Consider the following 72,089-nt stretch of genomic DNA (forward strand, 5'->3'; position numbering starts at 1 on the left):
AATCGGGTTAGAACTTTCAATCGACGCCCAGCCCTACCTATTTTAGATCGAGCTTGGTTATTTCAAACACCTACATAAGCCTTATATAGGCTTATTTATTGCCATATTTGAGCGTGTTATTCACAGCGGATGCAGGAAGGGGGGGGGGGGGGGGGGCCGGGGGGGTTTCATGGTTGGCCTTGAGAAGGGGTCCCCGCGTCCTCAGATCAAGCTCCTACCTATTCATATGCAAAGAACGGCAGTCTTGAATGGTTTGGAATGCACGTTGCGGAAGCACTGTGGAAGCTTTTAACATAGGTAGTAAGTCTCGTTAGCATTCTCCGCCAAGCTCACATTCAGGACTAGTAACTCCACGAGCGAGCCATACTGACGTGATAATCGGCGCTGATTCTAAGAGACCCGATGACGTGGCGGTATTCCAAAGAGCTTCACAGACCGCCAACAGGCGCAATCTTGAAATCTGTTAATTTCGATTTAAAATTAGTTTTCTTGACTTTTCTGTCGGCAGCCCAGAAATACTAACTACAGGGGTGGAACAAGGAGACGCCAGGCTCTTTAAATCGACCGGAAAATTCGGTTTCTTAACCTATCGCGCTACGACTTTGTGCAGCGTTGCCCACAGATGGTGCATTTTTTTTGGTAAAAATTTGCGAAGAGCGAACTTACCTGAGGAAAAAGGTAGAAGAGAAGAAAAAGGCTTAGGCTCATATGGAAACGCTGCGACACGCCACCCGGTCTGCAAACAACACGGGCGCCGTTTCGCACGGGAGACAAGAGATGGCGCAAGCGGTTCGCGACGCCAACTGCCGCCTAACGAACGAGCATACGACGCTGAGAGCCGCGGCGTCTTTAGCAGAACAAGAAACTGCAGTTCCTTGTTGTTACCGCGCCCTGTTTTTGTGTGCTGCGACTGTCGCCGCCTGCGGAACCGCGCGCCGCCTTTTTGAGTCGAAAAGATCGTCTGCTAAAAAGAGCCTGCTCTCGGCGCCGTATGCTCGTCTCGTTGGCGGCGTTCTGTTGCGCCAACTCCTTGTCTCCCGTGCGAAACGGCGCCGGTGTTGTTTGCAGGATTGGTGGCGTCGCTGCGTTTCCATAAGGAGCTAAGCCTTTTTCTTTCTTTACTTTTTCCTCAGGTAAGTTCGCTCTTCGCAAATTTTACACAAAAAAAATGCACCATCTGTGGGCAACGCTGCACAAAGTCGTAGCGCGATAGTTTGAGAAACCGAATATGCCGGTCGATTTAAAGAGCCTGGCGTATCCTTGTTTCACCCTGTTTCTGGTCTGCCGGCACAACATATACCACATCTATACAAAGAAATAAGGGCAAAAACTTCGTTTCCGTACTCCTTTAAATGGTACGGATAATGTAAAGAAATAAAAATAAGAAACCACACGTATGCCCGCAAAAATGACATCCTTAGGTGAAAAGCTTCTCTTTTTTTTTCTCTCTTTTTCTTATTTCGAGGTAATCACGTGGAGGTAGAGCGTACGAATGAGAGATGGAGATTGGTAGGGAACTCACTTTGAATAATTTTAAATTATCAGACGCCTAATCTTCATAAAAGCTAGGAGAACGACATCCTCAAGAGCGAGCTCTTCTGCTCCAGTATGTACACAATTAAAACACTGTAGCGCAATGGCAAGCACGGCGTCCCGACAGGTGCCGCACGCGTGCAAGCACGTATATCATGCAGGCCACGTAGCCTTTGACAGGCTTCCAAGTGCGCGTGCTCGCTCACACGAGCAGAGATAAGGCGGCCGCCAGATGTCCTGACATTTCCAAAGAGAGGAGGAGCTCGCGTGCCCAGCTTTAATCGGCGCTCAAGCACGCGCTCCCGTACCTTTGACTGCATTGCCACAGAAAGTGATCCCCGAGTACACACCTCTCCAATGTTTACAAATCCACAGCCCAGCGTGCGATTTCCACAGGTCAGCGCGTGCATGTTCGTCGTTTCGTAAATTGAGCAAACCACGCGCCGTACGCGCGATCTCTTGAAAATGGCAACGGCCATATAAGACCTTTTTCTTTTTTCTTTTTTTTTTTTTTAAAGGTCAATGCACCGAGAAATTGAGGGAGTGGAGGACACGAGAGGGGATATCAGAACGCCGATCTCTGGTTCGGATGATTAGGGCAGATAGACCTATAGAGTTAGCTGCCTTTGTGTCCACTGCACTCGTCGAATGCGTTGTTAGACGCAGAACGCGGGTGTTCGGCGTTTGGCTGCTGCATTCGAAAGCGTTCGACGAGTGCAGTGGAGGAGACAAAGGCAGCTAGCTCGATAGGTCTACCCAGACATGTACGTAACGCATTACAAGTAACACGTTGCTTCTACCTAGTTTCTTTTTTCGGTAACGAGTAACGTGTTTTGTTATTTTTTTTAGAAGGAAGGAGTAACGTACTTGGTTATTCGTCACTGTTGAAGCGTAACCTGTACAACACCGTTTAAACAGCCTCGCTTTAATTTCTAGCCTGAGTACGCGTCTATTGAGACAAGGGTAGAGGGGCAACCCGAGAAACAGCTAAACAGTGTATGACGGTATCAGTGATGGAGGCAGCATTTGAACATTCTGTAGCAGGTGCTGTAGTATTCAAAATACTGGTATGGAGCAGCCGCTAACGCTTTTGGAGCAAATGCAAATGAAAAAAAAAAAGTGATTGCATATCTAAATGAGTTTGTCTGTGAAAATGATTGCCAGTTCCTCCTTGATACTGGAGCATATTGCTTATCACATTTTGTACTAAAAATAAATGGGATGCAAAAGGAACAGATAGCCCTCTTTTTTTTTTTTAATAAGGCTCTTGTCAGAGCGGCGTCCATTTAAAACTGGTACTTAAATATGGTTGAAAAATAAATCATAGCCCAACCCTCCAGTTGCAATAGAGCCTCCCTTCCATCCCCGTTCTACACTCGGCAGTTTAATTGGCCTGTAGATATAATTTCTGCAAAATGCCAGCAAAAACCAGCAACGCGCCCCCCAAGTTTTATGAACCTGCCAAACTCAAAACTCTAATATCAAAAACTACAAAAACAATTACTGACAAATATTTTGAAAGCCTACACTTGTGTTTTAAATGTGACACTGCTTTCAGCGGCGCTGAAACTAGAGTTAAATCAAACTTCGCTGCTCGTCCATTCGACAGGTGCACAGGAACTACCGTATTTACCCAAAAATAGAGACATGTGTCTTTTTCTTTTTTTCCTTATCTTTTTTTTTTTTTTTTTTGTGGCTGCTTCTTTTTTTATTTATTATTAGAGATTAATCTGCAATGAAGACAAAGAAGGTTGACCTGTAATAATTCTGAGAATGAATTCCGTGCCTATTGTGATAGCCCTCCAACAGGTCAGTCGCTGCACCTAGCACTCCGGTGCAAAGCGGTGAAGCCCGACGCATGCACGCTCCTGTGTGGTGAGATGTAGTGAAGGTTGACAGGAGCGGCGCAAGTGCCATGGTACTCTGCAGTCACGGCACGAAGGCATGTGGCAAACATGATAATCGGGTGATTTCACCAGGAGCACAAGATCCTGGTTCTGCCTTATCACAGTGTACCACCATCCTAACATTTTGCAAAGTTTTCTCGAAACTTTCACTTCCTGACCTCACAGACATCGTCTGGTAATTTAGACGATGTCGACAATGAACTGGCCAGCTCTTCAACCAGCCAGAGCGATTGAAGAACACTCCCTATAGTTCGTTTCCCCTGAAGACTTACGAGCCAATGGGACCAATGAAACAGCATAAAAGCGCGACATCATGGCATTCATCTCCCTGTACGTGTTTTTTTTTCATTGGTTAAACCATTGAATGGAAAGCGCCGAATGAACAAGGACGAAGAAGGGGACAGAGACGAAGCGCACTCACAACTGAAGGTTTATTGAAAACAACATTGACTATTAATACCGTCTATCGTTCATTCACTGCACCCGAGTGGTTAAACCACTCGGGTGCAGTGAATGCTCTGTGACTCGCGCTTTTGGTATGTGTGTTCGAGGTTCTGTGCGTTCGAGCTTTTTGATTGCACTGAGACCTAAGATGAAACAAATTATATGGCGAGTAGAGACGCCGTGAAATATATTCGTACCATTTTTTTTCGTCTACTTTGCTAAATATTAGGGCCGACCAATATCAAATTATTTTTATACTTTGCTTTAAGCCCATCCTGGTGCAGTTATGGCGCAATTTTGTGCGAAAATGACGCTTTGGCACGAGATGTAGCAGACTTTCGTTCATGGCGCAATTCGGCGCAAATGGCGCAGCACTTGAACACGTCAGTCGATCTCAACAGCTGGGAATGTCCTTCTAGAATCGTGTATAGATGGATGGATGAATGCTAACGGCTGTAGCCTTCATAACGGGCGGTAGCTTGCGCCACCTAGCCTAGAAATTAAGAACCAAAAGTAAGATTTCTTCTCCAGTTTGCTTAACCTCTGCAATTTCGTAACTATCACCACACGCTGTGGGATATCACCAAGATGACCTTTGGGCGATCGGGCTAAAAAACTAAAAACATCACCCCACCCCTCTTCCACCCGGTAAAGGTTGTCGCCAATTTTCTTCTGGTCAAACCTAGGGTGCCTCCATGTGCTAAGCGCACATAAAGGCTCCCCAGTCAAACGTAGTCGGCGTTACCCCGGCACCGGGCCCGCATGGGAGACAGGGTGGAGACTTTGGGCCGAAGCCACGCGGGAGAGAGTTTCAATTTTCCTGTCCCTACTGTCCCCGGCGGTGTCAGTTAGTTGTACGTCATTCAATTATCCCTAGATAATTTCCACTTGTCTTCCCATCTCGTCCGAATGTAAACCCGGAGGGGGCGAACACAGGAGGGCACAGAACCCATTGTCAAGTTCGAACTTTAAAAGCAGAGAGAACAAAAGAAAAAGGGGAATTCCAGATTCACTATACCTGTTTTCACCTCAAGAACCGTAGTAAAAAAAGTCCGGCTCCTCGCGGAGTATTACTAATTTCCCTCTTTCTGTTAATAATTAAGATATATATAGGTGAATTTTAGATTAGATATATGATATCTTATCAGGCTGTACACGTTCCAAAAGCCAAATGTATCGCTTTTACCTCCGACAACCAAATCTCGTAAGAACTACTTCGCGCCGCGTATGAACAATGCGCAAGACTTGCTTTTTTCTTGAGGTGAAAACGGGTATAGTTCTTTCTGCAGCACAACACTCCCGTACTTTCGAGCGCGTCAGTAGAACGACTCTTCAGTGTCGCCGGAGATGTATTATCAAGGAACCCGGGGAACATAACTGATGAAAGGTTTGAGAGGCATCTACTGCTTAAATGCAACCACTACTGAAAAGAAAACAAACCACGAAACAAAAGCAGTCGCCATGACAGGGAGCCGAGAACACTTCCGGTTCGGATTTTGTTTGCATGCTTTTAAAGGGCAGCATCACCACTATGTTCCGTGTGTTCCGCAATTAAATCGGTCTTTTGCTATGTTTTCCGCATCCACTGGCTCCTTGAAGAGCTGTAATATGCTTTCCAGTTGACTGGGCAACTTTGCTGCGGCAGATCTCCGCGAAATAAGAGATGCAGCGAGACGCGGCCGTCCAGCGCGAACAGTCCATGTCGCGCACGCATCGACGTACGCTCAACGCTAGGATCGCTTAATTTTGAAATCAGAGATGCACACATCCGACTCTTTGGTACAGCGAAGATGCTTTATTGAAGTAATCACACTTGAGTTATTATGCAAATAAAGATTGATTGAAACAGTAATTAATATTCACTAAAATCTAACTTTTTTTAGCATGTACGCAGTACTGCATAAAATATTTATTAAAAAATAAAGTTTTTGTTATTTTTTTTTTTAAATCTTAGAACAGAATTACTTGCTGACGTTCATGTTCGTGTGCATGCGAGCTTGTGAACAGACGGTTTATGTGAGAGTCCCGAACAAACTCCAACAAAAATCAAACTAAAAAAAAAAAAAGAGAATAGAAAGGGGAAAACAAACTTGTAAATTCTGCGACTTTGTGTTAGCGGTGGACTTCAAAATGGGAGAGATCTTTTTGCATGGAACCGAACCTGGGGTTCCGTTCCACGACAATTTCAGACACGTCAATTTCGAAGTTCGAGAGCAAGAATATTTCTCTTTTCGGCACGCAATCAAACGTCTGTTTATTCGTGACACGATCAAAGCAAGACGTGAAGCAGAAACCATTGATACCATCCTTCCGATTTTATTACTCACCCACGTCGCCCAACACAACAGCGCTTGTGTGTCTGCCCAAACAGAACAGTTCGAACAAATGCGATATGTCCACACGCGAGTGTCGCGTGATCGTAGCAAGTCGGACGCGAAACTAGTTTTCTTACCTTACCGCCTGGTTCTCCTAGAATCCAAAATAGCCTTTTGACGTCGGCGGCTTCGCCTGTATCCACGTGAACATCATTCGCGGGATCGCCATGGTAGGTCGACGTTGTCACAATCACTATATCACTACCTGTCGTCGAAAAAAAAAAAACCGCTTTATTTTTTTGCGGGAAAAGAGCGGTGCAATCGCACACCACAGCGACGGCTTTGTCACAATCTCGATATATATATATTTGCCGTCGAAAACGCACCCCTCGCTTTTTCCCGGGCACGATCGAGCATGAGTGGCACACTCCTTCACACCCTCCTTGAATACGTACGACAGGCGTAGCGTAGTTTCGCTTTGGCCAGCTCGAACACTCACGGCGAAGCAGTTGATGGGGCAATGTTTATTTATTTATTTATGTCAATACCCTCAAGGCCCTGACGGGCATTACAGAGGGGGTGGGCACGTAATCACACACAAAGGAAACATAACACAAGCAAAAACCAAAAGCAATAAAAAAAAACAAAAAAAAAAAAACGTCATGAGACATTTTCAAAAAAACATAATTAGTAAGAGTCGTTTTAAGCAAATGAAGTGATATGATATTGATGTTAATACTATCGGTAAGTGCTTCAACTCTGTTGGTGTTCTGGGAATGAAGGAATCGAGACAGGTAGTCGTTGTGAATTAAAGGGGTGCCATCAGAAAAACGAGGGGGGGGGGGGGGGGGGGGGGAATTACTGCGTGACTGAGGGCGTGAAGAAATGTAATACCCGTGCCACACGGGCAGCTCGAATGTCATTTACAGCGAATGACATTTGAGCGGACGGCCAATCTGTCGCGCGTATTCCACGCGCGACAGATCTAGAGCTGATTCGCCGATTACACAAATGTCATTTGTTGTAAATGGCATTCGAGTTACCCGTATGGCACGGGTATAAGATGGATTCAACAACAGCCTTGGAGCGATAGAGTTTGTAAAGGAGGCATAGGCTAGATCATTTACGGCACAAAAAAAAAAAAAAAGGTAAACCTAGGCTGGATTTTATGGATGTTACACTGGCTGTACGATGATAATTGCTAAGAATAAAGCGAACGCTGTGATTTTGAACTGAATCGAGGTTAGAAATGAAAGTTGATTGACCAGAATCCGAAACAGCAGCTGAGTAATCTAGTTTAGAGCGGACCAGAGATTTATACAGTAATCACTTAAGTGTTAAAGGGCCCATGGCATGAAACGAATTTTTGTCTGGGATAAATGAATTTCGATTGGCATTTTACTAATAGCATATCGTTTAACGGGCCAAAAGAAAGAAGGTAGAAGGTCAAAAGCCTGATTTTCGGTACGAAAATTTGAAAACACAGCGGACTATTTCGTACCTCCTTCCCTTCGTAAGCTCTGCCTTTTCAATGTGGGACATCCGCGGTACCCAAAGCGCGTCACCGGGCCCAAACACACTTCAGACGACACCGGACCTCACTTGTTCCCTTCACCCCTGAGCACCGGGGGGTCCACCCATGGCAATATTGCCCTTCGAGAACGTTGGAGGGGGGGGGGGGGGGGGGGGGGGGGGGAAGGCGGCCGCCCCCGTCGTCCCCCCCCCCCCCTTGGATCTGCCCCTGCGTGATGTACTTTAAGTAAAGTATGAAGTACACTGGGTGCAACGTACTTGAAGTAAAGTATTTAAATACATTCTACTTTCAAAATACAAATATTTTAACACAATCTATCATGATTCCCTTTCATTCCCCTAAAAAGTGATTTTTTTTTTTAACTGGTATGCATTGCTCAGGGGTAATCACGGGTGCATGACCTATTTTCAAAAACAGCGGTGAATATTTGATAAAGTCAAGTGGCCATAGAGTAGTTATTTTCAGGAATGGAGCCAAATTCAGAAGTCCCGCTTCTGAATTTGGCGCCCCTTGCACTGGATTGTTGCACCCAATGGGGTAAAATGTACCAGGAGAGAGCATGACATCCGCCCCGTAGCTTCTGCAAGCAACCCTCTTATAGACCTTTTCATTTTAGTAGTTGTCTCACCGGCGGACAGAGGGCGCTGACGCACTCGGCGCCATTAGGTTGCTTCAATTTGGTTGGTTTCGGTTTCAAAGTGAACGCGGCTATGTTGCTGTTTTACGTTGTTTTTGCTTAATTTTGTGATACAATTATTTCCTTGGTAGCACACAACCAATGAAGCAGTAGTATTGAGCCACTTTGATGTCTACGAGGTGTATTTTAGCTTAAATTGTGGGCTTTTTTTTTTTACCAACTCTTTTGATGTATCTGATTATGGTCGGCTGCGAAACGCCTGACTGATGTACAGGGAAGATTACCATCCTGTATGGCCGTACCCGATGACACCAGCTTCCAGAAAAACAAACTAATGAAGAGAGTAACATGTGAATGTAAAGGGGGCAAGCATATCGACAGCTTGATTAGCAATGTTCTGAATCGGCCAGAACAGATGAACTCGCGAGTTTACAACACTGTTTGGTTTTCGTGGGCACCCTACCTTTTAGTGAACTTCGCAGAATAAAAACTTTTCGTGTAATGACGCACATAATTGATATAAACAAATAATATCGTCTCGGCCTCTTTTTTTTAATTGAGTACTCGAGCATGTTTTGACAGGCTGAGTAGGAAATTTCTTAAATTGTCAATTCTGCTAAAGTACTCATAAGCAGCATTTCGCGATATTTGCCCTAGGAAATAATTTAATTTTTTTTATAAAGATTTGCTTACTCAGGATAGGATAGAAGTGACAGGCCCGTCAAATTAAATCTGGCATTTGTCTTTCGTAAAATTGGCCAAACAAAATTGAAGGGCGCAGGAGGAGAAATATCTCGGAAAGTTTGGCTGAGTTGCAGCGCTAGGCACCACTTCACAGACCTGTGTGAACAAATATTTATTTCTTAGAACAAATTCGCTTTACAAATTTCGGCGTAGTCAGCCACAAAAAGTAAGCCTCTATTCGCCATCAACAATCCTGGACTCATATAGCTGTTATGCCGACAACTCTTCTTTCTGTTTCTTTTTTCTTTTTTTGGGGGGGGAGGGGGGGGCGTTAATTATTGCGGATTTTAGATACTGGCAAGAGATGAAACAACGTAAGCAAAAAAAAAAAAAAAGCGTCGTCAATATTGCGCATGCGCCGAACCCAAACCGCGTTTTGGATTTGCAAATAGAAACGACGTTATTTCTTTGCGCACGCTATTCTAAAACTCGCTACTGTTAAGTGTCTGTGGCAGTTTCTTACGCGGGAGGTCCCAACCTTTGTGTTAAGTAAATTAAGTGGAGGGCACTGGTTATTTAAATGTAATCAATAAATCACTTAAATGACTCTCGAAATGGGAGCGAACATGGTACACAATTTCTTAAACTTCATAAGTAAACCGACCAACCGAATGTCTACGTTGCAAAAAAAAAAAAAAAAAAAAAGAGAGAGAGAGATTGAGAACCTCATACACATGTAGGTGTGATATTGCGAACAAACAAATCGCTTGATGTTGGCGTACCTTTACTTTTAGCCTCAGATAAAATACAAGTTACACGTTCGTTGTCTATCTCCTCCGCGAGTTTCCTCACATAATCAAAAGAAACTATTTTCAATATATTATGAATACAAAGAACGATACTTTCAGGGAATACAGATAGTCTCCTTGAGCTGACTATTCTTGACGCCTTGCAATCCTAAATGCGCGATATAAATATACGCGCTTCTTACTGAGAATGTTTCACCACTATTAGTAAACAAACCTCAGGAGTCGTCAAGTAGACGTATCGGACTACAGTTTCCGAAGTAAGGCGAGCAAGAGCGGTGAAACGCGACGAAAAACACGAATGCAACGCATCCGCCAAGGCGCGGAGGGGAGAGCGGAGCAGCAAGTTGAAGCAACCTAATGGCTGCCGCGTCACGTGATTCCAAGATGGCAGCGCCCATGCGGAAGAGGATGAAAAGGTCTATAGAAAAATGTCCTCTATGAAAAAAAAACAGAAAAAAAGAAAAAAAAAAACCGAGTGTGCTAGCGAGCTGGTGATAATTAATCATAATGTGACACCTGAGATTGGGGTGCGAAAAAAATCAAGGAACTTTCAAATAGAAGGAAAAGACAAAAGAAAATGTCTCAAAAGATTGTGACGTTCTCCTCTGTTGTCTTTTACTTCGCTTTGAAAATTAATTTTTTTCGCACAACAATCTCAGGTGCTACATTATGATAAATTTTGTTCTTCTAATATTTTAAACCTCCTCGCTTGCGCTGACCGACGTAGAAGTAGCAAGAGTTCAAAAAGCTACGGGAAAGCCGCCCCCAGGACAAACGGAGCGATGCGTCGTCTGCTCACGTTTCTGGTGAGAGTAAGAATATCCCTCCCGGTGTTTCTTCCGAGTTGACAAAGCATAATTTCGTGATACAAATTTTACAAAACCAAATTTGGGGAATGTACTTTGAAGTCGGGAATTGTACTTTCCTCGGAAAGTACAAGAATGCATACTCAGAGAATGTACAGTGTACTTCAAGTAAAGTACAAATTTCCTAAACCTACTTGAAGTAGTACAATAATGTACATACTTAAAGTACTCCCCGTACACTGAGGTAAAGTAACGCGTTTGTTTTGAGAATCGGTAACGGGGGGTGGGTGGGGGACGTCTAGATCTACTCACTAATCATTCCAACCCTGGGCGTTCTGACGGCCCCACGCTCTTTCGCGTCCTCCTCTCCCTCACTTTCTCGGCGCATAGCGCTAAAAAGAGCTGCCGCACTTAACAAAAAAAAAAAAAAAAAAAAAAAAAAACAGTGTTGTACGCGTTCCTCCAAAACAGGAAAGAAATCTCTTGTTCCCCTTCTCCAGGGAGTATTTTGGTCAAAGAAAGCTCATTATCTCGGAACGAGCTTCCGTTTCAATTTTCATTGGTTGGAAAGGAACGCGTTCCTGTTACCTTTTTAAGATCGGACCGTGTCATTATTTAAACGAGACCTTTGCGTATTTTAATAAAATATTGTGCTAAATAATGCATAAAAAAAAAATGACGGAGTTAAATATCCACATCGACCTACGTGTCGTGCGGCCACAATCAAATTTGTTCTAGTTCTTTGTTTTTGTCGGTCTATCGTATACTTCCCCATCCCCTTGAAGTCGTACGTTCAAGTAATAGTCGCCAATAAAAGCCTAAATGCCTACTAAATTCGGGTAGAACTGCAGCTACGATATATATATAAAAGGAACGCCGTTTCTCCGAAAACGTCCCAGTTCCCGTTCCAGTTCCACCGATGCAAGATGGAACGGCGTCGTTCCTTCGTCCCTTTCAAAAGGAACGCGTTGAAGGATCGTCGTTCCTCAGCACGCCGTTCCGTACAACAGTATCGAAAATACGAGTTCACATCTTCCTGCCGTTTGCCTCCGTTGAATGTCGAAAACCCCGCGCCTGTTTTCGCGCCGCGATGCCACGGTGGATTTCGATTGGGATGTTGGTAAACAGCACCATCGCTGTGCGGCTCCCAGGTGGCAGCACGGAGAAAGCACGTGTCTTTCGAAGCGGCAAGATGGCGGAGCTACCGGCAGCCGAGCTCCGGAAGGCGATTGCAGGTGAGAAAGACCGTAGCTTCGTTGCGAAGCGCTCTACATTTCCCGTCCACTCGAGACAACTTGGGAAGTACCCGGGGTCTGTTCGGACCCTCAGATTTGGTGCGCATACCACGCTTCTCTGCGCAGAGATCCTCGACGGAGCAGACCTGGACGTCCTGTCGTCCAAGAAAATACGAAAGCAGTTGGAACAAAAATACGGCATTGACTTTACCGACCGGTAAGTTCAGGAAAGCGGGACATCTTTTCAGCTTGGCAGCGGGTCCGAGGCCAAAGACCGTAAACTACGGAGTTGCGAGACTAGCTTCGATGGTTCCAAAATCGAGGCTTAGCTGTGTGTTCCATGAGTCGAATGGTCCGATGAGTAATCGGCGTATCCCGATGTGATCGGATCCGTGTTACACTAGTGTCTTACTCTGCTCGACTAGGTTCCGTAGGATCGGTGCGATCGTGAGCTTTACCCCGACGTTGGAAAAAGAGCGTGTCAGAAGCGCGGCGAGGAAACGGGCCTGAGGAACCAACAACATCGAGGCTAGGGAAGACGCGGTAGGACGCGGAAATGCGTTACCGCACCGGCGATGATGCTGACAACCCGCAAACGCTTCCAATTTTTGCCTTCGAAGGCGTTTCGTTGACATAAATGTTACCTCGCGGGTCCCGTGCTTTTGGCACCGTGTTAGTTTTCTTGCGAATTGGCTAGGTTGAATGCGCAATCGCAGCGTTATTCGACTGTGCCAACTGCAGCATCATTTGCATGCGCGTCATATAGGGATTTGTCAGGCATCTTAATTCAGTCTCTTTATAGCCATTGTCTTTCATACCGGTTATGCATTCAGTGCTGTCACCTTTTCGTTTTTTACTTTTGACGGAAATTTGAGTCGCCGTTTGCTCCCGATGGAATGTCTATCCGTTTGACGATGACCGGATGTTTAAAGAACGATTCAGCGAAATTTAGATTTTTGATTTTTAATGTTTTTTTTCCCCTACGATTTGACCTTTAAACTGAACAAAGACCATAGCAAGCAATTTTTGTTTTTATTTTTTTACAAAAACATGTTGACGTTCCCTGTTCACGTTTCCAGGGCGCTGAAAACTCTACCTGTATCAATCACGCGACTCTCCAGTGTTCATTTGTTCACATAATATGACGAGAATTTTAAACGAAACAGGTTTCAGATAGCTTTGTTAAACAAAGAGGCAGTTTCTCTAGTTTCTGGAAGGAGATCACTGATTCCAATGTCGAGGGTAACAGCTGATGCTTGGGCCTGAGCGGGATAAAAAATATGAAAATAAAAATCTCGGTCTGAGTTGTTTGTCTTGTGAAAGCCTAGTCTTTGCAATGACAGGCATTAAACCAGCGGGACTGATTTGGTTGCGAGAATCGGGAAAAAAAAAAAAAAAACCCAAAAAACTTAGCTTTTGGGTTATCAAAAAAACAACCAGTTTCATTTTCTATTTAAAAATAAATAAATTCCTGAGTGGGTAGGGCATTTCAACTCTCACACTAGCACAAGCATGCTGGAAATGTAGCAAAAGTTCCTTGAGGTAATTTCTCCCAGGTATATAACTGAATTGTGCAAGCTCAGGATTCTTGGGTTATTGTGTGCGCTATGCTCACTTCAATACTAGAATCCTTTTATTATTGCATCAGACAAAGTAGTTGTGAATTACAGTATAAATTGAGTTCCTATTAAATGTAAATAAAAGGGGAAAGCTTAGAAAGATAAAAAAAAAGGTTGGTTTTTTAAAGTAGAATCCCATACTCTTAATACAATTAAAAAAAAGATAAAAAACAATAAATTGATTGTTTAATTAATCGATCGGTCTCGTTCATTTTCATGCATAATATTTAAAAAGAAAACTTTTTTTATTTTTGTGTTTGTTTAATTTGTGACAAACGGCGCAATATACAAATTTGATTTCGAATCAACCTCAATGTGTAGTTGAGAACAGTTCAAGACACTCACTCACAGATTTTTACTCGAGCTGCATGAGGCAAAGAGGTTCCTTGATATTCTCGGGCAAGAGCGACCGACCTTAGATTGTTCACAATAGTCTGCTGCACTAAACGGATACTCGAACGGCATTGAAGTGGCTGGGAGACGTGTAACATTCTGTAATTGTCTGGAGTTACAAATCTCGCCCCATCAGTTTTCTTTAGGCTAAAATTTCACCTAAAGTTCTCCCTTCATACAGGTGCACTTATTCATGTCTGTGTGCCGAGAGCGTTTAATTTTCACTTAGTTTTGGTTTGTCAAAATTTTATTGATTAAACGGTAAAAAATTTAAAAAAAGTAAATTACGATTAAAGCATCAATTGATTAATCTTCCGGTTAATCAATCAATTGCCCAGCCCTACATAAAACAGCTAAGAGGAGTGAGATAGATGTGAAGCTGTCACATAGACGTAAGGCTCAATAGAATACTCGTAAAACACACACATAGTATCTGGTATATAAATAATTAGAGAGGTATTGTATATAAAAACATTTCTTAATGGTTTCGGAAGCTTTACAATTGTAGATTTCATAGAAAATTGTTAAGACGATGCGTGTTTATGTCTGTTTTTCCTTCCTTCGCCTTACATCGGGTATGGAATTCATTCACTAGTTTTCCTGTCTGTTTATTCTTTCATCACAGATTTTACATTTCTGCATAAACCGCAGTTTAGTAGAAGAATTCAGGCAGGCCGTTCAGTTGCCTTCCGCCCGCATTGGGTCCAGAAGTCGGTTTGAATTAAGAGCGCCAACCGTTCAGTTGGGCTGCTCGCGTGCACGTCCACACGTTTCAGCCTGGGTTGCCGGACTTTCCCGTACCCCGAACATGCTGTGTGTCACCGTGCAAACAAGACTTCCAGACGGCAGTTTATTTTTGCTCTCCCTGGGTTCTAGCCCTTTTGCAGAGTCCCATTCTGTCCCTGACATTGTGCCAAGAGTGCCTCGACAGAATGTGGCTCAGTGGGGTTGCACTGTTTCCGTCGTTTTGGGTGGAGATTACATAACGTGCATCCTTGAAAAGAAAGCTGGTGCTTCGAGGAGTGAGGCTGGGTTGCAGCCAGGGATTCCGACGGGGAATCCGGGCTGAGCCTTCATTGCTCGATTGCTCTTTCGTCCAACCCGCCATTAAGTTCAAGAGTTCAAGGGAAGCTGAAGCGTTTTTCAAGAACTCTGAGTTAGGAGCGAGCTTGATTAAACTTGAGGAAGAAAACGAGAAGGGACGGACAAACACAAGCAAGCTTCTATGGCTTTTGGTTCCAAAAAATTCAGTTTATTTGTTTCTTATTTATTTACCCTCTAGGTACAAGGTACAGTGCTAATCACACTTGTCTATAACGCGCAAGCGTGCGGCTTTCTCCGGGCAGCGCTAGACTGGTGGCATTCGCGGAAACTAAGCTAGTCACGTGGTGCGACATGGAACGGCCCGCTCAAGGGGTGTCCTGCCCACTCTATCAGCTTGATAAGCGATAAAAGTAAAGTGCTTTATGATATATTTTTGTTTTTTGATGACGACATCGTTGATACGCCTTCGTGCTTTAGTTTGTTTATTGTTCGAACAATGATGTTTGTAAAAAGCGTGTGAGCATCCTTCCGCGTTCGCCTCCAGCTGATAGAGTGGGCAGGACACCCCTCGAGCGGGCCATTCCATGCTGCGCCACGTGACTAGCTTAGTTTCCGCGAATGCCACCAGTCAAGCGCTCCCCGGAGAAAACCGCACGCTTGCGCGTTATAGACAAGCGTGATTAGAACTGTACATTATACATGGGTTGCATGTGACATCATTCAAAGAGCGCTCCAATGACCACCAGAGAAGAGGGGAAGGGTCCTCTTTGTGCCTCCTGGATTTGCACAGACGCCGCTATTCTCCTCCCAGAAGATTATGGAAGATTAACCCGTCACTCAAAATTCTTACAAAAGCAGCTTCCCCCTCCTCCTCTTACTTGGTGGTAAAAAATGTGCGATGTGACGTCAGTGCATACACACTTAAAAAAAAAAAAAAGTAACATGGAAATTAAAACAACTAAGGGTGCTGTTAGTAAGAGTTTGTTTAAGAAGTGATATATTAGTAATTGATGCTATTGAAGCGAAAAGGTGATTCCATTCTTTTGGTGTGCGAGGTAGAAATGAGACGCTGCTAGTGTTATAGTTTGGTATGCCAACGTTATGATATGGTCGAGTTGAGCAGAGTGATAAAATGGTTCAAGTATAAGTTTCTAGCGTAGTAATGGGTTGTGATGGTAAATTGTGTGAAATAAACAGAGACAAGCGTGTTTACGGCAGGAAGACAAGTTAGGTAATGTCAAGGTGGTTTTCATGTTAGTGAGACTGGCTGCGCGGTGATAGTTGGACAAGATAAAGCGAGCTGCTCGGTTGTGGATGGCTTCCAATGTATCGGCAAGGCTTTGATGGCCCGGATCCAATACTGATGACGCATATTCGAATTTGAAATGACCTAGACACTTGAACAATGTTAGTTTTAGGGATGAAGGAGCTTAAAAAAAATAGTTTTAAATAGCCCAGCATGCGGTTAGCATTGCTTGCAACATACCCGACTGTCGCACTTAACTTGGGCAGAAGTAAACGTAAGCCACATTCATTCTGAAAAATATGTTTTTAGCGATTGCCGCAGGGCATGCGGCGAGCCTCTCTGCCGCCTGTTATCTGCCCAAAGCGTCGTGATGTCATCGTTGCCATCCTTGAGCCAGCTTGTGGCGAGCAAGGGTCATCTGACCCTGCTGATTGATGAGCAGGGGGCGGGTCTATGTTGAAATTTTAATAGACCATTTGCAATATTCCCAAGTGCCCCTTCCCGCACTGGAGAAATCATGGGAACGGTGTTACTTCAGCTCCCTAGTGATCGCTCATTTTGACCAGTTCCATGGTTGCACAGCTTTTGAGCGTAATTCGGAGTCACCCTGAACAAGTACCTGATATACTCCAAAGACCTGTCATATCACTTTTAAAATTTCTTGTCAATGTCAGCATTTTTTTATACTGTGCATGTGATCCACCTTTAACCTGGCTGAGCTGCAGAAATATCTTACGATATTATCATTTTCGTGATTGTTGTTTTAGCAGGATTTAGCTTGGAGTCCGTGGGGCTGTTTATAGCATTTTTAGCATTTCTAACTTAATGTCAGCGTTTTTGAAGCTGTCCGAGGGTGTTAATAATGTAAGAGATTTCTGCAGCCCATCCAGGTTGAAGGGTGGACAGCATGCACAGTATCAAAAACGCTGACATTGAGGAGAAATTATAAAAGCTATATGACAGGTCATTGGGTTATATCAGGTGCCTGTTCAAGGTGACTCCGAATTATGCTCAAAAGCTGTGTAACCAAGATAAGGTCGAAATTACCGATCACTAAGGAGCTGAAGGAAAACCTTTCCCATGATTAATTTAGCCTGGGCCGGGGCGCTTGGGGGATATAGAAAATGGCCTATAGAAGATTGCGACACTGTAATAATAAGATTAAAAAGAAGTACAACTTTAGACATCATTTTTAATTAAAACTTCCACTGTTTTTTTTTTTAATTCAAAGATTTTTTTAGTTTTTTTTTAGTATTTGCTCTCTTAAATCGTCTGCCAAACATCGGTCCAGCTGCTGATTGATGCCCTTGGTTTCGGCTGTGCTGAAGGATTTGAGGTTACCACGAGAGCTGTTTTGAGGAAGGCAGCTTGGCTGTCCCTTCCGTTCATAGCTCAGCTGTTAACTTTGCGTGTGATTTCTTGCCTCTGCCGACGACGCTGGTATCGTGTGCAATGTGTTTTCTGTAATAATTCCGGTCCTTAGCGGGTCATTAAAGCGAATTTTGAGTTTTGTATTTTTATGCCCCAAACATCCTAAAAAAAATTACGATCTTGCATAGTATCTTTTTTAGTAAAATTGTGTCCAAACACAGTGACACACCCCTTTTTCTGCGATAGATCTCAGAAAAAGGGGGCATATCGGGATATTCGGTTGTGTGTTTAGTAGGGAAAAAGGTTGCGCATGATTGTAATTTTGGGTTTTCTGGGAGGTTGGGGCACGTAGGTTGTGCTTGCACCACGAAAAAACAAACTTTATTGCTCCTTTAAATACATTAATGTTTATATAATAATGAAGTATTTTATACCTGCTAGCTGTATGAGGGCAAAACGAAGGACAAGATATGCATGCTCAGCAAGCCAAGCTCGGATTAATTTCAGGTGTATGTTGCGGCTAGAAACGAAGGTTGGGTACGAATCATTATTCTACTTAAAATTTATCGAGACACTGTGCAGCTTCTGGGTGCTGCGCTTAAGGCTGGAATCCAGATCTAGTGTTCAGATTCATATTTTCGGACAGTGAACTGAGCGATACAAAAATGTGTGTTCCATTTCTGCATCCAAAAGGGTCATTCTCTCGGAGATTAAACATTTAGGTTCATGGAAAGTTAATTTGGCAACGTTCACTTTAGTTTACTATGTTATGTTATCAATAGGTAATTCATTTTTTTTTAAATACACAACCGTGCTCCTAGATGTTTATTTATATCGTTAGCGACAAATGTCGTCGAAGATACTCGAGATAAAATGAGCGATAACTATTTTACGGCTTTATATCTTTTATTTGCTTATCAGAGTGTATTTTGTTTTATTTTGCAATATTAATATTTGCAATAACATGCATAAAATGTATAGACTCAAATTTTGTGTCTAAATTAGAAAATATCCTTGCGAGGGCTGCTTCTTTTGAAAAAGCTTCTTGAAATGCCAGCTGGTCTGTTTGAAAAGTTCAACAGATTTTAAAACACAATATTTATTTATTTGGGAGCATGCCAACTTTTTGAGGAACAGTTTAGTATACTTACACGAACCAAAAAATAAATTTATCATGCAAAATGATACAGTCAAAACATTTTCCGCATATTGAAGCATTCCTTTTTTTTCTGGATGGATGCAGGCAGCATGGACGGTATTGAGCCTTGCATTTCGTGCCTGTCATTAAAAAAATCTAGTTGGCCATGAAGTAGCATGATTATACTATATACTAAATAGCAATGGGAGATTCAATTTTTTTTTTTTTAGTTGATGCGACTGACCCGTGCTGCGATTTACTCAACACAACTGATCGTTACGCGACTGACCATTTTATAACTGTTATATGACGGACCGTTACACGGTTGACAAGTCAGGCAAATTTATTTTTTATAAAAAATAAATTTACAGTTTAATTTTATATTTTTAACACCACAGGAGCGTATGTCTGCTTTGTCACTGCAAGTTATTTCTCATCAAGATATTATAAAAAATAGCGCATAAAAGATCTGTTATGCCACTGACACATCAAAAAGGTACACATTTATTTCTATTTATTCATAAGCTAATGTTTTAAAACTGATGTCCACTATGGCTGAAAACGGGTTAAACAGTCTACATACTTACTAATTAAATATGCTTGGCAGAAGTTTTAAAATAAATTTGCATATCTTTCGTTATGCCACTTAAATTTATAAAAATATAAATCGTTTAGCAAATGACATAGGTATAAGAGTTTTTGAACCAAACTTATAAAAGTTTATTTCTCTAAGACCAAAGTTCATGCCTCTTAATCTTGTGTGGTACTTAGCAGATTCAAAACAAATGCTGAAATCACTCAAAAGAGGCAATCTAAATAATTGTTTTCTAAAATCCTCTTTATGAGAATTTGCAAATATTTTTTTAGGATACCCTGATGGGGGAGGGGGGGGGGGGAGGGGGGAGGGGGGGGCTATGCTGTGCAAGCTATATATTAGGAATGATGGGAGAAAAATGTTTGAAAGTTCCTTGACAGTCACATGAATGTTTAATTTTTGGGAGAATGACTCAAAAAACTTCTTGCAGCATGCGAAAAAAAAAGAAGAAAAAAAAAAAAAGGCTAGCATAAAATTGTTGTGTCTTGACTTAGCCTTCCTGGTCTGTGAATTAAGGTTTCTGCTCAAGATCTGTTCCATTGAGCCAACAATGCATGCTTTCTTTAGAATTGAGCAATGAAATGTTGTCTGGTAGCTGTGGTAGTAAGTGGTTGTTTGTACCTGACGTGCGTGTCGAACCGTGAACTGATTGGTTGTCTGTCTGTTCTTAGGAAAAAGGAGATTGATGGCATTGTCATGGCACTCATCAGCGAACAGGCCAAAGCAAAGCCGGAGCCAAAAGAGGAGAACGGGGATGCCGGCGGCAACACATCTGCTGGATCGTCCCATGACGATAACGACGTAAGTCTAACCCAAGGGTGGGCAATGAACCCTTTTCTGCGGTCGGTCTAGCCACCCTGCCCTGCCCTACATTACAAAAGAACAAGGTGGCCAGGTGGTGCAAGCTACTGCCCGATACAAAGGATCAGTACCATCCTAGCCATCTGGATCAACATTATTAGATCAAATCGGTTGTGGAGCTCTGCTCTAGAGGGTGTTCCTTTGAATGTCACCTGTGAGATGGTGCAAGCTCAGCGTTGGATACATTATCTTCATCATCAATTGCCTTTGTCCTGGCATGGCTTTTGAATTATTTTGGCTTATATTTAGGGTGGCCATACTCCTCAGGGTTGCAAACGGGACATCTAGGGGAAGGGAAAAAAGGGGGTAGGGGGGTGGGGTGGAGGGTCAGAGCGAGATAGAATGAAAAAAGCTCTGTTACTATTCAGTTAAAAGTAAAAATGCACGTTTTTACGGGGCTTTTCGGTACCATAGTTGGAATACATAGGCACCTTTCTTTCCCATTCTGCAAAAGCTAAGCATGCCAAAGATAGTAATATAGAAAAATGCCCTGTACACGCTTGCATGCAAACAAAACTTATTGGCAAGTGGAGTCACAAAAAACTAAAAATCATGCTCTATTGGAGATAGCATTTTTGTACTATGTTTATTCTAATGCGCTGTCACAAGTAATAATCTTTTTGTTTTCTTTCACTCGCCTGGTAGTAATTTGGCGAGTACTGTTGAATACCGCGCATCCGTCCATTCCACACTAAGCACTCATTCCCAAATTTGTAAAATCGGAAAATACGCACAGTGCATTGATATGCAAAATTGATGACCAGTCAAGCACCCATCTCCCATTTTTTTCTCAATTATCTCTAAATTTTAATTGGGCGCTTGCCCAGTAAGTTCCCACGAAAACGGGTCATTTGACCCAAAATGACGGGATGGTAGAAATAACCTCTAAAACGAGACTGTCCCGACGAAAACGGGACATCTGGTCAACTTACTTATATTCGTGATAATCTATAAAGCACGTTTGTTTCTGCCTTTTTTTTAATATATATTTGTTTTGTGGATCACTGTATAGGGGACAGAGATAAAGGCATGGTGCCGTACAAATAACATGGTTCTACGCTGTTGCTGTAGGTGATGAAACAGTTAAAATTCTCACCTAGTGAAATTACAAAAGGAAGTGGCTCCGTGCGTGCAAAAGTTGTGTCGTAGACCGAGACCTAAATAAGAAAAAAGCTGAATATGTTTGCTGTCTTTTGAAGCACAGAGCTGCTGATATGTGGTTTTTGTCTAACGTACAGCTAGCAGAAGGAAATTTCCTGATATGCTGACAATGCCACTACTGAAAGATAAAGGTCAGAGGGGAGGGTATGTTTACAAATGGACACTTGAAATAAAGAAGGTATTTTTTTTTAGATAACATTGTTGGCCGTGGTGGACATCGGGTTATGAATGAAAAGTTAAAATTAGCTAATTACCTAAAATTAGATCATTCACTTTTTAAATACCTACCGTAACAGGCTGGCTGCCCATGCCCATTTCGGTTGCGGGCGGTCACTTTGAGTGGAACTTCGGTCGTTCTATTGTGTCTTAGTTTCGGTTTCTCTGTCTCCTCGTAGCCTAAATTATCCAGAAAATAGTGTGGAGCAGAACACAGCTTTCTGCCCATAGCTACGGCATATTTTAACGATTGACAACAAATCTCCAATTGGAATGTGTGGGTTAGGCAAATATTTAAAAGGTTGGTTAGTGTGTATTAGGAAATTAATTTGCTCATTATTGCTACACTTGTACCCTGATGTCCACTATGGTTGATAACATTATCCTAAACATCTTTATATCAAGTGCCTTTGTTTTAAATGTTTATTTTCACTCTTACTTGAAACACCCTGTATAGACCTTCCCAGCGGTAGTCTCGAACGAGGCGACTTACAGCGTGCGTCCCTGGTTTTGAGAATGTATGTCAATGTTGCCCGACTCCGCTGGGCTCTGGGTTTTTTCCTTACTGGACTGTGGTAGCCTGCGTAGATGCAATTCCGGACACTGCTGGTGACTAAATTGCTGCATTTTATTGTTTTTCATGAGTTCCATGGTGAATACAATTTCTCGAGGCTTTTGACAAAACATTCTGCAGTTTTTAGAGACAAAAACAAAGAACTAAGTACTGTTCTTGGGGAGTCCGTGTGTAACAAACTGAGAGGATAACTGCGAAGGAAAAAAAGTTTTTTTTTTAAGCAGCCTAATTGGGACAAGCGTGTCAAAAAACAAGATTTCCGCGAGAAGAAAAAATTTTACAGCAATATTTATTGCGTGAGACTGATTTTAGTTTGCGGCTATTTCGTCCGTTTTAAATCGCACGCCACGAAGTTGGTGTTCCGTGACGTTTAGCGCCACTTGGCTGCTATACTTCTCATTGGCTAAGAGTTTGATTGACAGCTTAGATCTTGGTTGTTAAACCTTTGTTATATGTTGCAATTTCCTTTTGAGTGACATATTTTTACGTTTAAATAATCCATGTAATGAGAGTTATTATTTTTTACAAAAGGTTTACAAGACGGGCACTTGCATTTGGATTCATACCATAACAAACAAAAGCTTCGCCATTCTTTCATTGCCGCCGATGTCTCTGTTCCTGCCTGTCTCACCTACCTCGACTAGTCGTTTCGCTGAAGTGATCAGTGTTTTGTGTTGACCCAGGTGCTTGAATGAGACTTCCTGAAGTGAAGTAGTGTGTGTTTAGCAGCTGTCACGAGTTTCAGTGATAGGAAGCAACGCGGGGTTTTGGCTTTCATAGCGCGGTACTTTCGTTTTCCTCTTTGCTTGCTTAACATGCTTTTTTTTTCTTCTTTTTTTCTTTTTTGTGGGGGGGGGGGGGGGGGGGGGGGGCTTGCGTGTGCAAATGCCGACTTTTCGGAGATGTCAGATGAGTGATCCTGACAGCGAGCCTTCCAGCACCCACGTCGCCCCGAAAGGAATGCTATTTGGCTGGAGGAAATCGGGCATTCGCGTAGCGATAAACGTGCCCAGTTACGTTCTCGTCATATAGGAAGCGAGCATGCCGGCCGTGTCGCGGCGGTCGCCTATTGTTCGCCGCGACCTAGCGGTAGCCGCCGCAGGAGCATCGGGGGGCAATGGCGACGAACAGCACGTCAGACAGTGTCCCCGTCGTGATTACGAAGGAATTTAAGGCAGTTACGAATTCGGAAAGTTCCTTCGGTAGCCGGTGCCGTCGGCGCAGAATCATCGGGAAGTAATAGCAACGAACACCACAGAGGACAGAGGGCGATTACGAATCCGGAAAACTTCTTCGGTAGCCGGTGCAGAATCATCGGGGGGAAGCAATGGCGATGAGCAGCACAGTGGACAGTGTTCCCGGGGTGATTACGACGGGGTTTAAGGCGGTTACGAATCTAGAAAGCTTCTTCCGTGGTACCAGTATGAAGAAGGGAAAACTCCTTCGTGAATCTGGCCGCGTGTACGACGTGAAGGAGGTCCGTTTCGACAGACAAGTGGATGTCACGGAGCGCCGTACTCCGCTAACAAAATTAAGCGTGCCCGCAAAAAAATGTAGTTGGCGTTGAGTGGACCGTGGTAATTATGTACGTTTATTTCTGAATCAGCTTGACAATAACTGGGCGATTTTTTTCGCGCCGTTCCGCGATTCCCACTACTATCTTCCTGTAGGCTGATGGAAACATCCAAGTGTAGGCTTAGGTGGGCGACCGCACTCCGCTTCTCGATTCCGGTGAAGTATTTGCCGCATACTTTAGAGTTTGCCGTCGGTGTCGATGCGGTTCCATCGTCGCTAGAATAGAAAAAAGTTAATTGTATTATTCGTCAGCAGCTTAAACAAAGCGCGAACAGAAAGGTAAGAAACGCCACTAACCTGTATGGACGCACAAGTCGCACCTGCAGGTCGCGCAGTACTCCGCCTCGTACGGCCGTACGGCTTCGAAGGGACGATGTAGTACTTCCTGCCGTGTGCGATCTTCGACGTATTGTTGCAGCCGACCACGCAGCAATTGTTGCCGCTTTCTTGGTGCGGAATAGCCATCTCAGAAATTACAACGCTAACCGGCTAACCCACTACAACGCACAACCAACGCAGCGACTGGCAGAAGCTCCCCGATGCGATGGACCCGTTTGCCGCTAGGGGCGCCCTGGTCGGGGCTTGAATTAGATGCGCACGGTTCCTATTGCTCTGGAGGCCGTCGAGATTCGCACCGGGTGCACCGAACGTCTGCGACTAGACACAGCTGTTACGTAAAAAACCTGGCACAGCCAGGTTATTATGTAATAGCTGTCCGCAGAAGCCTTCGGACATCCGAATTCTGCGTTAGCCGACAGATTTTTTTCTTCGGCTTCCAAACCATCTTACGTAAAGTTGTTTGAATGAATGTGTACTGTTATCATAAATCTTGGCTTGTGATTGCGACTTTGTAGATCATCTTATTCGTTTTGCTGGAGAGACGCAAACGATGGGCATAACAAAATCGGTTGCATATCCGCCTACCTTGCAAAAGCACTTCCCCAGTCACCTTGCGAAAAGCGCGAAACACGGGAGTCCGCACTGTCCCGATTTCCGAGTCTTTTACCTGCTTTAGAGCAGTTTGTACCTGCTGGCTGCTAGTACGTATGTCTACTGAAACTGCAACTTGAAACTAGGGGCAGTGCCAGAGACCAAAGAGACAAAGCTCGGAAAGCTTGCTCGCCCTCCCCAATTTCTGAACTCTCGAGGGATTGTACCGTAATAAATGCAAAGCGCCTCTTTCCCCCCCCCCCCCCCCCCCCTCCTTTCTCCCCCCCAAAAAAGCACTATGTTCACTACGTAAAAAATGGTCTCCCACCCCTGCCCGTTTCGATCTGGATGAGCATCGTACCGGCGTGCGGACGTGTATCACCACTGCGTGGTGCACGTTAAAGAGCCCCAGGCTAGCGGTTGTACCGTGCTGGCTAAATTGCTCATCTACAGCTGAGGCACCAGACACCCACTGAGGCAGACTAACTTCCGGCTGTATAAACATACACACAACAATTTTTTTTTTTTTAAATGGTCTAACTGTATGCATCTGTGGGCAGGTAAGAAATCTTGCCCTAATTTATTCAAACCGCACGATGAGCGCAACACGTCGCTGTGCAAACGCAGTCCAACAACACGAAGCATAAAAACGGCAGATTTAGGACAACAATTCGCAGTCCATTGTTCAATTAAAATGACGTAATTTTGTTGAAAACGCCCGCAGCTTTTTACTCACGGTATGCGTCGGGGAATCTTCCACATTTTAAAATGGAACGAAGGCTTACTTTTTAAAAACGCTCGCTGCGTCCTCCTGGACCAGTTTCACTGGATCAGCTGATATCGACGGGACTGAACCCGTTGAACCTCAACCTCGCAACAACCAATCTGCGCTCCGTGTTAGTGTGGGTGTTTACTTCCAACCACTGCACCACACACACCACAAACGTTTCAGTTCTTTGTCGCATCGCCGTGTTGCACCAAACAGAACGAGATCGCCGAAGTCAACGCAGCGCTGTCATGAACGTTGGCTTGTGGTTGCGCACTCGTGCACCCTGTGACTCCCTTCGCTTTCAAACCACACACGACGATTACGAATGATACTTTCCGTCTTCCGGGAACATCACAGGGGCACTTCTCTGGTCACGTCTTCGCTATGTGCTCGCCATAGAGATCATACATACTAACTCGCAAACCGCGCAGCTTCTTGTGTCCCGTTATGACCATAGTCCTGTCAGACCAAAACAATACCGGCGCCATGTTTAACATGCATTGTTGCCAGATCTTACCGGAAGTCGAGACGCCGCGTCGTTCAACTCTATTGCCAAGTCAACCCAAGAGCAAATCCAAGAGTGAGGGGCGGGGCATACTTCTCCTCTGTGGGGGTCGAAAGAGTGGGAGTTTCAAATGTGGAGAGGTTCTGACTCTGAGTAAACTATGCCCTGTGGCCGTAAATATTGCTAGAAAAAATTATTTTTTTCGCGGAACATTTGTTTTGTGAGATGCTTGTCCCAATTAGGCTGTTTAAAAAAACACTTTTTTTCTTTGCAGTTATCCTTTAACTCGTTGCTCTGCTCTACCCTCCTCGCCTTGGTGAAACCGTTATCTTTGTGCTTTTCGTTGCATTTGACCACGTTTCATGCCTTTTTCTCTAAAGTGTCATCTGATGCTAACTTTTAATATCTACTTGCATGTCATCCTTATGTGCATAACGTTTGCAGTTAATTTTGTAGCCCGTTTTAGGCTGTTTTCACTGTTTGCATTCTGGACACTTGTAAGTATGAGGTACAAGAATCAGTGCTAGCACTGACACTCATTGAATATGTAGACCACTCTAAGGCAGCACGAGGGTTGAGAGGCCAGTTACTTATGACTGTTTTTTGGGTTCGCTCAGTGATAGTGGGCAAACATTTGCAATAAGAAGTGCAAAGTATATTTCTGATTGTGCATTTGGAAGGTGACAGAAATAGTCGGCGTAAGGAGAGAGTTACTATGTGTGTTTCCTGAAAGCTTTGCCCTCATAGCAAATTAAAAGGAATCGCTCTCAATAATGGGGGTGGGAAACTCATAGAGAAGTGGCTAACAAACTAAGGTGCATTTCGTCTGATCCCAGGAACGATGATCAAACAATTTATCTATTCACATTCTTAATAATTTTTACTGTATGCACATTAGCTTGATTGGTTTATTTTCTAACTTTAAAGGGGCCCTGCAATCATATTTAAGCGTCTACTTTTTTTGCGGTTTCCACGTCTATTGAGGTTCGGGCATGCCAGCGGGCACGGAGAGAGTAACTAAATATCAGTGCGTCATATTTTAACCGGACGACGCAGAAACCTCCTCCACCTACGAGGGTGACCCGCGTTGCCGAAAGTGTGCAATATGGTGACGTCTTTGGTCTTGGGCTTACTACTGGTCAGAGCCGCTAAAAGCTTCTTTTTTTTAGTCGAGATACAAAATATAAGTGTCGCGAATTGTTTCAATTATGTATGAAAGTAGTTTTTGTTCAGTATTTTAGATCAGAAAAGAAACAAATCCAGTTTATAAAGTACGGAAACAAGAAAAGACCCGTGGACAAACCCGCCACCAAGCGGCCGAAAAAACGGCCCATACTAGAAAGGGCTAGTGGGATGAGGCTCTGACGAACGGCGAGCGTAGAAAGGTCCCGAATGTACGCGACGGCGCTGTGGTCGTATACCGGCTCAAGGATCCGACCGGTTCCGAGCGTTCCGAAGGCTTTTGGCGTGGGCTTGGCTGACGATTTGGCCATTTGGCAGTATGGCAGCGCGAAGTGGCTCCCGTTCTGAACTGATCTTTACCCCGTGTTTGCTGTCGTTTGTGGCCTATGAAGTGTTATGCCAAATTAGTCTTTAATCGTGCAGCAAATGCAATACGAGCCGCCCTGGCCGCCCGCTTCATACAGCCTATCCAACACATGCTTTAGTGGCGCCCTCTCGAGCTGTCAACATGGAGTGCGGCAGCCGTGAGCGCTCGATGAGCTCACTACTCCTCTTCTAGTTCACGGCCACTCTAGCCAGGACCTACGACGTCATGAAGGAGTTTATTTTTTGCAATTTTAATTTGCCTATAACTTTTAAAATAAAGTGAAATTTGAGAAAAGAAAAGTTTCTTTAAGTTACTACGTTCAGTGCACTCAGGTTTGATGCAAATTAAAAACCAGTAAAAAAGTTGTTGCAGGGCCCCTTTAAGAAACTACTCCGCGCTTATAGATAGAATTATGAGAGCGTGTTAGTTAAACATCTAGCACAAAAGAGGACAAGGGACACAAAAAAGCTGTTTACAACTCCCTGTAACGTCTAATTAGAGTGCAGCTCTTGAGTAGGAGGAGGAGGGGAAGGTACAGAGAGGGGGCTATGCCCCTCCTCCTCTCCTGCTCGCCCCCATTTAGGGGAAAATTTTCCCCTAGATATAGCGGGGCAAATTTGCCGCTAGATTTAGCGGGGAAAATTTTCCGCTAGATTTAGCGGGGAAATTTACCCATCATGCATCCCGCGGTTACGCCGACGGCGACGCCGCTCTAGCCGGAAACGGGCACCTAAGAGCTGTGCTGTAAAACATGTCAGACATGCACAGCATTCAACTCGCAACAAGTTTATTCTCTCTTCCGGCGTGCAAAGCCGGTGTGATCTTGACAGCGCCCCTGCTGGCTGAAGGCCACGCTTATTTCTCTCCCCTTGACCGATGCTCCCTATTTCCTTCTCGAGAAACCCTTCCTCCTTTCTGCTCAAATTAAGGGATTTGTAACTCACATTATTGACGCTTCTCTGTATGAGGAAGGCCTCGACCACCTCCCGTCCCAATTGGTTAGGGTGCTTTTTGATAGCCGCCGCTTCGTTAAAGATGGGGTTGCATCCCTCGCAGCTATTTACGTGCGCTTTTAGGGGTAGTTCCCCTGTTACTGAAAGCTTATCTTTGTGTTCTTTTAATCTATCGTTTAGGCACTGCCCCGTCCGCCCAATGTAAGTCTTGTCGCAAGAAAGTGGAACCGAGTATACTACCCTTTCTTCGCATTTTACAAATTTTTCTTTGTGTTTCTTTTTGCATTTATTCTCTACTCTATCTTCTTCATTAACTTTTTGTGTAATCTGACAACAGTTTTGTGATGTGGTGAGAGAGCCCGTGAGTGTATGAAATGGTAAGAAATTTCTTGTGTCTTTCCGTTTCCTTACTAATAGCCTAGAGGTGACCATTTTTCCTAGGTCTGTGGGGTACCTGCGCTCCTTAGTTGTAGGGCTTGGTTCTTTAGGATGTCCTCCTCATAGTGAGGACATGATTTTATCAGTGATGATGAGATGACCGACTGAATAATTCCTTGTTTAACTGTCTTTGAATGAGCTTTTAAACAGAAGTAAAGGTTTATTTGTTCTTTGCTCGTAGATCCAGCAGGTTTCTGTTTCTTTGCTTTTGAATTTTAGTTCTAGAAACTGTAGTCCTTCTTCGTTTTCTGTGTCCTCCGTGAAGTGTAAACCTAACGAATGCCTCTGAAAACATGATGTTACGCTTTTTTTTTCTGAATCTCACCTGTGTGCATGTGAGGTAATCATCTACGAAGCGAAAAATATAAAGGTTTCCAGAGTTCAACCAGCGAGTCATCTCTGATTTGACTGCCACATCCACGGCGCTCAAATAAAGATTGCTCAGAACAGGAGCCACCGCGGACCCAATGCACACACCGGTAGTTCGATTGTAGACATTGCCCTGGAACTCCGCGAGTAGTGACCGAAGGTACAACCTTAGTAGTTGTTAGAAAAATTCTAAGGATTATCCCTGCTTCCTTCTGAAATTTTACAAGTCCATGCTCAATGATCGCAGATTCTACTTTTTCAATTATAGTTTTAGTGTGATGCGAGAAGTACAAAGTTTCTTTGTCGAGTGAGAACACTACCATCCGTTTGTGGTGAACCAAGTTTAAAGTCTCTAGGCAATCTCTAGAGTCACGGATTCTGAAGGGCTGAGAAACGTTCAGTGTGTCTAGTTGTTTTTGAAGGAATGTACAGTGAAACCCGTTTAGAACGAACCCCATGTACAGCGAATTATTGTCGATATCGAACTGACAAAAAATTTAAATAAAATTTCATGTAAAAAGTACTTTTTATAGCGAACAACATATTGGCTATATCGAACTTTTACCCCGGGAAGGCTTCTAAAAACGCGCAAACAGTTGTCTTCTAGCCTGCCCCCCCCCCCCCCCCCAAAAAAAAAAAAAAAAAAAGTGGGAAAGAAAAAAACATTTAAAAGCTCAAGTTGCAAACAAACTTGAGCGAAGAGAAGCAGCGATTCAGGATTGAAAGCTAAAGAATACCCCCTGCACGCACACACAGCCGAAAAAAAAACTTTTCATCCCAATACAGTTGCAAAGAGAAGCGATTCAGAAAGGGAGATAGGCTAAAAAAAAATAACTCTGCAAAGGGGAGATGAGCTAAAAAAAAAAAACTTTTCAGCGCGTTGTTACAAGGTGGAAGCAAAGAGATGAGAAAGAAAGAGAAACTCTCGCCTTACAACGAACGCATCGTGGAAGTTTGTTGTAAATGATTTTTCCTATATCGAATTACTTGCTGTATCGAACTGATCGTAGCGTTTCCTGCTGTTTGTTATAAACGGGTTTGACTGTACTTAGTACCTATAGTACGTTTTGCCACGTGCCTACTTTGGATACTATGCACCTGAACGGCTTCTTTGTCTTATGAGTTTTAATTTTGTAAAACACCTCTTGGTGATCTTCCTTTTCCTTTCTGATAGAGGCACAAACAGACTCCAATTCATTCTTTTACTGTACTTTGCACACCATTTCCTTAAGCTCTCGAAAAGGGTTCAATCGTTTTTTTTTAATTTTTTTTTCCCGCTCTTAATGATTCTTTATTATATGTTCCAGCTTTCAACTCTACAAAGACTCCTTCCTTGTCTGATACCAGTAAACGCATATCAAACGACTTTAGCTCACGGGTAGCGTTGAGGTGTGGCTTCTGTCCTTTTTAATGACAAATCCCTCCTTGCAACTTGAGCTTACTGCTGAGGTCACAAATTGGTCCCGCTGGGTCTCTGGCACCATGGTTGGAGCTTGATGAATGGTAGACACCATGTCGCCACGAGACAGTCCCACGGTTGGGTTGAACTTCGGTCTTCGGTTGAGAACTGTCGCAGTTTGGGGTGTCAGATGCAGGTCTGATAAGTTGAGAAATCCAGGCCCTTGAGGTTTCCCAAAATCGCGTGCTTTCTTGTGGGGTGGTAGCTGTGTTTTTAAAAATATTTTCCTTGCTGATTCTAAGAACCCAAATGATCTGGTCTCCAAAAATTCATACTCGTTTGTGCGTTTGATGTTTGGTCCTAGATATGATCCCATGAACGGAGGAATTGCAGCGTTGACAATTTTCAGTTGGTTCGATATCTGTTTCCCTGCAAGTTGGATGATGTGATAGTTTGCATTCCAGTCTTGAGGGGCGAAGCCGTAAAGTCTCTGCAGCTCCGGAGGAACTTGTTTTTTTTTTTTTCGGATGTAGAATCCCAAGGTTTGGAGTCGAATCAAAAGCTGCAATCTTAGAAGAAAAGGGTAGCGGCATGCAGAAACTGCGCTTACCAGTTGTTAATGCCGGAGGACAAGAGTGGGGACATCGACAGCGAAGGGAGGCTCTTGTTACATAGGATGAACATAGATAGATGTAGGAGAGCATGTTGGTTAAACATCTTGGTATGTGAACGCAAGAGAGGACAAGGGACACACAAAAACACATCGGACACTGACAGCGCTCAACTCTCAACAAGTTTATTCTCTCTTCCGGCGTGCAACACCGGCATGATCTTGACAGCGCCCCTGCGGGCTCAAGGCCACGCTCGTGCCTCTCCCCCCGGACCGTGCTGGATTCCATGTCAGCAGTCATTCAAGCGCTTTGATTATTTTGTTTTAAGATATATAATTAAATTAATTAATCTCAACACAAAGCTTGGGGCTGCCTTTGTAAAACAGATGTTACAGTCAGCTTGAGTTTGTTTGTGGCCCGCAAGATGTGATACAAAAAAAAAAGCCGTCTGCATGGAATCACCCAAGTGCGGTGTTGCTGGTGCGGTATATGGATTTGCTTTAATTGGCTTGCGACGCCAAAATTTACAAAGCGCTTCTGTTCAAACTGATAAAGACCTACCTACCAGTTTCATGAAGTGGTGCCTGGCATTTGACTTCAGCCAAACTTGTCGGAGGTCACTTCTCTGGTACCTGCTAATTTCATTTCGCAAATTTTATGGGAGACCGATCTTAGGCTTTACTTGATTGGCCTGTCACTTATCTCATATCCTGAGTATGTCATAAGGAAATGCCCATCTCACAAATAGTTTATTTATCCTTAAAGGACACATGCAAAGGAAAAAAACATTTTTTTTAAACGGCTTAGATGGAAAAAGGACCCCATAAAACGATTTTACATTGAAGAAAAAAAACTTTTAGAGCTATATTTACGGCGCAAAACGAATTTGTAGTTGGCGCCCGCGGGCACCGCGGAAAAGTGGTCTGTATTTATCACGTGACTGGTCTTTATTTATCACGTGGTGCTTGCGCTCTTTCGGAAGCTTCCTATGGCCTCTAAAAGTAACTTATTCATCTTTGTTTGAAGTATAACAAAAAACCAAGACGAATAAGTAACTTTTAGAGCCCAAAGGAAACTCCTGAAAAAGCGCAAGCAGACGTGATAGACCTGTGCGCCGGTCAGACGACGGCGGCGGCGCCCCGAAGCAGACGAACTTGTGCGGAGGCGGCGACGGCGGCGTGGAGAAACGCGTTGAAGCGCCGTTCGCACAACGCTCAGCGTGCGGCGGCGACGCAGCGCGGCGGCGCGCGGGCCTACCACGTGACCAGCGGCGGCTCCCGCGAGCGCGAACTACAAATTCGTATAGCGCCGTAAATATAGCTCTAAAAATTTTGTTTCTTCGTTGTAAAATCGTTTTATGACATCCTTTTTCCATCTAAGCTGTCTAAAAAAAATTTTTTTTTCCTTTGCATGTGTCCTGTAAGTCCAACATTGGGGAATGCCCTTAATAAGTATGTTTAACAAAACCGTAAGTAAAAAAAAATACTATCTGGCATAGGAAGGATTATTGAAGTATTTCTTGAGCCCTTAGTTTTTTTTAAAGGACACATGCAAAGGAAAAATTCTTTTTTTTTTAAACAGCCTGGTTGGGAAAAGGAAGTCATAAAACAATTTTATAATGGAAAAAAAATTTTTAGAGCTATATTTATGGTGCTATACAAATTTGTAGTTGGTGCCCGCGGGCACCGCAGAAAAGTGGACGCTATTTGTCGCGTGGTACTTGCTCCCTTTCAGAAGCTTCCTATGGTCTCTAAAAGTTACTTATTCATCTTTGTTTCAAGTGCAACAAAAAACGAAGATTAATAAGTAACTTTTAGAGCCCAATAGAAGCTCCTGAAAAAGCGTAAGCAGACGTGACAGACTAGTCTGCCGGTCAGATGACAATGGCGATGGCGCTGCGGAGCAGACAAACTTGCGCGGGTGGCGGCAGCGTGGAGAAACGCTTTGAAACGGCGGTGCACCACGCTCAGCGTTCAGCAGTGGTGTGACTTTGAGGCGGCAGTGGCGCCGCGCGACGACGCATAGGTCTACCACGTGACCCGTGGCGGCTCCCACGGTCGCCAATTACGAATTCGTTTTGCGCCGTAAATATAGCTCTCAAAATCTTTTTCTTCAATGTAAATTTGTTTTATAACATCCTTTTTCCATCTGGGCTGTTTAAAAAAAAATTTTTTTTCCTTTGCATATACCTTCAAGAAAAATACTAAGGCAGCATGACTTACTTCTTTAGATTTCTTCATCATTATCGAAGATTCTTCCAGTCTGCAAAGTTTGCAAAAAGCCGGTGCTTGCAAAAAATCAAACAGTGGGCAGTAAACTATAGGTTGTATTCACTGGCAGTCATAGCTGAGCTCGCTGCTGCTTTCGAATCACTGGGGAAGAGAGAGAGGGGAAAGCTGCTTTTGTATGAATTTTGAGTGAAAGTTAATCTTTTATAATCTTCTAGAGCGAGAATAGCGACGTCTGGGGAAGCCTGGGACATACAAAGGAAACTCCTGGGGAGAAGAAAGTTTCTCCTTCCCTTCTTCTCTTGTGATTGCCTGAGAACTGACGGGAAACCCCTCCCAAGCATGCGCTGTGAGCGCTTGCCTCAAATATGACGTCCAGTGAATACCACCTATACTCCCTTCACCCCTAAGGTGACAGTGCATTGGAAGGTATACATGCTCGCCGGACCAATCAGCCGCCTTCCTTTCATCACTTGAGCCCGCTCTCTCCCTGTACGTATGAGAGGGAGCGTGATCACATGGCAAATTATAGACCTACGATTGGTCCAATGGGCATGTAGTTTCCACCGCCCTGTCAGGTCTGGGGTAAACGGAGTATAGTGAGTTCCTCTGTTCTTCGCGATTTAGCACACTGTTAATCAGGCTGTCGACCTGCTTTTTTACTGTGCACTTATTCATTAGTCTCTTCATTAATTTCTTTTTCTGGAAACTAGTATCAATGGATATGGTTGTAGACCATGGAGATCCTCCTTGTGCATCAGTTCAGTCGTTTAGTGTCCGAACCTGTCTGAAATTGAGGACAAAAATTCACCAGGTGCAGTATAACATTAAAAAGTCTGGCATTTAGGCTCTAAAGCACTTCATGGTTCTTAAAGTGGCTCACTACCGCTGTTTAATTGGTTGCGGGCTGCAAGGGACACATTTGTATCACAACATAAGGCGGAAACGACATAAAACACAAACACAGCTGTGAGGATGCTGAAACCGAAACCAACCGAATTGAAGCCACCCCATGGCGGTGAGTGTGTCTGTGCATTCTATCCGCCAGTGAGGCAACTACTAAGATCAGAAGGTCTATAAATAAATATTCATTCACCATGCCGATGGGCCCATCATCTAAATTTTCATATTTTTGCTAATCACAGTGTAAAAGCACAGTACTTGATCATATTTTAGTAGGAGCTGCATATTGTGGTCTATTCCCCCAGCTGTTTCTGAATGAAAGCACCCACCTTGGACATTAGGCAGCAATTGTTTCTTTACCTCACCGACTTGAGGTTTTCCCACTTCTCCTCAGGAGTGGAAGGCTTTAGTTAGTGAGAATTGGAGCAGATATGTTAGCTCGAGTTTACATTCCCGTTTGTAGACGTCCAGGTGAAACGGTGAAGGTGCTGTGATTTGTAAGGGTACTTGTTTTAGCAGCTCTTCCCTTTTCTTTCTTTTTCTCAAGGACGGCGGCGGTAAGGATGACGCAGAACTTGCCCGTCAGCTTCAAGACGAAGAGTTCAGGAGCCGGAGTCGCGCAGTCAAGAAGTCGCGGGTAAGCAGCAACTTATGCTTTCCTCTGGCACATAGTAGGTTCTCAAACGGGGATCCTAGAAACCCAGGGGTTCTCAGAGTTCCCAAAGTTCCTCAACTGTCCCTGTCCGCTATTTCACTAGTTGCACGCAGCACTACCAAGCTACAGGAGCGAGAGCGTAACGCAGGCAGTTGGGGAAGAGGGAAGGAGAAACTCCCCTTTTACCCTCCTTTGTGCTCCCCCACGTTGCTTCTCACGCCTCCGGAGATTAGCGCGTTACTGTCGAGACCGGTTATTACGAAGTCGACAGGAATCGGAAATCATTTTGCTATATCTGCTATTTCGTTATAACCGACTTCAGTTAGCGAAGTGCAAAAGGGAATGGGAAATCGTGATCGCTTCACTGTAGCCGCTATTTTGTTAAAACGGACTTCGTTATAAACGGTCTCGATAGTACTCAAAATTTTACAAAGGTGGCGTCCCTCAGTACTCTATGCAGCTAGTGAGGTAGAGTATAAATGAAGTGTTCTTCCAGGTTAAGCACTAGTCTAGTTTAGTGAATCTGAGCCACTCACTGATACGTAGCTATGAGCCAAACGCTGCCTTGTGTGTACATTATTGTATGAAAGGTCTGCAGGCTTCTGCACTGCTGTATTTCATTGCTGCCAGAACTGGGGGGGAGGGGGGGGGGGGGAGGGGGGGGGGGAGGGGGGGGGGGGGGGCTCTACAGTTGCCATTTGAGGCAGAGAGGGGCTCCTTGACATCTAAAAGTTTGAGATCCCCTGCTAGCAGTTCTTGTGATTTTCTCCGAGAGACACTAGCATTATGACCACATTTTCACTTAGATATAACTAGGGTTCTGCATTTTTGGAGTGTATTTTTGAGAACAATTGCAGGACGTTTTTACAGCGGAGCTGTTAAGGGCTAGTTTTCCCAGTATCGTGTCCGTGCGCAAACAAATCTCGACTCAAAACTCTGGACAGCTACCGCCATCTATTAGCGACAGCGGCAACCAGACAACCGACTTGCCGGTTGTCCGGTTTTCGCCGTCGCTCATAGATGGCGGCAACCTTTCCAGCCTTTCCACTCTGGCTTGCCGACTTGCGGCCGGCCATTATTTCATTCATAGTACAGCTTCATTGGTCTTCCTTCACCAGAATGGAAAGGCTGAAAGTTTTTTTTTTTTTTTTTCAGTTTATTTTTTACCACAAATTCGGTGTTTTTCGGAACCTTCGTTCATGATGCAAGAAAATCTGAGTTTTTGGGGTTTCTCGCGTTATATATTATATTTTGAGATTTAAAAAAAAAGTTTGAAAGCTTTACAAAGGTTTCTGCTTTGTCCTTGCCAACTTATACTGGAGAAGACGTCTCAAGAGACATCTTCTCCTGTGCCTTCTTTCTTCGACTTAAGAGTTTCCTATTAATGCGAAAGTATTAACTATCTCATGGAGCGGAGCTGGCGGCATCTGTAACCAGAAAAAAAAAAGAGACACGGAAGAAATGCCCATTCTCCCATTGGCTGACCGAAACGGCTCCTAGATAACCATTGGCAGCCGCTTCACGAGAGCTCTTGCTCTGCCGCTGCTCTCGTGTCAGGCGTTGCCGGAGGAGGGTGGGCCGAGGCATCTATGTTGTTGGCTGTAACCTCGGCAGTAGCGAAATATAGCCGTCCACGCCAGTACACCGCAGACAAACTAGGGTGCGGAAGAAGGACATTCTTGCTTTCGCATTCACAACTCATAAGTGCTTACGTGTCCTCGGAATTTCGTTTTTCCTCACCACAGTCTCGGGTTTTAAACATCATGATTAGTGTATTATGAACTTTCTTTAGCAGGAGAACATGGAAGGCAGATGACAAGAGTACATAACAGAAAGATTCAATTCTATTGACATACACGGAGAGTATTTAGTTAATTGTTTGTGGTGATGTTTCTACAGACTGTCAAGAAAGAGCCAAAGAGTGCCAAGAAAGAGGCCAAGCCCAAGGGAACCAAGAGAGGTCAGTGGTATGGTCTGGTTACCTCAGATAGTCACATTATTTTTTAACAGTTGCTAAAACTGTTGAGCAACAAAACTATGATGTATTGTTGTCTCAAGGCTGGTATAAGCATTTGCCTTTGACTGCAACTGAGTCCCAAAAAGGGCATGTCACAATCTTTGAACACACTTCTAACGAGGAAATAAGCTTTGCACGATTGTGGTTTTGGGTTTGTTGAGTTGCTTAGAGCATCTAAATTGAGTTGTCACCACAAAAGGACGATCTCAGAATCGATTTAGTGCCCCTTTAACTCTTTCCGTACCACGGGGAAAAGTGGTGATTCTTGAGGGATGGACAAAACGTTTTTAATTTTAAGAACTAGTCAGCATATGGGTAATCATGATACATCAAAATGCTGCCAATAAGCTGCTCTTTAGAAGAAGAAAAAAGACATACTAATATCTGAAAATTGTTTTTTTGAAATTTGAGTGCTGAACTTGGAATTTGTGCAACAATGAGAACAAAAAGTCTAAACATATGTGGCTGTATTGATTCATAGTATGATTTTTAAAAGTCCTAAATATACAAAGTGGATCCCATATATACCACTATCACTTCTGTAAGTTAATCTCTAGTGTCTTTTTCTGGTCTTTAGGCTAGTGTGCTTCCGTGGCGTCGTGCCATTCAGAGACGCTGTTGCATGTGGAGGCACATATCCTCCAGAAAACTTGTTTTTGCACAAAACCTTGGTTTGTTATAGCACTGCTCTAACTTCTCCTCTGCTGGTGTCTTTATGAGGAAGCTTGAATGACGCTCTCCAAGGAGCACCTGTCGATATTCTGCATCTCGGTGGTGAGACGTCGCTGTGCTTGTTCCAACATCATCCACAGTCCACACTGGTGCTGTCATCTAAAAGACAAGCAGCAAAAGCAGTAAAATCGTGTGATTGAGGCTTTTTTTCTAGCGCTCTTCAATGTCAGCAGGACAGCACAATTGGCAAGTGCCACCATTGCACAGAGATTCATTTCTGATAGCTCACCAGCTTGGGAGAAAGCTCGAAACAAAATCAAAATCGAAGCTGTAGTTCTTCAGCAATCCACAAGATGGCGCAAAGCGTTCCTGCGTGCCAAGTTTCTAATTTTGGAAGAGCATGGAATCCTTCGATCACGGGTGATGGATGGCCAATGGGCGTGGTACGGAAAGAGTTTAACACTTCCACCAGATCACAGCACACACTTGGTCGCAGTCAAACGCAAATGTGTGAGCCAGCCTTTGGGCATCATGTTGTCCATTCACAGAGACCGATCATCATGAGCTACCCGTTTAGAGCCATGGAAAATTTGTATCAGTAATGTTCTAGTCATGTGCTAGCCATGACTTGTTTCTAGCCAGGGTGGCGAATCGGTCATTATTCCGGTGTGGTTCGGGTTCAGCGGCTTTGTATTTTGTTCCGGTTTGGTTACAATTCAGTGCTGCATGTGTAATATCGTTTGGCTACCGGTTTCACCAAGTGTGAACCGGTTCAAATCGGTTCATAACTCTACCTTAGGCTATGGCCGCCAATGCATTTCCTTTGGCTTTTGTTGTGCACGCACTCAGTAGCTGGACACAAAGGTGGAGTGTAATGTTTTCATCGCACCAAAATATTAGCGATTGGCCAAAATTTTGTCGAATCTTGGGATTTGGCAAAGGTGAAGTTTTGCCAAACTTTTCTAAAGATTGGGCAAAAGTTGATATTTCGTTATTCTAGCAAAACAAGTTTTTTTTTTTTTTAACTTAAATATACTATAATGTAGATTGATTATTAAATAACGTGATATCCTACAAGATTATTGTCAGTTTTGTGTGTTTACTGGCAATTTTACAGTGCCTTCTTGCAGAAGAGGTGTGAAGAGTTTGCATGGTAGTGGGCGCTGTAACAATACGCGAGTTTCGGTTTTGAGGCCTTATCAGCACAAACCTGCAAGCGTCTGTACATTGATAAAGTTAAATAAAGGCGGGAACACTGTTCTTACTTTCTCCGCGAGTTACCGTTTCGCTCGCGCGAAAATGAATGCAACGGCTGCTCCATCCGAAGAGCTAGCAATATTATTGTAAGTGTGCATGTTTTTCTATTTGAGTCACTTGACGCCAGCTTTGCATGAAAATGTGCGTCCCATATTCGCAGCATCCCGTTTTTAACTTTTAAAATGCCGGTTTCTGATATTAGGACATACTCGGACGTTTAGGAAGATGGGAAGAGGACTGTCGAATGTGCAACGTCGAGCATGATAGTTCTTTGTTTAGTGTAATGCAAATAGTTGAAAGCCGCGAAATAACGCTAATTAGAAAGCAATATAATTCTGTTTTGGCACAAACTATTTATGAGCCGAAAACAGGATTGCTATAATTGCGAGGAGTGCTTTAAAGTACTTTCCAGTCAATGTTGCAACTACCTTGTTGCATCAAACAAAAATGTTGCGCTATCCTCAAATGTCAATTTATTTGCCAATGAAAATGTCATAGTTTCCTGAACATGGCATATATCGGGTGCCCACAATGTTTTGTTGGCTCTCGAAGTGATTGTATAAATCAGCCTCATAAACACATGGCGCTACGATTTATTTGAGAGGTGTCTGAACGTGGTGGATTCATTATTTGAAAGTATGATGGCATAAAACCTTCGGAGTAAAGAAAATAATTAAAATTTTTGTTCTATAAAAAAATTTCTGCTAAGCTTTTTCTTTTTTTTCCCCCGAAATCATCAAAGAACTTTTTTGGGCCCTTCTGGCGTTTATTACGACTGAAAAACGGGTGGAATGAAGAGGAAACTAAATTAGCTTACATATATTTCAGTTAATTTGCCCGAAATAAACGTCACAGTGGCCCAAAATAATATTTATGTTTACATGCCAAGTAGTATATAGTTTGTTTCAAAAACTATATAAATACACTGTGATTTTTTTTTTTGTGTTTTACTCTGGTGAACTAATACTTTCATAATTGTACTGAAAACTTCCATTGTCGCGTTCTCGCACATACGCAGAGGTTTCCCAAATATTTGCGAACTTGGCCGAATCTGAAGTTTGGCAGATTCGCTCCATCACTTCAAAATAACATGAGAGAATGAGAAATGCATAATAATTTGCTCCACGTATGCAAACTGCACTTGGTCACCGCAAATGTCAGGCACACTGTCACTGCACGTGGCGCTGTCACATTTTTGGTAATGATGTAAAGAAAGCTTAATGCTTTGAAGGTAACATACCACATATTATTTTGTTTAAAAAAAAAAAAAAAAACAAAGTCCATTGAATAAAGCTTGAAGTTTGATCAAATGCGTCAAGAAGCTTACACATGTTAGTAGGATTTGGTCTTGCAAATGACTATTTAACTGAAATAATTAAATGGCCCTACAACTGAGGGATCTGTTTGCAGTTATTCTTTCCAGAAATGAAGCTTGACTTACATCAACATGGCAAACACAAATGGAACGTCAAGGAATACAGAAACACATACACAACCTGCTACAATTGTGTAGGAAATTGTTTCGTGTATTGTTGGATTAAAATTAAATAATGATATGCTCTGAAACAAATCAGAGGGTGACTCATCATGTAATTAGGAATAGGCCTAAAAATAATTATTTTGGCAAAATATATTTTCATTACTATGAAGCAGTTTCCCAAACCCCCCCAAAATGCATACTACTATACTACTGGACATTGTTACTCATGAAAATAGAACTATGCTCTGTTCTGTTCTGTTCTATAATTTATTTCTCGCAGTCACACAGGCACTTGGAAACATAACCCAAGTAGAGTACTCATGCAATATCAATCAGCCAGCAAGCAGTCATACTGTCGAACTGCCTGTTATGTATGACTGAGTAGTTCAGTTGAAGAGGAGGGGGAGAGCGAAATGCAATCAAAAGATAATTCAAATAAAAAGAACGAGAAAAGAACCAATAATGTGCTGCATTTGAAACGCAAAAAAAAAAAAAAAAAAATCTTGAGCAGCGTCTAGAGCTACACTTCGTTTCAGCTTATGATGGACCACAGCAGACACTACGAGCCACCCAGCTATTCCAGCGTTGTGAATGTCGTGAATATGCGCCCATTGCTGCACCCTTCTCGAAGGTCATGTGACACTAACGCAGCATTGGAGATAATATAGTAAAAGTGCAGGCGAATTGGCCCCGTTTGCTTGCAGTGCGGTTAAGTGCTAACCACGGTTAAAGTTAGCCGCAGTACCTAGGAGAGGGATTTTGAAATCGCGTGACTGGCTTCGGTAGGGATGCAGGGAGCCACGCATGGCCCCGTCGCTTTGTTTGACAAAATGTCTGCAGCGTATGCAGTTTCCACGTTCGCGGTCGCATTGGTGTTTGTCTTCAGGGCCCATTTGCTCGAAGCCGGGTAACTTTAACTGCGGTTAAAAGTTAACCGCCCTTCGCAACTAGGTACCTACAACTACCTTGCCAAGTTTGGATGAGGGCTGGATGAGGCGATAGCTCCGTGTTTTATTATAGGGTGATAGCTGGTGTCACCTACTCGTTTTAGCGAATATAAGTGGCTTCCGTGGAGAAAGTTGCCAAAAAGGGGGGACCCAAGAAATGCGCGCTAGCTACCAGAGCCGTTTATTGGGAAAGTTTGGCCATTGATTGGATTGAATAGGCGAGCATCTTGTGGCCATCCACAAACCGCGAAACAGCCCCTAGTGGTGGTCGTGAGCTCTAAAAGTGTGACTCGACTAATTTAAGACATTTTAGCGTCGCTGTAGTAAAAAGGTGCAACTTTTGGTGACTGAAAACTCGGCGCATGTGAGGTTTTCGTCAAGTCCATATTCAACGGTAGAATAAACGAACGCATGTTCGGAACCAGAGCAAACTGCGTAGTTGCGATTAGGGTGCCTTCATGTGCGCTTTGCTTAGGGTGGAGGCATCTGGTTATTTTGTCCCACACTTTTATTTTTTGTTCAGAAGCGCGTGAAAGATTGTGTCCCTGCACGCGTTTGTGGCGCTGACTGTGCTATGGCGACATTTTGTTTTCATTGATTTCTTTGTATTTTATCCGTGAGCATGGGGGGTGCTGTCGGCATCGGGTACTACAAGGGGTGGCATCACCGTATACAGAAGGACATTGCGACACCCTAGTTGCGATCATTGCTAATGTAATATAATGTAATCTCTTTATTTGGGTCTGGACAACCGCGTAAAGGCTACAGCCTGTACCATGGAGGCCCGCGGTGCCGCGTGTAATGTACATGATAATGCGATGAGTATACACATGCAAGGTGACGACAAGATGGATTGTTGCTATTGCGGAGGATGTCAGTTCGATTTGAAGATGTCCACATTTCGTTGAAGCAGGTCAGCAGTGGGCCAAGGGGATCTGCGGCCTGCCGTTCGATCGGTGCACGGTTGCACAAAGGAGCCCCAGGAAGATGATGGTGCTGTTGGTCACTGGGGTCGAAGCATCAGGCTCCAAGGGGGGGGTAGCCCAGTCAAAGCAGAAAGCTGCCGCCTCCGAGTTACTGAGGACCAGTGCTTAGACTGATGCACCACCAACGCCCAGTGCAGCACCCTCTTAGCGTCGTCGTCGTCGTGGTGCTGCTGCGAGATTGGATACTTCTATTTCACGCTTTCAATATTGTTTCCAATATTGTGACATCGCGGTTTGCTGATTGGTTGGCGCATTGTCGCATATTTAGTTTACGCTCTAACTGCGGGGAGAATATTCGGCGCTGGCGGCGTCTGCGTGCTACCGGGTTCCTGCGACGGAGTGCGGCGTACATTTGAGCAGACAGATCTTTTGTTGCTCGTGGTACAGGTATTGGGTAAGGTAAAACTAAATTCACCCTTGTTTGGAAAATTTCTAAATGCTTGGCTGTCTGAATGGAAGACAAGCCTCGTTGAAATTTCCTTCCAAGTTCGAAAAAGGATTACTAAGTTCAGTCCCTTAGAAACAATAAGGAAGAAGAGAGCAGTGAAAGGCGGGCGGTACACCGGCAGCATGGTTGGCCAGCATCTAAGAACTCTATATAACACCATCATAAATTGAAAAGCCTGTAATTTGGCTCGAGTGAAAATAGACCTATTAGTAAATTACCCAAGCATGGAGGAGAACGCAGGAAGTGTAATTCTACGGTCTGCGCGCGCCGCCCTTCCTCTTATAAAAGATTCAAAGTAAATAATCATAATAAGGCTTTGACGAACGCTCGTGCAAGGCTAAATTTGTTTTAGACTTCTGGCAATCCACTTTCTAAAAACGTTGCCATGCCGACAATTATTGCGTTCATTTAGGGTTAGGAATGTCCACAATCAAAAGACTCTAAAAAATGTGGCGAGGTCATTGATCATGCTTTGCGATTAAAGTGAGGTAAGGCAAAGCGAAAGCCTCCTGCACCATTCATTGCTGACTAACACGCCAAATATTGCAGCTACGACATATTGGTTCCAAAGCGAGCGGCGCTCACTCAGCGGGGCACCGCCATGTTTTCCTGCATCCCTACCGAGCCAGTCACGTGATTTCAAAATCCCTCTCCTAGGTACTGCAGCTAACTTTAGCCATGGTTAGCGCTTAACCGCGCTTTGAGCAAATGGGCCCTGGTGAATGTTCACCATTTTGAATAAGCCTGAAACTGGGGCAGAAATGAACACATAAGTCGAAGGAACAGAAAAGGACAGGACGACGTCTCAACACAGAAAAGGACAGGAGACGTCCTCCTGTCCTTTCCTGTTCCTTCGACTTTTGTGTTCATTTCTGTCCCAGTCTCAGGTTTATTCAACATGGTTAACAGCATTGGACTGGCTTTTCTTCAACAGCTTGGCACCCTCGCAGTCCATCGTAAGGTGAAGCGGAGTGTACTGGGGGCGATAGTCTGGCGCCTGGTGGCCCTGAGATGTGCCACTCGCCAACTGTTCCGGATTTTGCGGGACTGTCTCGACTTTTCATTAAGCGTCCCGAGTCCCGCGTCATCCCTGTCGGGACAGCCATATGTCCCAAATTTGGTTCAGACCGTTCAGTTAAAAATTTTATGTGATCCAATGCACGCCCAACAATGCGCATCACCCTGCGAAGCACGAATCGCACGAAGCAATCTTGCGCTGGCTAGCGTTGGCTGCGATAGGCTTTACCTGCTTTAGCATGCATGCCACGGCAAGCCGGAAATCAGGGCGACATTGGTGCCGGGCAGCACCTCTTATCGTCATCGTTTGTATAAACACCTTTGTCTCCCTTCTCTTTCTATGTATATGCACATACATAGAAAAATTTAAGCGGCATCCTCTCTCTTCGATGGCTAGCTCATGAGTTATTATTGTAGCAGGCTAGTCATGGAGTATAGTTCACATGCCATTTGTCAGAAACTGGTAACTGCGGAACACTGGGTGTTTCATGTCCCTAGATGCCACTCGGCATATCGCCAGAGCCGCTTAACGCTGCATCCGGTCAATATTTAAATATTTTCCTTCCACTGACCACATTTGACGATCGGGAAGACATCAGTGTTTATCTGTGCAAGTTATCCTCATCGTTTATTTGCTTTCAAATTGACCGTTATGCAGCTAACCTTACAGAACACCTGCTGCAAATCACGACTTTGACCACACTAGTGCCAAACGAAGGCAGTCTTTCTTCTTGTGACGCAACGTATTAAGCTGAATGAATACCCCCTATCTACGTTTATTTTAACAGGTTTTGCTGAATATGACAATCTGTGTCTTGTCAAAAGCCACCGTCTGTTTGGAAGCAAGCCTATAAATATTCCATCAAACCAGTCATAGTTGCACAAAGTTGGCAGGAGGCAATATTTAGGACTGATAACATGGTCCTTGTTAGCCTTTGATTGTTCACAATGCAATGCTTTCTTTTTTCTTCTTTCAGAAACTGCATACTCAAGGAAGTGTGCCCTGTCTCCTGAACTGGCTGCTGTCATGGGATCAGACCAGGTGCGCCAATTCTGTGGCTTAGTTTTGACTGTGCATTCAAAGGTGGCAGTTTGGCTTAACCTTGTCACTGACCTCGGAGGCTGGCAGTGGTAATTGCAGCTGTATTTTGGTTCCATATCGCTCCTGGCTATGACGGCGGGCGATAAACGCCGTTGAATTGAAACATGGGTTCTGGCATCATGTTTGCTGAAGCTGTATGTTGCCAGCCAAATTATGAACTTTGTGCTAGTAGTTCACAAGTTTGATGTAAACTGAAAATTTTTTTTTGCTGGTCATCTCCGTCTTTACACATTTGTGCCTTGTTTTATTAGTTGTTCAAAATCTGGAGGAATTGCAATCTGTAATTAGACATCATTGTTGTCACAGTCTTAACTGGCCAAGATGCCTTTTGATGGCTTGGCGTGAGACACCCACGGTTCTGTTCGGTTTAGTGAGCACGAGCTCCACATGAAATTGGTTGAATGGTACAGTCTTGGACAATGTAAGCTGGGACAACTGAGTGTTGTTCAAGAGGAGACTGCAATAAAACAGCATGCACCAAAGCAGCATAGCATCTAAGCAGCACAGTGACAGAATAGCATACTCAAAAACGGTACATCAAAAGAGCACAGCCACAAAACAGTTAACCTTTGGGTGCTGGATTTTTTTTCACGCACGTCGAACAAAAATTTTGTTTCCATGCAGAAACACTGCAGCATGCTTTAGGAAGTATATATTTCTTTATCGAAGACTCTCTGTTGTATGGGCTCGTTAATTGATGCGTGGAAGCCTCCAACCTAGGATATTTTTATAGAATTATACTTTTCAAGACGGTACTATGCAAAGTGGCATCCCAGCCTCGCACCGCAGGGTCGCTCTTTTCAAATGGCCTTAAACTACATTCTTTTTTTGGAACTGTCGCTTTCTTGTTTAGTCATAGACTTGCCTTTCTGGAACAACGAAGGGGCAAACCGAAACAATTCCCCTGAACAAAACATTCCACATGCCATCAGCAGGTGTTGTTATGAGACAAAACATTGCTCTACAGGTAAGAATAAAGTAGACAGCCCAGTTGGGAGAGGTAGGGAGCAAATCGAAACTGAAACCTGCATGGGAGCATGCCTAAGTATGCTCAGGCGTGGCACTCAAGAGATTAAAAAAAGGCTTTTGTTTTTCACTACAGTATAGACCACTTACAACGTAACCGCTTATAGTGCAGGACCAGGTATAACGCGGCTTTTTTAAACCACCGGTTCGCCTCCCATAGAACTCCATGTACTTACATACCGCTTAAAATGAAGGCGCGCGAAGGGAAATACCGGTTATAGTGCGGCTTCTAGAGCAGCGCGCCGACCGGCGCAGCGAGCACGCTTCCCTGTGCGACACTAGATAACGGCACTAGCCGCAAGCGGCACTCGCGGGGGCAAGGATGGCAAGGAGGTTGCTCGAAGAAGCGGGCAGAAGCGAAGAGAGAGGCTTCAGTTGCCATAGCGACGGAGGGACGCGCGCACGTGTTCGCAAACATGGCACCGGTGGTAATCGTCGACGGCGTAGTGGAAGCTCATCGTTCCGCATAAAAGCGCTATCCTTGACTGAATTTTCGTCGTGTGTCGCTAGGTAACCCAGCACGTACTAGAAGGGAAGATCCACCTACTCGTGCGGCTATGTCGTGGCGGCACTCTCATGACAGCAGAAACGCCCGTGTCGTTGCGTTTGTTTACTTCCGACTACAGTGGTGCTTTCTAAGCATTTGTGTTTTCGAACATCGCCCGGATTTCTTATTTGGAGCATTTCATGCCTTTTTTTGGAGCATTTCATGCGCGTACCGTATAAAGGATGCGAGTTTGCACGCGTTTTCATCACCAGAGAAAAGTGATTAGGGTTAGCAATCCTGAATGCTTGCAACGTCCGTCCGCAACCCGCGACGCCGTTAAAAGTCTGCGCCAGGCAAAAGTTACTAATTTCTTTTAAAACATGTGACACACTTGAGAGAGAAGTGTACTAGTCTGGTGAAATAAAGACTTTCCTCAAACTAAGCTTTATTTTTCATCTAATATAAAATAAATTGTTTTCCAAAGGTAAGTTGTCTCATGGCATGTATTTTGGCCTGAAAAATTGATGTTTTGGTTATAGCGCGGTACCGCTTATAGTGCAGATTTTCGCGACTCCCGCGACATACGTTATATGCAGTCTACACTGTATCATAGATTTTTGGAAATGGTACATTCAAAGGGACATGTTTGTTTATATTATAACGTGTGTTGTGATTTTTCTTTTTCTTTCATTGAATCCACATTTAGTGCACTGAGTGCAAATAATTTGAAACCTCCCTTATTCGGAATTTTTAAATTGCCTGTTTGTAGCGGTAAATGTTTTGTAGTGGTTATAGACTGTGGGAAGTCATGCCCCTGTTTTGCAGGTATTGCAAAGACCTTCAGGCCAAAGGCCTTTATAGAATCAGCATCCGAGCGCATTCTGAGGGACATGCGCTGGTTTCTGTGCCATCCGTCTGATTTTCTGTCAAGTGCATAGTACACGAGAGTCTAGTAGAGGATTGGTCGAGCACCTGCAGTTTTTGCTCCTCACAAGTGTCCTGCAGGGTCGTTCAGGATCAAATTGGTGCATGAGCAACTGAGCATTATGGCTGGTTTTCTATTCAGCTTTTCTTTAAGTCAGTCAAGCAAGAATTTTAAACCAACCAAAGAGGAGCATGTCCTTTCCTTTCATACATTTCCACTTAGCTGAGTGTAACCGAGCAGATTAAAGGGACCATGAAACTGAAGTTTGGTCAGTAAAAATTGAACGATCCTTCTTGTCCCCTCGAGGCTGCGTCATTGTCGGCGCGATTTTTTGGTGCCGCAAGAGGGTGCAAAATTTTTTTCCTTTTTCCTCTTGTGCTTCTTCTGAGGCCTCATGGCCCAGTCTGCTGTTCTGTTTTGAGTGAGTCTAACCGAATAGAGGTCTGCAACTTCCTAAAATGTCCTGGTTTGCTGCAGCCTCCATTTAGCGCAACTACCGTAGGTTGGCGAAAACCTCCACGAGCAGTTGTATCATCTGTAGGTATAGAGGCACCTTCAGTGTAGTGGGGATATTTGGTTCAAATCTCCCCAAGCAAATTCCAACAGGGGTGCCTTTATCTCGCCCTCTTAGGCCTCCGCTGTCAAGTTAGCTAGCCCTCTTACATCTGCCGATTGTTTGACTGCAAAAAGGCTTAACCTTGCAAGGTGTGTGTTACTTTGTGTCCACTAGCATGCCACTGACAAACTCTGGAAATAGATCCACACTTTTTATTCATTGCACTGATACACTTGGTGCAAACACTACTTAGTTTCGGGTGTTTGAGAGAGACGAGGATTGTGTTTTTCTTTCCGCCCAAATGTAACACAATATGGCGGGGGAAATACTTAGTTGTCTGATCTCTGGTCATGGTTGCTAAACTGTTGGCACCTTCAAAATAATGCCAACCTTGCCCTGTATAGATGGCTCTGGTACTTGTCAGAATTGAGAGCCACTATAAAAGTAGCGGGAGCACAAAAAAACCTTTCATTCATTTTTTAGGAAAAAATTTGTAATATTGAGGTGTTTACCACATAGAAGAGCGATTAAATTTTGTATACTGTTCGGAAATATTCGGTATTTTGAAATTCATACTATTAAAATATTTCTTCATTGGAACCATAGAAAATCGGAAGGTGATTTTGTAAGTTTTCATAAATCTGAGATGAGTTAATCTGACAATCACAATAACGAGATTTGATGTAGTGTAGGCAGATTGCCTAGGCGGTCTCATTTTGGTGAGCTCATGCAGTGGGAGCAGATCAGAAACATGAGCTTGCACTTGTGGCATATGTCTATGCCACAAGTGCATATGGCATATGTTGTGAGCTATTACATGTGCTTTATTACAATTTTTGCATAATTTTCCCCGGTTCCCCTCTCCCATTTTACGGATTACCTGGTGTTGCGTTTTTTTTTTACTCCACTTTTGTAACCCCCAATCCTGCTTGGGCCGCAATTGGCCTGCAGTATTCCTAAATAAAATTCAAGGAGACATTGGACAGAGGTTGTGGAAACATAAAGCTAGATATGTCAAACGTTTTTGAAACCCAAAGTTAGAAAACCATTCCTGCTCTTAAGCATTTGAATTTGCCAAGCCGCCCGATTTAGGGGATCTTCTAATTCCTTAAGGCGATCTAGTCGCATCGCCGATGCGACTAGATTGCATTGGCGATGCAATCTAGTCGCACGATAACTTTCATCGCAAAAGCGACCATCGCGGGAAAAAAGCGACGCGATTTGAGCAGTCGTCTGCTGACCCGACATTTGCGATGTGATCTAGTCGCGGAGCGGCTGAGTCATTTGATGGCATTCGGAGCGAGAGTTTTCGAGAAGTGACTTGCCAACAAAGGCGTTGGACTCTCTCATCACGCACGTCAGTGTGACCATCTAATTTTTCTGCGACGCGATCTAGTCGCATCGCGCGACTGCTTACATTGCTGGTGTGAATGCGCCTTTAGGGTAGCAAATTAGTAATCCTTGAAGCTTTTGAATCTATGCAGTTGAGAGGCTTGACAGTCCTCTAACTTTTATTCCAAAGTTTGGCTCGATTGTCGCAAAGCTTGGTTCTACATTACGTGTAGAACCAAGCTTTGCAATAATCGAGGTGATTTCTGACCTGAAGGGATGGAGGATCTTGTGGTGCAGGCACTTCGCGAGAAGCTAAAATTATTTGCAAAAACACCACAGAGAAGCCTCCTCGCAACTGACGGCAGCATGCTTCCATTTGCCGCTTCCAATGGGCGTTCCTAACACATTTAGATCTCTGCTATGCTGGTAAGAGAAAATACGAGAGACAAGAAAAACTTCTTTGCTGGCAATGATTTAATTTCCTACAGATCTATGCCAACATGCTCATTGAAGCCTGTTGGTAATCATTCATAAATTGGAGGTGTGACAGCCTGTGTTCCGGACGCCGTCTGTCCAACCGACGTATTTTAGGTGCTACAGCACAAGTGTGCTTTCGACATGTGAATGACTGTTGGTGCATTTGTCACATCATGGTGTGCAATTGCCTTTTTCCAGATGGCGAGGCATGACGTGGTGAAGAGAATGTGGGGCATATTCCGGGAGAGGGAGCTTATTGTGAGTTGAAGCGCAGTATTCTCAATAGTTTTGTCTCTTTCGCTCTTCATGAGTGCTCACTATGCTGTTTGTGGTAAACTTTCTGGGAATGTCTCTTTTTCTATTTTTTTTCTTGTGCAGGACCCATCGAACAAACGGTTTGGTATCTGTGATCCGGAGCTTCTCAGGGTTTTTGGTGAGCAGGTTTGAACCTTGGCATGGGGAGTTTGGAAAAAAACAACAAAAGAAACTAGGTAGTTGTTGGGGCATTTGTGTGGAAAGGAAGAAGGACTGGAGCAGTCTTGGAAAGTGCATTAGTAGACTTGTAAGTTTGTACTCTATTGTTGCACTATTAAAGGGTTAGTCCACCGATTTTTTGAGCTATATCAACTAACTATATTTTCTAACTCCCCGGCCTTTAGCCTTTCCGGTATGCTATTTAGTATCGCGAAATTCATAATAGGTATTGTGAAATCGGCAAATGAAAATGGTGCAAAAACCAACATTCAAATATTCGCGCACTTTTCCGTGCCGTGACGTCAGTGGCAGGCAGGCTTGCCAGTCGAGCAAGTAGTCTAAAAATAGAATATGCCAATCATTTGTTCCGTGCTGGAGCGCGGATACGGGAGCGAGCTTCCAAAGCACTCATTTGACACCAAGAAACTGCTTCAAATCCGTTAAGAACAACTTCTGTAGTCCAAAAAGTTAACCCCTGCCTTCCACTGATGTCACTTTTTCGTTGTTGCCAGTAGAGACTTTCAGTTTGAAAAACATGGTGAAGACCAAAACTGTAAATTCAATAACTTCGCGAAAAAACAATATTTTGACCTAATATTTGGGATACTATTTTAGCAATATTTGTTGGTTAGCTTAGCAAAATTTCAAGCAAATCGGAGACAATGAAAAAAACGGTGGAGTATCCCTTTAAATGTGCCACTTATTTCAAATAATCCTTGCTAGTAGACTGTACTGCCAGTGATTTGATAATCAGAGAAATATCAATAGACATTCTTTATGCTACACTCTTTTGTTCTGCCATGGAGGAACCACTACTCTGGTCTCAGCAGACTATTCATTATCATCATCATAATTTATTTTCCTTTTCGGTCATTATACGAGGGGGTTGCAATAATTGTTTATACTGGTGACCCTAGACCCACATACTGCAAAAAGTTGTAGCGACTGGAATTTTTGCTATTTTGAGAACTAGGAATGCATTTGTGGTGGACCTTCCTTCTCTCACCAGAACATGTCTCTGAATGCATTAATCTCTCGTTTGCTTCCAGGTCAAAAGCGTGTTCGGATTTTCGGGATGATGAAGTACCTGAAGAATCACATCAAAGACGTCAAGTGACCGTTTTTCGGAATGTTGCAGGCGTGCCTCCACTAGTAAACCTCCCTTTCCCCTCTCTCTTTGTTTTCTCCACAAGGGTGTGTACCTTCGAGTATTTATCACACATTTGTGAAGTGTGTGTGTGTGCACGTGGCAGCTGAAGGGACGATTGTGATGATGAATAGCTGGAAGGAGAACCCCCTCTTCATGTCCTGGGCTTTGTTTCTTTATGGGGTATACATTTTCCAGACCATCACTGCAGTCTTGTTAATATTAATCACCTCTCATAATCACGTGTCAAATGTAGCTCTGCACAGAGGTAACACCGTTTTTGTTTTTGTGCCTCTCAATTTTGACGACTGGCGCACGTTTAGGCACTTCCAGGCCCTGCATAGAATTTTAGTTTCTTGAATTATGCCGGCGGTGCTGCCTTCACTCGATTGTGCCCAGGTTTGTGTAGGAGTTTGTCTTAATTTTTTTTTAGTAATGTTACATTAAACTGTTCTGGAAAGAGACAGTCCCGACTCGAAAGTTATTGCACTTGTATTGGTGTATAATAGTGTGAATATTTCCAATACTTACAGTGTCAGCCATCCATCATCTGAAGTGTAATAAACCATGGCCTTGTGATAATGGTCTGGCTCAATGCCACGAGTTCAGCGTTTTACTTCTGTTCACCGGTTTTCTTGACACAACCCACCTTGTGAGGCTTCCTGAGTTGGTAGTCTTGAATCTGAAAAAGAGATATCTCTCCTGTGTCTAATTGTTACGAGTTTATTACTGGTGCTTTCATTTGTCTTCGTAAATGTGATGAAACATATGGTTGGTTTTACTTGTTGGCGGACAACACATTGCTGGCTTTTCTACATGCCTTTGCAGTTTTATGTGGTCATTGTTATGGATAATCGCCCTGAAGTACAGATGTATGGAGGCACCTTATTGGAGTGGTCTTTCAAAACACTGAAGCCTTAATATTTTTTATAAGAGCACTCTAAAGGCGGAGGTAATAAAGAGAACAGACCAACAATCTCATGCAGCAGTGTATGGATGTTGAGTAGTGCACTAAGTGTATGAAGTGGGCATGGACAGCTTTTTGTTGATATCGGGCCTTGGAACATTGACATCAAAATGGAATTGAGGTGTTGTTTTTTTGCTGCTGTTCCATTGCCTTCTCATGAGGTTACACCAGCTCAGCTTGTCTGTTTAACATCTTTTCCGTCGGCGTTTATGCCACTGATGTGATTGCTGCACCAAAGTGTTTACGCTGCTATATCCTGCCACATTTGACCAAAATGTGAGGAATTTGTGCCAAAACAACTTTATCTTTAATAATAGTATTTAAAACATAATAGCTCAGGTCTGGCTACCCGGCCGGTAGTTACTTTAGGCTTATGCGAGTTGATTATTGCCTCCAGTACCATACTATTTGACTGCATTTTTGTAACAAAGACTTACGGAGGTCATGGTCTTCTGGCGCATTAGTTGTGTGCACTTCTCGCCGTGCATTGGTGTACTGCAGAGAAGCGACTACTGCGGAGTAGGCATCACAATTTTGTGTGTCTTGCTTCACTGTAGTGCACCCTGGTGCTAAGGGAAAAGCACTCTGCCAAAGCGAGATGGGACACAATAGACTACTTCCATAAAGCCCTGCATGCAACACGGCGCGCGTTGCACTCTGGGAACTAGTTGGCCAGGGAGGAGGGCGGCATAGATTCGGTTTCCATCGACACGTCGACAAGAAACTATACACAGAGCGTGGACTATTACGGCCGTTATCTCATGTTTTCTGGTCCCGAAAGCATCATTTGTGGTCTCTAAACTAACGTAAAGGGCCAGACCTCGAAGCTTTAGCACAAGCCTGAGAAGTATAGCTTGTCTTAACACATCCTTGTTGTATTGTTGAACTTGAGCCTTCCTGTTAGCGTTCCAACCGAGGTATGTGGACGAGCCAGTGCTGGGAATCTCGACGCTGCGAAGCTCGGGGATCTTACTCGTTTACGAATCAACAAACTGTAGCAACCAATAAGTATGCATACATCGAGCTCGCGCCTTTACATTAGTGTTGTTGATCAGGAAGTTTGTTTGTTTCGTGCGTCCATAGACGAAATATTACTTCTTGCAATTACTGTTTTTCTTAATATGCTTGAGTATGCGAGGTAAAACTCGGAGGCGCCATTGAAAGCTCAATTTTAACACACTTATCGCTTATCTGTACTGCAGCCCGCAGCACTGCACGAAGTGAAGTCCCCGCCCGCTTGCATTCCACTAATATTGAACGTTGCGTATGCGCATAAAGTTATCCTGCAATCATATCGGCAAATTCGCACGTACAGACTTCTTTAAGAAAGCAAAAGTCGAGCACTCGTGTGAAGAATGTCGCACCGTGCGCCGCAAGTGCGCTGGACGGGCATGCGGTGCGTCAAACGAACGAATTCAAAGCGCATTTGACGGTTGCTAATGGCCAAAATATTTATGTGTTTGCTTTCTTCCTGCCTGAGTATGCCGAGATAACTTCAGACACACCGTTCAGGCACAGATATTGGGCGTAAGTAAAAGCTCGTCCAAAAAGGCTTAGCGAGGAGTAGGGGACGCTTGTTAGGGCCTCCGTCGTAGCTAGCCGATCTCAGCGTTTGCAAAAAGTTAATCTTTTGTCAGCATAAAATTTGAGTGGAAGATATATGATGACACGAGGAAGACATAGTAACTTTTGTGCAGTGGTGAGGTCGAATTTATTGCGTTTAAAAGTTCATGCGGAAACGCTGGGCTCAACTTTGATACCCTGTGAGGATGCGGCTTGCTTTTCGCCCAATGAAGTAACAAGAAGCGGCCGTTGGGCAAACGAAATACGTGTAAGGCCCCAGATGAACAAATTTCAGTTCTAGTTCACTGGTATTAGACGGGATTATTGAAATTGAGCTCAAACATGCACTCGTGGGGTGAGGTGACTAAGCCACGACTTGTTATACGTTTGCATACGCACGCACGATATGCGGTGTTTCGGGAACCAAGGAAATTGCCCCGGCCTTTGTTTTGTATCGCTCGAGAATGAGTGTATTGTACGTTCGTGAAAAGTCAGATAATCGAAAACGCAAGCAGCGCGTTCGGTCGCGGCGTGATAGCATGAGATGCAGCTGCTCAGTCGAAACCGAAACTGAGTGGCCTACTAGTTCCCAGAGTGCACTGCGTGGTATTTCGCCGCGATGGGGCGCGTCGGTTTTGGAAGAAGTCCGTTCCTGAATACAATTTCGGCTTGTATATATGATGGACTGCGATATCCTGGCTTTGGCAGAGTGCTTTTCCCTTAGCACCAGGGTGCACTACAGTGAAGCAAGACACACAAAATTGTGATGCCTACTCCGCAGTAGTCGCTTCTCTGCAGTACACCAATGTACGGCGAGAAGTGCACACAACTAATGCGCCAGAAGACCATGACTTCCGTAAGTCTTTGTTACAAAAATGCAGTCAAATAGTATGGTACTGGAGGCAATAATCAACTCGCATAAGCCTAAAGTAACTACCGGCCGGGTAGCCAGACCTGAGCTATTATGTTTTAAATACTATTATTAAAGATAAAGTTGTTTTGGCACAAATTCCTCACATTTTGGTCAAATGTGGCAGGATATAGCAGCGTAAACACTTTGGTGCAGCAATCACATCAGTGGCATAAACGCCGACGGAAAAGATGTTAAACAGACAAGCTGAGCTGGTGTAACCTCATGAGAAGGCAATGGAACAGCAGCAAAAAAAACAACACCTCAATTCCATTTTGATGTCAATGTTCCAAGGCCCGATATCAACAAAAAGCTGTCCATGCCCACTTCATACACTTAGTGCACTACTTTTTCTAATTCGAGATACGGCAAGGATACTTCAGTATCGCAAGATTTGTATGTACTTTATGTTTATTTTTTGTGCCAATTTTTTTAGTTATCACTTTTACAGAAGTGAGTAAATTAGCAGGAACAATCGATGGAAGCTTTAAAAAAACCTTAGTGAATTCAGCAGAATTGTTTTTAAGGTGTATTAATAATTCACATAGCAATTTTTGTTGTGAAGTTCTACATATAAACTAATTGATGTTCCTAATCAAATGGGAAGTGCTTTGTTTTTGATCTGAATTATAAATTGCAGTTTTATTACAATCTATAGAACTTGAAGGAAACATTAATTTGGGTGCTCAAAATTATTGTATTTTAACATTATTTCAGTTTGATTGAGTAGCTATTCACAGCAGTTCGTGCTGTCCTTCAGTCATCTTGTTTCCATCTGTGGTGCTTCTCTACGGATTTAAATGCTAGTTCTTTGTTTGAGGGAATCGCTCCTGCTGTGCGATCGATGCTAACAAAGGGTTGCACATAATTGAGAAGGCAAAGTAGACGTTGCCTTTTAGTTGGACAGGCTGATGCATTAATCTTAATATGTGCAATCATATGCTCCATAATGACTTCGACCAGTTGCATCACTGTTATGCTTCTTAACACTACAGCGTGCCAGGCGGGCAGAAAGATGAGGTAATACTGAAATTCCGCACATTAAAAACACGTTGAGGGTTTTAAACGTGAAACATTGTTTGGCTAGTTGTTTGGCATTTCGTGAAACCCAAAAATGTAGCATGGATAAAAGGGTGGTTTTTTGAGTAGGGGAGGAGACGCTATCGCACTAAAAAAAGTGTTTGTGCCAGGTGTGAATCGAACCCAGACTATTTAGTTGATTAAGTTAGTGTCTTTCCAGCATGTCGCGGTACACCGCCGTGAGTTGAGGCGCCGTTTGGTAGGAAAGCCTTGCGGAGCATCCGCTCTGCTTCCGGCAGATGCAGTTTGACACCCTGTCGCACGTTTTAATGTGAAAAATTCTGGCTAGGTGTTCGGCATTTCGCGAACGCTGCATAAAAGTGGCCGCAAGGCTTGACACTGATTATCATCGTTATGGGGTGGGAGAGGAGAAGTGAGGTGCTCGACACCGATTGGTTATTGGGGAGATCATGTGACCTGAGGGGTAGGTGAGGAGAAGCTCGACCACCTGTGCGCACTGAGGGAGAGGAACTTGTATGGAAGACTGGAAGATCGCCAGGTTTATCAGCCCGAATAGCGGTAGTGTCGCTTCATTCTAGGAACAACTATCAAGTGTACTCTAGGGTGCCTTCATGTGCGCTTTGCTTAGGGTGGAGACATCTGGCCATTTCGTCCCACACTTTTATTTTTATTTTTTGTTCAGAAGCGCGTGAAAGAGCGTGCCCCTGCACGCGTTTTTGGCGCTGACTGTGCTATGGCGACATTTTGTTTTCGTCGATTTCTTTGTATTTTACCCGTGAGCGCGGACTGTCGGCATCGGGTACTACAAAGGGTGGCATCACCCTTTACAGAGGGACATTGAGCCACCCTAGTGTACTCATGTCGTGCGTTCAACTATCCGATGAAGAGTGGCGTAAACGTAGGCGTCTGGTTTCTAAAAACTTGGTATCGCTAAACATTTGTGATGCAAGAATGTTTCACATATCCAACACAATTGCCTAACAATTTGCCATAACAATTTTTTTTTTTTTTTTTTTTTTGCAGTTAAAAGCTGTCATCAGACTATTACTGTGGTAGGACGGTCATGGGTGACACTAGATTTAGTGACTCTAGGTGACACCAACGTATGAGGTAGTCTGGTGTTAGTACTGTGTCTGATCAAAATGCGAAAACGTGGCAATGTAATGTTCGCTTTGTGTCCCTTTATGCACGTGTACATACAGCTAAAATTACCTTTTAAAAAAAGCACCTGAAATAAATTAATATTTCTTTGAGGTAATGCTATCGACCGCGGTGGACACCAGATTATGAATTTCAAAATCCAATTACCTAAAACCCTGCTAAACTTCTTTAAACATTTCTCTTGTCTGGTGCAATTAGTTGTTTATTGGCGAAATATGCGATAGCAGTGTTTAAAATTCGGAAAACTAAATTGTGCTCCGCGCTATAGGGTGTTTTCACTGACGTAATTTTGTTCATCTTGTTGTGAGCTCTGGCGTGTGCCGAAGGCGGGCATTCCAAGGATTTACATGACCCCACAGAAGCTTATATCTTACCACGCTGACATCTCAACGGGTTGCGATGAAATCCTCCTGTTTGAAAAAGAAACAACAAAATGGCGGATTGACGTCATGTGAAAACGCCCTACGCCATATTTGAGGATGATGTGCAGAGCGCATGCTCGGACTTCATGGTGTGAAAGGCACGTTGCAGAACTGCGTCGTCTGACTGTCTTCGTCTTCTTTCCCTGTCTCTTCTAATTTTGGATAAATGTTTTGTTTTTTTTTCCCCTCTGGTGTCAAGGCTTTTTCCCACCCAGTCACGGTTGTTTTAACATAATGTGGAAGCTCGCCGTCAGCGCGAGCTCAGCAGTCGAGCGCACAGCAATGGCCGCCATTGAATACTCCCTATGCAGTGGTGAAGGAAGTTACGATGTATAAAGTCTACAAAAAACAAATACACGAAAAACCACCGAAAGTTTTGCGACTGAGGGGAGACCGATGGCCACAGCAGAAGTCGAGGAAGCTGGAAAACGTTGCTTGGTGCCTTGTGTGTCGTGCTTCACCGCAGTGTAGCCGCGTGCTTTGAGCGGACTCATTTCAGAGCGGTATATTTTGCGCGTGCCTAGTAATAAAAAAAAAAAAAATGAAATAAAGGATGAAATAAATGCCACCACGTACCAGCCACTGCATCGAATCGCTCCGCGGACGAAGCTGGAAAGGCGCGGGTTGGGCGAATGACGTCACTGACCCACCAAACATGGCGGCTTTTCGAGCCGATTTATCCACGAAAGTATCGCGCCATTTTGAAAACAATAGCATAGATATAGGAACATGCAATGAGGCCCAGCAGTATGTTATATTTCATTTTGGGCGTGTCTTAACCCCTTCTCAAGACGGTCGGGCGAGAGAAGGGGAGGTGAGAGAGGAGGAAATAAAAGCAACGCTGGCGGAAGGGGTTCGCCAGCGTTGCGTCCGCTTCCTCCTCTCTCACATTCCTTTCCCTCGCCCTACTTCTTAACCTGCAGCATTCGATTTACTTACACCTCCTGCACCGGTGCAGAAAAGTGTAAGGCGGTGTACTTCCGGTCGTATCTAAATACCCATACCGGAAGTATAGACTGCCCTACACTTTTCTGCACTGGTGCGGAAACGCAGCTACAGCCAACGTTACTGGAGCAAGCTCAGTTTCGCAGCTCGCTCTTCTCGCCTGCAGAGGCGAGTGGCCCAGGTGGCGGTCACGAGAACTAGCGGCGCTGCAGTCGGCTGAAGGAAAAGGGAGGGGGGGAGGAGGGGGGGGGGGGGGGGTTCGCGTACAAATGTTTGAGGTGGGGATGAAATTCTACACGCGTGGCTATCTACATCCGTGATATATCCAGTAACTAAAAAAATATTTCTACACACGCGTCTTCGCGAGAGAAAAGGTGTTTGTGGGCAAGAACAGCCCTAAATTTTTCTCTCTGGGTAAATATTTTAAAGTACCTACGGTCATGGGCTTATCAACCGGGGGGGGAGGCAAGGGGGGCGCTTGCCCCCCCCCCCCAGTTCTCGGAGAGGGGGGGGCAAAACATGTATCCCCCCCCCAGTTCTCGGAGAGGGGGGGAGGCAAAACATGTGCCCCCCCCCCCCCCCCCTCCCTGACACAGTTGCCTTTGGGCAAGGCAAACACTTGCCGGTGGCGCCCAAGGGTTACCAAGGGCACCATTTCCCGGCCCGGGGGGGGGGGGGGTCTGGTTTGCCCCCCCACTCAAAAACATGTACGCCACTGCCTCCGGTTATTTTTTGTAAAATATACTTGTAACGAATAAGCATAGTTTCAGTTAGCTTCTACTCGCTTGGTGCCAATTTCGAAACTATGTACTCCTGCGAAAACGAGACATGATTCTATGTTGGGATAAAAAGACGGGACGGCAAAAGTGGACCTCAAAAACGGGACTGTCCCGGCCAAAACGGGACGTCTGGTCACCCTAATCACTATACACGTGTGGGTTGTCTTAGCAGTAGAAACACAAGCCGCGAGTTCCGTCACAATACGTCACATCAGAACACAACACAAAGTGCCCTTCGTTTGCAAAGTACTTAAAACATATTTTTCTTTTTCTAAGATTATCTGCTCCAATATCAACTTTTGCTGCTCCGAAACACTGTCTTGGCTGCTCCAAAAGCCACTTTTTCTGCTCCAAAACACTGTTTTGGTTGCTCCAAAGACCACATTTGCTGCTCCAAAATACTTTTTTGGTTGCTCCGAAAAGTGCTCCAAAATGGCTTAGGCCAATCACATCACTGGGCCACTCTAACACAGTTTTTCCATTCCCTGTTTTGTTATTGGCACGCAGGTAACAGCATAATTGGACCCGGTTAGACCTTTTGTCGATCATGGCGTTACACAATAACTTGCATATCAAAATCCGCGCATCTGCGCTTGAAATTTCTAAAATGACGCGATTTTAAACTGAGTTCGAACGCTAGCCGGATGTTAGGTACAGCCCACTCGGCGGTGCAGACGGCGCGCCGGGTGAGAGGGGGTGGGCATATTTGATCTCTCCTGTCTTCGTAGTGGAAAATAGGTGCATGATGAGGGCAAATGAAACGGCTCAAAAAGGACGCAGTGACAAGTGGAAGACAGAAACACGCAGCTGTTTTATTTATTCTCATTGCGACAACTCGACCGCGCAGTAAAAGCTTAAAAAACAAGAAAAAAAAATAATAACTGCGGCTTTTATGCGAGAATATGTTAGGCTGCGAGTTCCTGAAAGCTGCCAGAGTCATTGGTCGTGGTGTTTTTTTTTAAATTAAATATTTAGTTATGGATATTTGGGCATAGTGAGATAATTTATTAATCCCCCTGCCTATAGTCGGTGACAGGCTAACGCCTCATTCACACTGGCGGCTGAACCGCATTGGTAAAGCGGTTGCGAACGCGGTTGCATCAAGATGCAGTTCAAATTCACGCGCAGTTGGTGATGAAAATGAACGCCATTGCGAATGCAGCATAAAGGCCGGTTCTCACATGCAGCGAACCGCTGATAGCGCTGCTCACGTGTCGTCAGCTACTTATCGCCCCATGAGCAACAGTTTTGACGGTGCTATACAAAGCTGGTGAACGCTCCCGTCACCGTCACTGGTGATCGTGACACATGAGTCCATGACATGAGACATGAAGCGCGAGACTGCTCTCGGCCGCTGAGTCACTGGTTCCTGGGAAAGTATAGCGCCATTTCCTTCTCTCTCTGCTAGCCGGGCACAGACAGGTACTAACTTGCAGAGGACCAAACTTCGCAGGGTGATTGGCTGATCTGTCTCAGTTGCCTTGGCAATCGCCATTGTGGTCCATTCAAATTTTGGACGCTTCCAAAGGGTCGTTCTGAACCAGTTGCATTAAGATCGCTAGGGAGCTTCATTGTATATACTGAAATCGTTCCTCACCAATATAAGCGTCTTTGGTGCTGTGAGTGCAATCCACTTATCAATCATGATTATGTACACAGATCGCTTACAATGTCATTGTTGTTCTTGCGTATTGAGAGCCAGAAAACGTTTCTTTCAATGCCGCCAAGTACTGACTCCGCATGTGGTGGCGAGGCGAAGATGTGCGTGTCTTCGCCGGTGTCTGGACAACAAAACTTCGGTATTCAAGAAATGTCCCCATTGGCGGCCTGCGCTAACTACGGGCGGGGGGCGGTTCTCTAGCTATGATCATCATCGTTTGTGACGACACGGGTGGGAGAGTCGGAGGCAGGCCGCACAGATCTTGGATCCCTCAGCTCGGCAGCTCGCTTCATGCACTGTTTTAGTAAAGCTACGCCAAAGCCTGTTTCATGCGTTTTGTTTATTTGGTGAAATCATGTTTCTAGTAGGACATTTTACCAAAGCTTGAAACCGTGGCCCACTTAGTCGTGCTAACAAACATTTTTGGCGCCGAGGTGTCGAAGCACTGGGATGGTGGTGTGCCCGTTGTCTACCCCATCTACAAAATGCTGGACGTTGCAGATAGGATATCCAGCGCTACCACACTACAACATCTATCACTGCAAATAGGGTGTTTTTTTTTTTATTATGATTTGGCCAGAAGAAAACTGAGAAAGGAACGTTTCGCCAAATTTAATATAGGAAAGCCAAATTCGAGATCCTCTCGTTTGTGTAGGAAACATTTGAGTGAAAGTGACTTCTAGTATCCTGTTGGTTCCAATGTGTTCTGTGAGTGCTGGTCTCTTATCAGTTTTAAGGTGATTGCTTTTTTCATAAATAGAATCGCGAGTGCGTGTTGGTTAAACATCTTGGCATGTGAACTAAAAAGGAGACAAAGGACACACAAAAACACGTCAGACACGGACAGCATTCAGCTCGCAACAGGTTTATTGTAAACTAGTAAACAAACATTCCCTCAAAATAACTGGTAGGAAGAAGCGGGCTGGCTTTCTGAGTCGTTTCAATTAAATCTCTGCTTATTCTCCTGGTTGACGCGAAACGTGCGAGACCCCCTCGCGATCCAAGTCGTAAATCTAGTAAAGTCTGTAACACTTCAACGTCCCAAAAAACGAGGTACGCGCCTACTATGAGTTATTACCATTTGTATGTTTAATTTTGCGAACCGCGTGATGCGCTTCTCAGTGAGCGATTTTAAATTTGTAAACAATTATTAGCAAGAATTGGATAGAACAAATTAATTAATCGCCTGAATTCGGCGGGCCATGTCCGACAATTTAAGAAGTTATGAAAATTTCTGCTCTTCTTTCGAGCAGAAGACACAGTGTGAGAAACTTCTTTGCTACTTCCTCGATGCGGGAGGAGCTAAGCGGCAGCAACTGTCGAGTCACAGCTGGATAGAGCGGGTCCCACGGAGCGGAATTTTGCGTCCCTTGCGGAGGCAAAGTTCCGCTCCGTGGACTGCCGCTCCGAATCGACTGCTGCTCCGAATCGACGAGGGGAAGATGGACTCGCACTTTTGGTGCGACCCCCTCCCCCCCCCCCCCCCCCCCCCCCCCCCCACCGCTCCCCCCTCGGCCGTTCAAAATGGCCGCTACTCGAACTTGAGAAGCCCACCAACGCCAGGCCGACTGATCTTTCCGACGACCAGTGATAACTGTCACTGCTTAGCTGCAGAAATAACACGCGGCACATGCCGGGCGAAATTATACGTACCACGGCGCCCATGTCACAAATAACGAGGAAGACGTCCGCGTTCGGCACCGTCACGTATAAAGCAGCCTCCCCAGATACGACAAAAACAATAATAAAAAAAGGCTGTAAATAACCCTGACGCACGTCGCACAAGCTGGAACGTGAAGAAAATCCAGGCTTGTTTTTGAACATTTGAAGAAAAAACAATAATACAAAAAACAACTTCAAGGCGTTATTATTCATTAGTAAGATCACTCACAAAAACGTCATACACGTTTCTTTAATAAATAAACCGTTTTTAGCAGGCATAGGTGCAAACTAATGGTGAATTCCGCTTACAGATGTCGAGCGCTCCAAAAGCGCCCCATTTGGAGCGCGCATAGTCTGCTTGCAGATCTGCCTCAAGTTGGTCATCTTCCGCTCGTAGATCTCTGGCAGCGCCCGCCCCGTGGAGCGCCGGTCTGGGGCTGTTGGCGGAAGTCGCCATGGGGCACGTGCATTCCTGTGTTACTGTGGAAGTGACCGAAGAAACCGGACAAAAACCTGCATTCTCGTCAAAACGCCGCGGCTGGGGCTGTACCAGAAGAGTCGGGAAAGGTTTGAAGGTCAGTTTTTACGCGTTTCCTGCCTGGTCGGATCGTCCGAGAACGTGAGGGGCCATGAAAAAGGAAAAACAGACGCCGTCGGACCACAATTGCTTGGGCGGGAGGCACTTTGGATTAAATTCACGGATACTTGTGGTCGTCAGATTTATTTGTTTTGTTCCAATATGAACGCGGGAAAACCGTCAAGTTGCACGGACCACCCGCGGACTACGTTCAGTGCGTCATCACGTTCAAACGGCCGCCTCATCGTTCGAGCTGTCGTCTGCTCTCTCAACCGTTTCTGCTTGTCGTCTGCTCGTTCAAACGACAGCGGCCCGTAGACCAAACGTTGACCCGGTAATTGCGATAAGAAGTGCAGACTTCAAAATACGTTTAAGTTTGAAGTTTGCTTCGGGTAAGTAGGCTCGGTGCAAACAGTAGATATAAGGAGATGTCGATAATTATTCCCAGTGGCCATCGCCGACTTGTTATACCTGATTTACTCGGTCCAATTCTGCTTGGGATTTTCAGTATTGACGTCGACATCTCAGCTACGGTTCAGGCTTTTGCGGCCCGAGCGACGTCATGAGTGAAAATAGCGAGCAGAATTTCACTATGTGAATCAAGCTTTAGCATCCATTCTGCGGAGTCCACGCGGAATGAATCGCCGCACGTGACATTATTCACGCCGAGTTTTGCGGTGTAACGAGCCTCGTTAATTTTGCTGAGGCCGCTCAAGTAGTCAGACATTGCCCAGGAAGACGTATAATCAACAATTCCAACGCGAAAAAGAGCGCGGGGACTCACACCGACGCCGACAACATCCCATTCCAATGGTTTGTTTATGGGCGACGGCAAGCTTCTTGCCCACGGCAAGCTTCTTTCCCACGCCCCCCTCGCTCATGGGCGGCATCGGTGGCGTCCGCTAGGGGCGCTCCGGTTTGTTTGTAAACATGAGTTGGTGTATTATAGTCGTACTAGCAATCTGAACTCCATCGATGGCAATCGCTGTGCGGGCCCCGCCACTTCGAGGCGGTCGAAAGGTATGTGACGGTGGCGAACGCGGACGTCTTCCTCGTTGTTTGTGACATGGGCTCCGTGGTACGGATATTTTCGCCCGGCTTGTGTCGCGAGGCATATCTTCCGCTAAGCAGTGACAGTTGTCACTGGTCGTCGGTAAGATCAGTCGGCTGAGGCGTTGGTCGGCTTGTATAGTTCGAGCAGCGATCATTTTGAACGGCCGACCGTCTCGGGGGAATCGGTGGGTCGCTTTAAAAATACGAGTCCATCTTCCGCTCGTTGATTCAGGGTGGGTCCCACGGAGCGGAATTTCGTCTCCCTCGCGGATTATGGAAAGCGCTCCGGATCTACCGGACGAATTCACCATAACATAGCCACTCCGTGCTTCGACATAGCGCGTCGTCTGCTCGCATCCTACCAGCTCGGTCACAGGAGGGCACCCGCGAGGTGGCGCCACCAAAACATCTTGTCGCCATTAAAGTAACCTGTCTCCGAGAATCAGGATCGGCTGCCCAAGAATGGTGATGTGAAGGAGAAATTCCTCATTTCATGAACCAAAATGGCGACCATACAGGGAGCTTGGCGATGCTTCCCCGGGATCCTATTCAGTCGTGTAGTTAGGCCATTCGGCACCCGGGAGCGCTTAAGTCTTTCGTAGCCCCCCCCCCCCCCCCCCCCCCCCTTCCTGTTACTACGCCGCTGTTCCAGTGATATTGAGAGAAGCGAGCGATCGCCGCGCCTTTCCTTCTATAGCTCAGCATAGTAATTACAGATAGATTTCGTTTTCATTTTTCTCGCTATTCATTCGTTTTCACAAAGTTGAAATAAGTCAAGTTTCATTTCAATATACAGTAACTGCCACAGATCCCTCAGGTGCGATGCCACTGAAAACCACAGCATCCTTTGTTTTGTTTTTATTGTCCCGAACGCTTCAGTATGGTGTTACATACATACCCAACGAAATTAGAGCTCGCCAAAAAAAGTTTCCAGCACACCAGCACGCATACCTCGGCAAATTCATTCATGAACTCGCTCATTCACCTTCATTCACATTCTCGGCGTGAATCTGAATGGCTCTGAATGAATTCTTGAATTCGAAAAAAATCATGATGTGATTGTGAATTACTTTGTGAATTTGAATGAATTCGTGATGTGATGGTGAATGACTTCGTGCATTTGAATGAATTCGCGAAGTGATGGTGAATGAAGTTGTGAAGTCGTGATGGTGATGGTGAATGACTTCGTGAATTGAATGAATTCATGATGTGATGGTGAATGAAGTCGTGATGTGATGGTGAATGACTTTGTGAATTTGAATGAACTGATGATGTGTTGCGATTGTGAAGGACTTCGTGAACTGAATGACTCAATGAATTCGTGGCGTGATGGTGAATGGCTCGTGAAAACGATGAATTTGTGATGTGCGTGGCTCGTGAACTTGATACGTTCGTGATGGGAAGTAATACCGTGAGCTTAATTCTCTACGTGATAGTGAATACGTTTATGAATTCAGAATAGGCGGAAAACATGTTACGCAGGTGCTTGCTTGCTTGCTGGTTGTGCTGGTTGTTTTCATCCTTCACCGCAAACCGCAGGAACCCATTTGACTTTAGCGGTTTGGGCATCAGTCTCGCTGCGTAGCCGTGCGCGCCTCAGCGCGGTGGTCCTTTGTCGAGCACTTCCGTAGTAACACCTGTTTATAAGGGAAGTGTGGTGGCAGCAATGAAGGGGAGGGGGGAGGGGGGCTGGTCGTTTTCTTTGGCACTTGACATTTAATTTTGCCGTTGTTCTGAGCGGTTCCTTGTGAATCAATTGAGCTCCTTGCCGACCTTGTCCTTCCGGGGCTTATGATCCGGAATCCCTAAAGGCTCTCGCTGTGCCGCTCCCCTCGTGGGTCGTGCGTGGCGCAGCCGCGCTTGTCCTCGGGCACTAGTAGCAGCAAGCGCCGCTTCGTCTATGCGGCGCAGCCAAATATGGTTTCAAAAGGGACGAAGCCGACGTCACGAGCAGCGCACCTAATCCAGCGCCGAGACAATATCACGTGACCTGCCGGTTCCGCGCAGCGGCGCACGGAGCACATTCACGTGGCACGATCGCAGCGCGGCATTGGCTGGGTTGGCGCTCTATCAATGTGCTTTGCGTTTCGCGCAGTCGAAATACCCTACTTCCCCGGCGGAGTCAGGGCCTGGTTTTAAGTGGCTGACACAAAAAGGCGCCACAGTCCTATTCCGGAAGAACTGTGAACTCGTGAAGGGCTACCAGCCGTGAAGTCGAATTTAGTCAAAATGAACCTGAATGACTTCGTGAATTATGCGGAATTCATGACGTGATAGTGGATTCCGGTGAATTCGTGTTGACCGTGATGGTGAATAACTTCGTGAAGTGATGGTGAATTCTGATGAATTCATGATGTGATGATGAGTTCGGAAGAATTCGTGAAGTGATGGTGAATTCGGATGAATTCATGATGTGATGGTGAATTTCGATGATTTCACGAAGGTGAATTCCGATGAATTCGTGGTGATGGAGGTGAATGACTTCGGGAATTGGTGATGTGATGGTGAATGACTCCGTGAATTCGGAGGCGGCGGTGATGTGATGGGTATGAATTATTGGCGCGGTTGAACGCCGTGATGTGAAGGGGTTGAATTCTCGGTGGAGTTTGAAAGCCGTGATGTGAAGGGGATGAAGTTTTGGCGCGGTTGAAGGCCGGGATGTGAAGGGCCGTGACTTTGGGAGGTCGGAGTACCTTGTGACGTGAATGCGAATGAATCTGGAGACGTGATTTTGTTTGTGATGTGATGGTGAATGAAGGGGCTCTAAAATGCTGACCTATGCCAGCACGTTTCAAAATAATTCTGCACCGGGCTCTTTCTTTCTCCTTCCTGTTCGATAATCGCAAGTTACATACATTTCTGTAGCATTTAATAATGCCATCTGGGAAACGTATTTTTGTCAGCTCTTACGAATGCACTAAGCCGTTTTCGAATCAAAAGCAGAGCCGGACAGAGAGGCCAGCATTCTACCTTATCTTTGCCTTCTCGATACTTTCGACCGCTGAACCATATCTGCCTTGTCCGTGGCAGGAAACTGAGCGGTCACTGTCTTGATCAGAATAGAGTTTTTTGAAAAGAATTTGCCATTCCGTAGCTGCTGCACCAATTAGCCGAAGCCGCCATTTGCTTGGGCACGCGCTCTGAGCATGGCTTGGACGCGAGGGTTGCGTCAGCGAAACTCAGCTCAGCTATCGAAAACGAGTGGGAGCACTTAGCGAGGACTCAGTCAGACGCTTATAGAGCCCAAGAAAAGGCTGCCTAAATTATAATTACCGACGAAGAAGCGCAAGTTATCTCGCCGCTACAATACCTCCGTTTGTGGCAGCAAGATTTTTTTTTTAATCAAAATATTTATTTTGACACACGTGTTCGATTTGAAACGAAACCATCCTCCTACCCGGAGAGCAAATAATGTGTGGTGTGCGCATTATGCGTGCGTCATGGTGAGTTATGCGTGGTTACGGTGGGCTTTGGGTGGGTTTAGGTGCGTTGCACACACGACACAGTCCTGTGCTCAGCGGGTTCATCAAAATGAAAAAAAAAAGACGAGTTTAAATGGATTCAGGAATGGAATGGGTGAGGAGTGTGTTTTAATGAGAAGTTGCCACGGGTTCAAATCGTTTACTAGGGAATGCGTCTTACTCCGCGAAAATCCAATGGCTCTGGCGCTGACAGCATTTGCGTAGTTAATTGGAAGGACTGGACGCGCACAGGCTGCACAGCATTGGGGTTTTCACCCTTGAATTGGGAGGGCTGGCAGCCGTGATATATAGTCGTGTAAACCCGTCGAGTCAGCGGAAACAGCAGACTCTGATGTCCACGAGGAAGAAAGAAATGCCGACGATCCAGACATTTTAGAATAGAGCTTCAAATATATGGTCCTTTGAAATGCATGATGACTTTATATGTCCCAACCATATATGACATCTGATTTTCATTGAATATTTTAGACCACGCAAAAATCTCTTCATAAAAAAAAGAAAAAAGAAGAAAAGAAGAATGGCTTTTTTGACAAAATTGTTGTTTATATATTTATTTTTAGAAATTCTTCACGGAATCAGGGTTGGTTTCGCTAAAATAATTTTAACTGACAATGACGATATTGTACTTCCTGAATAGATATACCTGTTTAAGTTTTCATTTGCTATATAATTTACGTCATTGCGTTGAATGTAACAAAAGTTATCATCATTCAAACCAGGTAAACTAACGTCAGAGGGGCCGGGTTCTGGATTTTTTACAAAAATAACGAAAACAAAAACGCTTTTCTATAATCATTTGGCTCTTCTATTAAAGTTTGAAAAACAAAGAAAGCATCTTGTGCGAAATGTATCTAATCCTGGCGAAACACCCAAATGCACGGCATGTGAGATTCCGCCCAAATCTCAAAATCTGTCTTCGGTCCTGTCAGGGTTAAAACTCAAGAACTGAAAACTTGCCGTAAAAGCTGTCTTCAGTTTTGTTCTAGTCAAGAGTTGGCCAAGCGTATTATTTCGTTTCCAGAAGTTTTTGAATCACTATCATCCTTTCTTGAACGACTTGAAATAAAATTCCCCCGCCCCCACTCCCACACACACACTTTTTTTTTTAACTGCATAAATAAACAACGCATTAGCGAACGCCCAGTCTCCACCCAAATGTTGCGCTAGTGATCCAAACCAGGTGTCAAAGTTTCAGAACTAACCGTTCTCTTATTCAAAAGGTATAAAGTGATTTTCTGAAAATTGCAATGGGAAAATGGGGCTCACTCTCGATGACCGGTGCCATTCAGCTCCATGTATTCGAGGATTTAGTCTGCCCCCCCCCCCCCCCCCCCCCTTCTTCTGTTGAAATGTTCTGAAAATCTCTTAACCTTTAAATGAGATAACGGTGAGTTCTGAAACTTTATCATAATTGGGCCGAGAATGAGCGCTCGGCGATGCTTGTCTGTAAGCAGTGAGAGAGTGCAGGCGAGCTGGTAAGTAATCGACATCTTGTAAACCCTGAGATGGGGAACGATAAAAAAACTGTAAATTTTTTATGCACACCCTGTTTATAAACCCGCATGTCACAAGATACTGCCCAGTGCACACAAACGCAGATCTATAGCCGAATAGCCAAAATCATCAATCAACGCTAATCAGATAATGCGTGCAGAGGTGCCGCTGGTTGCATGCAGCCGTCGAAATTAAAAAAAAAAAAAAAAAAAAAAAAAAAAAAGCTATTCTTGGTTCCCACCGATAGTGGCTTGCATTGACCGCCGCACCGGGCGCACGAACTATCTCCGATTCACGGCTGCACGGCTAAAACAAGTTTCGTACAATGCGAGCACTCTTCGCGAACAGGTTCTGAAAGCGCCGCGGGGATTTATTGCGCCCATTCATTTCGTCTTGATTCCGGATTCATTCTCGACTCCGCGAAAACGCCTCGAAAATCTCATTTGAGCTCGCGGCCCGCGTTGGCCGTCCATAAATCTGTTCCGCTTCGATTCCTCGCTTCCCGATTCCTAATTCCAACCTGTCCCCTCGCCGCTGCTTCTGCTCTGCTCGATGGCTTCGAAATGGATTGTGCTAGAATGATTCTTTTAGCGGCATCGCGGCGCTTCGCTCTTCTTATATACAAATTGCTTTACATACCAGGATCGTCTGCCGTCTGGAGGAGGAAGCAATATCAAAAACGAGGCTCGCGCTTTTCATTTAGCAGCGTGCTGTCCCCTTTAGCGCTCGAAAGGGTGTAACCGCTTTGGTCGGGTGTCAATTAACTTGCATTTTAGCGTCACCCTCGGACCGAGAAAGTGATTAAACGCGTAACGAATTAAAAACGACAGAAATGAAATAGTTTGCTGTTACAGCCGGATGTGCCGGGCTTGCATACCCGTAACGCTGTAGATCCCATACATCCACTTCGTACAGGCAAAGCACTAAAAAGTTTCATTTTGTAGTTGGGGTGATTTCGTTAGCAACCCCAACTAACTATATTTTCCGAATCCCCGGCATTTACCCTTTCCGGCAGGCTATTTAGTATCGCGAAATTGTGAATAGTTATTGTGAAACCGGAAAAATGAGGGTGATGCCAAGACATTCAAATATACCCGCGCTTTTCAGTGCCGTGACGTCACCAGCAGGCAGTCGAAGAAACAGAGTATGCGGAGCATTTGTTTCGTGCTGCTGCGCGGGTGCTGGAGCGAGCTTCCAACGCATTCATTCGACACCATGAAACTGTGTGTGTAGGCAGTGGGGAACACATTTTATAGACCAAAGAAGTAATTCCTGCCTGCCGCTGGCGTCGCTTATTCATTGTTGCTAGTAGCGACTTTCAGGTAAAAAAAAAAAAAATGGTAAGGACCGAAATTGTAAATTCAATAACTTCGCGAAAAAATATTTTGGCCTAATATTCGGGTTACTAGTTCAGCGATGTTTTTTAATGTATCTGGTCAATATTGAGGCAAATCGGGGTCCACGAATAAAACGCCGGAGTACCTCTTTTCGAGTGTAAATCAGCTGGTCCCAGGGAGGACACCCTAAGGGTGGTACACCCTTAGGATGCTGGTGAACGCTCGAACAACAGGATACTGGCGATCTCAGCGGCATCCTAGGAATATTGCTTATCGAGCAGCAAGTTTACTAACAAGAACCACATACAGTTTTCATACACATTCAAATCGCATATACAGACGTAGTGAATGACGCACGAGAGAGAAATCATGACCCTCGTGACTACTCCACCGCCTTATATACTCGAAAATTAAAAGATTCGTAGGTGCACCGTCTCCCCAATTACTAGGGTTACACGTACTCTGTTGCTCTCTTCTCAATATTTCGTATAATGCATAAAATACACTAAGTTCAAGGAATGTATCTCCAAGTAAACAGAATTCGTAGAGGCAAGACTTGTTCGAGATCGTCGCTAAAACAACTTCAACTAAGGCCGATGTCGGTGAGGCGAACACCCTTAAAAAAGGATGTTCATCTCACTTCACCGTGGCACACTTTTTCAGAGCCTTTTTACGCCATTCAAAAGTGGAGGGCATTCGATTCGACGGCAGCCTATTTTCAGATTGAGAAAGGTGTATTAGATCGAAATAAGAGTGCTGAAAAGTTGTAGTCATGGGCAGTGGCGGAGAATTTTTGTTGGGGGGGGGGGGGGGGGGGGGGGGGGGCTGAGTTGACCGGTATGTCCATGAGTGGGGTGCAAGAAGGGGGCCGGGGGGGGGGGGGGCTCAAAATACACGTGTATATTATTGTTCCTCCTACAATTAGCCTTGCCGACGTCAATTCATCAGCTCCCGTCTAAACAATCATGTGGCCTTGATATGGCATATCGAATTTTATAGTTAAGGGGTGTGTCGATATACTGGCTCCCATTCCACATCTCATATTTTCTATGTCGCTGAAGCAATCTGTTTTCCCGACCGCCTGGAAAAGGGGCTTAGTAACCTCTTTTCCCAAATGAGGCACCTCAACGAATATTATAAACTATAGACCGATATGACTGCTTTCGGCATTTTCGAACGTGTTCGAAAAAATCACCCGTAAGCATTTGACATATTGTTTTAAGCACGTAATAACCGATGCACGGCATGGTTTCATGAGCGGCAGGTCTGTTGAAACAAAGCTTGTGTGCTTTTTAAATTACGTTGCTCCCAGAGTCAGTTCTCGAAAGCAAACTGGCGCAGTGCATTTTGATTTTAGCAAGGCATTCGATCGTGTAAATCATAAGCTACTGTTATACAAACTTTTTATGTTTGGTCTCAGTGATGAGTATTGTTCTTGGTTTAGAAGTTATCTTTCTGCAAAAGAAAACTGTGTCGGCTACGCAAATGTAAAGCCTATTTTTTTCCTGTACCCTTTGATGTACCACAGGGGTCCAATCTTGAACCTGTTCTTTTTAATATATCTGTCAAAAATATCCAAGACGTCATCTGTCATTCGAGTCTCTTGTAGGTCGGAGATGATCCCAACTTCTATAAAAAATATTTCGACATTAAATGATTGTGCTCTACTGCAGGAACATA

At 44.5% G+C, this 72,089-nt stretch overlaps 1 protein-coding gene across 1 annotated transcript; it reads left to right on the top strand.

Annotated features, from left to right (window-relative positions):
- The first annotated feature begins 11,820 nt into the window (after positions 1-11,820).
- On the top strand, positions 11,821-51,959 carry LOC8052353 (upstream activation factor subunit spp27). Its single transcript, XM_029979712.3, has 9 exons — positions 11,821-11,904; positions 12,031-12,121; positions 19,982-20,111; positions 34,899-34,988; positions 36,906-36,966; positions 44,808-44,872; positions 49,934-49,993; positions 50,114-50,168; positions 51,259-51,959. Exons 1-9 carry the CDS (start codon positions 11,862-11,864, stop codon positions 51,324-51,326), a joined length of 663 nt encoding a protein of 220 aa, XP_029835572.1. The 5' UTR covers positions 11,821-11,861; the 3' UTR covers positions 51,327-51,959.
- The last annotated feature ends 20,130 nt before the right edge of the window (positions 51,960-72,089 follow it).

The sequence above is a fragment of the Ixodes scapularis genome, unplaced genomic scaffold, assembly GCF_016920785.2.
Source record: "Ixodes scapularis isolate PalLabHiFi unplaced genomic scaffold, ASM1692078v2 PGA_scaffold9__187_contigs__length_104089568, whole genome shotgun sequence".
Lineage (NCBI taxonomy): Eukaryota > Metazoa > Arthropoda > Arachnida > Ixodida > Ixodidae > Ixodes > Ixodes scapularis.

What these genes read in the sequence shown, in the direction of transcription:
- LOC8052353 (XM_029979712.3), top strand. Translation starts at nt 11,862, where the DNA reads ATGGCGGAGCTACCGGCAGCCGAGCTCCGGAAGGCGATTGCAG. An exon ending in GGCATTGACTTTACCGACCG is followed by an intron (nt 12,122 to 19,981) that starts GTAAGTTCAGGA and finishes GTCTGTTCTTAG; the next exon opens with GAAAAAGGAGATTGATGGCA. An exon ending in GCGCAGTCAAGAAGTCGCGG is followed by an intron (nt 34,989 to 36,905) that starts GTAAGCAGCAAC and finishes ATGTTTCTACAG; the next exon opens with ACTGTCAAGAAAGAGCCAAA.